Source organism: Myotis yumanensis, unplaced genomic scaffold, assembly GCF_028538775.1.
Source record: "Myotis yumanensis isolate MYYU_CA2020_CCGP unplaced genomic scaffold, mMyoYum1.0.hap1 SCAF_20, whole genome shotgun sequence".
NCBI lineage: Eukaryota > Metazoa > Chordata > Mammalia > Chiroptera > Vespertilionidae > Myotis > Myotis yumanensis.
The window spans coordinates 12,547,324-12,619,412 of record NW_027223771.1 but is presented as its reverse complement, the minus strand read 5'-3'; the positions used below and the strand labels follow the sequence as shown (position 1 = coordinate 12,619,412).

General features: G+C 41.6%; 1 pseudogene; it reads left to right on the top strand.

Moving 5' to 3' along the window:
- The first annotated feature begins 20,233 nt into the window (after positions 1–20,233).
- Positions 20,234–66,374, top strand: LOC138998565 (zinc finger protein 420 pseudogene; annotated as a pseudogene).
- The last annotated feature ends 5,715 nt before the right edge of the window (positions 66,375–72,089 follow it).

Here is a 72,089-nt window from a genome sequence, read left to right as displayed (position 1 = left end):
TCCCAGGCAAGATGAACCCCAAAAGACCGACACCAAGACACGTCATAATAACGATGGCAAATGTACAAGACAAAGAGAGACTCTTAAAGGCTGCGAGAGAAACAGAGAGTTACCTACAAAGGATCCCCCATCAGATTATCAAACGATTTCTCAACAGAAACACATCAGGCCAGAAAAGAATGGACGGAAATCTACAAAGTGATGCAAAGCAAAGGACTGAATCCAAGAATACTCTATCCAGCAAGGCTATCATTCAAAATTGAAGGGGAAATAAGAAGCTTCACAGACAAAAAAAGGCTAAGGGAGTTCATCACCACCAAGCTAGCAATGCAAGAAATGCTAAAAGGACTGGTGTAAAAAGAAGAAATAAAAAGCCCAGAAAGAAAGCAGCCACAAAAAAATAGAAATGGCTACAAACAAGTACCTTTCAATAATAACTTTAAATGTAAATGGACTAAATGGTCCAATCAAAAGACATCGAGTGGCTGAATGGATAAAAAAACATGACCCATACATTTGCTGTCTACAAGAGACCCACCTCATTAGAAGGGACTCACACAGACTGAAAGTGAAGGGATGGAAAAATATCTTTCAGGCAAATGGAAATGAAAACAAAGCTGGGGTAGCAATACTTATATCTGACAAAATAGACCTCAAAGTGAAGGCCATAACAAGAGGTAAGGAAGGCCACTTCATAATATTAAAGGGATCAATACAACAAGAGGATATAACCCTGATAAACATATATGCACCCAATGCAGGAGCACCCACATACATAAGAAAACTCCTGGAAGATATCAGGGGAGAGATCGACAACAATACAATCATAGTAGGGGACTTTAATACACCACTGACATCACTGGATAAATCCGCTAGAAAAAAACTCAGCAAAGAAACAGCAATCCTAAATGACTCACTAGATCAGATGGACTTAATTGACATCTTCAGAACACTTCACCCCAAAGCCATGGAATATACATTCCTCTCAGGTGCTCATGGGACATATTAAAAAATAGACCACATATTGGGTCACAAGCAAAGTCTCCACAAATTCAAGAAGTTTGAAATCATAAAAAGCATCTTCTCAGACCACGATGGCATAATGTTAGAAATAAACTACAATAAAAACAACCCAAAATACTCAAACACTTGGAAGCTGAATAGCATGTTATTAAATATTGATTGGGTTACCAATGACATCAAAGAAGAAATTAAAAACATCCTGGACACTAATGACAAAGAAAACACAACAATCCAAAACCTCTGGGACACAATGAAAGCAGTCCTGAGAGGGAAGTTTATAGCTCTACAGGCCTATCTCAAAAAACAAGAAAAAATGGTAGTTAATCATCTAACTCTACAACTCAAAGAATTAGAAAGAGAGCAACAAGAAAACCCCAGAGTGAGCAGAAGAAAGGAGATAATAAAGATTAGAGCAGAAATCAATGAAATAGAGACCAAAAAAACAATACAGAAAATCAATGAAACCAAGAGCTGGTTCTTTGAAAGGATAAACAAGATTGACAAACCCCTAGCCAGGCTCACCAAGAAGCAAAGAGAGAGGTCCCAAATAAACCAAATCAGAAATGATACAGGCGAAATAACAACGGACCCCACAGAAATACAAATGATTGTTAAACAATACTACGGACAGCTCTACTCCAACAAACTACACAACCTGGAGGAAATGGACAAATTCCTAGAAAAATACAACATTCCAAAACTCAATCAGGAAGAATCTAAAAATCTCAATAGGCCAATAACTATGGAAGAAATTGAAGCAGTCATCAAAAAGCTTCCAGCAAACAAAAGCCCAGGACCAGATGGCTTCTCAGGGGAGTTTTACCAAACTTTCAAGGAAGAACTAAAGCCTATCCTCCACAGATTACTACAAAAAGTTCAAGAGGATGGAACACTTCCAAACACATTCTATGAAGCTAGCATCACCCTAATACCAAAACCAGGTAAAGACAACACAATGAAAGAGAATTACAGGCCAATATCCCTCATGAACATAGATGCCAAAATCCTCAACAAAATCTTAGCAAATCGGATCCAGCAGTACATCAGAAGGATCATACACCATGACCAAGTAGGATTTATCCCAGGGATGCAAGGATGGTACAATATCCGTAAATCAATAAACGTGATACATCACATAAACAAATTGAAAGAAAAAAACCACATGGTCATATCAATTGATGCAGAAAAAGCATTGGACAAAATCTAACACCCATTTTTGATAAAAACTCTCAGCAAGGTGGGAATAGAAGGATCATACCTCAACATAATAAAAGCCATATATGACAGGCCCACAGCCAACATCATACTCAATGGACAAAAACTAACACCATTTCCCCTAAGAACAGGAACAAGACAGGGATGCCCATTCTCACCACTCCTGTTCAACATAGTCCTGGAAGTATTAGCCATTGCAATTAGACAAGAAGAAGAAATAAAAGGCATCCAAATTGGAAAAGAGGAAGTAAAACTGTCCTTATTTGCAGATGACATGATATTATACATACAAAACCCTAGAGACTCCATCAAAAAACTACTAGACTTAATACATGAATTTGGCAATGTAGCAGGATACAAAATTAACCCCAAGAAATCCGAGGCATTTCTATACACCAATAGTGAACTTTCAGAAAGAGAGATTATAAAAACAATCCCATTTACCATCGCACCAAAAAAATTAAGATACCTAGGAATAAACTTAACTAAAGAGGTTAAAGACCTCTACTCAGAAAACTACAGGACGTTGAAAAAAGAGATAGAGGAAGACATAAACAGATGGAAGAACATACCATGTTCTTGGATTGGTAGAATCAACATCATTAAAATGTCCATACTACCCAAAGCAATCTATAAATTCAACGCACTTCCCATTAAAATACCAATGGCCTTCGTCAAAGATCTAGAACGAACTCTCCAACAATTCATCTGGAATAAAAAAAGACCCCGAATAGCTGCAGGGATCCTGAGAAAGAACAAAGTAGGTGGGATCTCAATGCCAGATATCAAGCTGTATTACAAAGCCACTGTTCTCAAAACTGCCTGGTACTGGCACAAAAACAGACATATAGATCAATGGAATCGAATAGAGAGTCCAGAAATTAGCCCGAACCAATATGCTCAATTAATTTTTGACAAAGGAGGCATGAACATACAATGGAGCCAAGATAGTCTCTTCAATAAATGGTGTTGGGAAAATTGGACAGATATATGCAAGAAAATGAAACTAGAGCACCAACTTACACCATACACAAGAATAAACTCAAAATGGATAAAAGACTTAAATGTACAACAGGAAACAAGAAAAATTCTAGAAGAATACAAAGGCAACAAAATCTCAGACATATGCCAAAGCAATTTCTTCACTGATACAGCTCCTAGGGCAGTTGAAACTAAAGAGAAAATGAACAAATGGGACTACATCAAAATAAAAAGCTTCTGCACAGCAAAAAAAAAATCAACAAAACAACAAGAAAACCCACTGCGTGGGAAAACATATTTGCCAACGTCATATCTGATAAGGGCTTAATCTCCAAAATTTATAGGGAACTCATACAACTTAACAAAAAGAAGATAAACAATCCAATCAAAAAATGGGCAAAGGATCTAAATAGACACCTTTCAAAAGAGGACATTCAGAAAGCCAAGAGACATATGAAAACATGCTCAAAGTCACTAATCATCCGAGAGATGCAAATCAAAACAACAATGAGGTACCATCTCGCACCTGTCAGAATGGCCATCATCAACAAATCAAGAAACGACAAGTGCTGGAGAGGATGTGGAGAAAAAGGAACACTTGTGCACTGCTGGTGGGAATGCAGACTGGTGCAGCCACTATGGAAGACAGTATGGAGTTTCCTCAAAAAATTGGAAATGGAACTCCCATTTGACCCTGTGATCCCACTTCTAGGAATATATCCCAAGAAACCAGAAACACCAATCAGAAAGGATATATGCACCCCTATGTTCATAGCAGCACAATTCACCATAGCTAAGATCTGGAAACAGCCTAAGTGCCCATCAGTAGATGAATGGATTAGAAAACTTTGGTACATCTACACGATGGAATACTATGCTGCTGTAAAAAAGAAGGAACTCTTACCATTTGCAACAGCATGGATGGAACTGGAGAGCATTATGTTAAGTGAAATAAGCCAGTCAATGCAGGAAAAATACCACATGATCTCACTCATTCATGGATAATAAAGACCATTACAAACTTTTGAACAATACTAATACAGAGGCAGAGCTGCCTCAAACTGATTGTCAAACTGCAGTGGGAAGGCCAGGGAGGGTTGGGGGACAGGAGGGAGGGGAGTAAGAGATCAACCGAAGGACTTGTATGCATCCATATAAGCATAACTAATGGACATAAGACACTGGGGGGTAAGAGAAGGCAGGGGTTTGTCAAGGGCGGGGGGGGGGGGTGGAAGGACACTTATGTAATACCCTTTGTAATACTTTTAGCGAAAAATAAAAATAAAAATAAAAAAAGAGAAAAAAAAACAAAAAAAACTTTAACCTCATTATACATAAGAGAGTTCACACTGGAGAAAAGCCATATGAGTGTACAGATTGTGGGAAGTCCTTCAGTAACAGTTCCACCCTCATTCAACAGCAGAGAATTCACACTGGAGAAAAGCCTTCTAAGTGTAGTGAATGTGGGAAGTCTTTCAGATATAAGTCTTATGTCAATCAACAACAGCGAGTTCACACTGGAGAAAAGCCATATGGGTGTACAGGTTGTGGGAAGTCCTTCCATGAGAGTTCTACCCTCATTCACCATCAAAGAATTCACACTGGAGAAAAGCCTTATGTGTGTAGTGATTGTAGAGAATCTTTCAGATATAGGTCTGATGTCAATAAGCACCAGCGAGTTCACACTGGAGAAAAGCCATATGAATGTACAGATTGTGGGAAGTGATTCAGTAAGAGTTCCACCCTCATTCAACATCAGAGAATTCACACTGGAAAAAAGCCTTATGAGTGTACAGATTGTGGGAAATCATTTACCCAAAATGTAACCTTATAAGACAGCTGAGATTTCACAGTGGAGAAAAGCCTTAAATGATTAGGGAATGTTTCCTTTTTCTTACTCAGAATAACAACACTGAAGTTGACGTTTCAGTGCACTGGATGACACCCACCCAGATGAGGTACACGGTTAAAGCAGAGTTTATTCTGCTATATTTACGTATTATTTATTTTTCATACCAACAACTCTAATCCTACATTTCCCACACTCTACATTTTCCTCCCTCCCTTTTATAATCTATTTCTGACTTTCCCAGTCTTCCATGCAATCATTCATTTTCCATCCTTTAGATTAGTTCATATTTTGTATAAATTTATGTGCACTATAAGGTGTATAATTTTTTACTAATACTGCTTTCCTTAATGCCACAGATATTTTGAGATCCAATACAAATTTATTTTGTGAATATTGAATTTGTTTTATTGCTGAGTATTGTGTTCTATTGATAACAACTTTATATATTGATCTCTCTATAAAATTGGTTATTTCCAGATTTGGGGCATTATAAATAAATCTGTTTGGAATATTTGTGTTCAGATATTTAATAGATCTTTTACTAGTCAAACATTTGCAATCTAGGTTAATATTTCACATTTTAACGTTTGCAGAACTGTGATCTAAAATGGTCATGCACTTGCCTTCCCACCCAGGCACAGTATAAAAAATTCCAGTTTTTTTCAACCCTGCCATCACATTTGGTGGTTAATCCTTTTAAATGGTAGGCCTGGAATTGCCTATATGTGAAATTGCTTTCGTTTTAATTCTATTCCATAAGAATATTTGATGGTGAACATTATTTTATATTGTCTTTACCTCCTTTGTTAAAATGTTGGCTCAGGATTTTTGCCTTTTTTAAAATAACTTATTATTTTAACCTATATGAGGACACTTCACAGCCTGAGATATATATTTGAATTCCACTCATTCCTCTATAACTCAACTGACTTCTTTCCTGTATGCAACTATAGGTTTTTAATACCGTAAGGAAAACTGATTTTCTCAATTTTTATTCTATGTACAATTTAAGCCCACGTGTACCTTATACTTACAGGTTTTATATGCATGGTTAACATTCTCCACCATTCTTCTATAAGTCTAAGCATTCAAAAATACATTAAGTGAATTCTAAGTTCATAGTCTTTGTTAATTTCCATCATATAATACCCTCATTGTGGTTAGTTTCAAACTGCCAAAATGATGGCACTGAACAAGGATATATTTCAGTAGCAAATCATTATATTTGTGTACATGGCAGTGGGAAGGGAGCAGGTCCCTCAGCCAGGCCTGCACCCTTTCACAATCCAGGACCCCTCCGGGGATGTCCAACTGCCAGTAATGTCAAATTGGGCCTAAACTGGCAGTTGGACCTCCCTATGGCAATCCGGGACTGCTGGCTCCTAACTGCTTGCCTGCCTGCCTGCCTGCTTGCCTGCATGATCGCCCCTAAACCCTCTGCCTGCCTGCCTGATGCACTTAAATGCTTGCCTTCCTGCCTGAGTGCCCCTAACCACTCTTCAATCCTGATATTATGACCTCTGAAATAGTGGTGTCCTGGGACTGTCTTACATCTCTTATAGTCCTTGGACCTGGGGCACTGGATCCTCTTATTAATCTTTCCTGTACACTGCTTACTTTCAGACAATTGCATGGAATCAGTATATTTTGTAGAATACATGTTTGAATCAGATCATCCCCATGGGACCACAGTCAACATTCATTTCCTTATCATTCTGTGTTTTTAGGTTTTTGTCAGAAAATGGAAGATAAGGTGGCAACTTCTGTGTAGAGTGTATCTGTGGAAGGACAGTCACAGGTCAGGGCCTCTAACACAGCTCCGGCAAGCCAGAAAGCCCTTCTGTGTAAGTGTTGTTTCTCAGTGGTAAAATATACCCTGCACCTGACTTAGTTAGAAGCAGCATTCTTTGGGGATTCATGTGTGAAAGTATTCTCTTTGAGTGACAAGCCTCACCAGTACTCAACACCATAGTATTCCTATGGGAGAAAAGCCGTATCAGTGTAGTGATTGTGGAATGTTCTTTAGAAAAAAGTTACCCTAATTCAGCACCACAGAGTTCACACTGGAGAAAAGCCTTAGGAGTGTAGTGATTGTGGGAAGTACTTCCGTGATAGCTCTAACCTCATTAAACACCATAGAGTTCACACAGGAGAAAAGCTTTAAATGGGCAGGGAGTATTTTAGCCAAGAAGTGCTACCTCTGTCAGGGACATTGTGCTTCTCACATGTGATGAATTGTTTCAGATTCCAATTCACTAACTTGCAAACCTCTTGCTGTCCTTTGCTCTGGTTTATGATCTTTTTGTAAAGGTGTTTTTTCTTTTGTACCATTAGTTTTGTTGGTTCTATTCACACCCTGAGATAAATGGAAAAACTTGTGATCTGTCAGCATGTAGGGTAAACAAATATAGTGGCTCCTAAACTTTCTGTGCTTTGGGAGGCACAGCATGATAACAGCACATTTCTCTTTGTCAAATGTTGGCTTATTTTGTATTGCTGCCCAAGGTCTTAAAAGAAAGACTGCAGTACTTTCTGGTTCTAATTTGCAGTCTGGTGCCTCTTTTATTGGTGAGGTCAATGTTTTCCATGAAGAGAAGGCCTTCGCTATCTTTCCGTGAACAATGTGAATTATATTCTCCATCGCAGTATGTATTACCTCATTCTCAGCAATGTTAGGGGAAATCCTCCCCACATACTGTAAAGGTGCCATGTGCCGTGATGTATGAAATTTCATATGCTGGTGTCATTTGTTGTAAGACTCTGATGTTTAGAGGGAACCAACATTAGGACAGAAACACTGTATTCCTAGTGAATGGGAAAGACTACAGTGACTTAGATGAAAAGTGCCTCTTCTGAACATTTTCCACAAATAATCAAAGGTCTGTGGCATTGGGGTCAAACCCCAACAGGTCCAGGGTCCCTAAACGTGTGGACGGAGTCGGAGAAGAAGGAATGACACGGAGACAGCAGTCAGTTGATCAGCAGCCTAGCCAGGATCTCCAGCCAAGTTCTGTCTAGGTTCTCCAGCCAGGTTCTGTCGCCAGGTTCTGTCTTTTATTGTCTTGTTACATCTGTATTTATACCAGTTGATTTTAATCCTATTAATTTCTATTCCAAAGGTCAGGGCATTTCTTATCTCCATTCCAGGGAGTAAAGATTATGTAGCTAAAGCATGATTGTTTGTAGTTAAAGTGATTAACTACCCGCCTGGCACTTAGTTAAGGGGTTTTATTCCCTCCTTAACTTCAGGGAAAAATCCCTGCCTGGGGCAACAACCTTTCTCAGAGAGGTGACCTTGGTTAAAACACATAGCGAAAAGAAGGTGAGCAAACATTAGGAAGAGTATGCCATATACACCAAGTCCCTTGAAACATATGCTGTGCAGATGTTTCTTCCCTGCAGCGACTGTGTCAAGCAGCAAGGATGGACTGGCTTCCAGCACTGTGGCTTATGTGACCTTTGTGTACAGTTCTCAGGACCTCCATACCTGTTTCCTGTGGCTGACGTCATTGGCAGAAAAAAATAATCTAACAGGTTTTCTTTATTCCCCTGGCCCTTCTCGGTTGTTCAGCTCAAAATTTGCTCATCAGTCAAGACCTAAAAGCTAGGGAAAGGATAATCCTGTAATCAGTCTAAAAATGTGTCTTTTGTAACCAGTCAGAATTCCTGTTGATTCTGATGGCTATAGTCTTCACTGCTTGCCAGTGTTTGCTGCCACTGAGACAAGGCTGTTCTGCCCAGGAAATGAGAATTGACATGCAACAAAGTGCACTTTTCTGATGTGTACTACTTGGTGAGCTTTGACATAAGGATAAAACTGTGAAACTGTCACACATGAAATATGATTATCTGTCACCAATATACCAGGTGAGGCTAAAATTGATTTAACAGTTCTAAGAATACTAAACAGAGATTTTTTAAAAATATTTGAATAGCCCTGACTGGTTTGACTCAGTGGCTAGAGCGTCGGCCTGCGGAGTGAATGGTCCCAGGTTTGATTGCGGTCAAGGGCATGTACCTTGGTTGCGGGAATATCCCCAGTAGGGGGTGTGCAGGAGGCAGCATATCGATGTTTCTAACTCTCTATCCCTCTCCCCTCCTCTCTATAAAAAATCAATAAAATATATTTTTTAAAAATATTTGAATAATTAGTTTTATTGTTTGTTTGTTTTAGGGAGAGGAAAGGAAAAGGGAGAGGGAGATAGGATGTTCTCTTGCCTCTTCCCTGCCACCTACAGGTGATGGAGATGGTCATGTGCCCTGACATGGAATGGAACCAGCGACCTTTCAGTGAATGGGACCACGCCCAGTCAACTGAGCCATATTGGCCAGGGACAAGTATATTCTTGTATTATTATTTGTTCATTATATTTGTTCATACCATCAAATCTAAACCTATTTTTGATACCTCCTGCCCTTTTATAATCTCTCTGTTTTCCTCAGCCCTCAATGCAGTCATTGATAGTCCTTCCTATACAATAGATTAGTTCATATTTTTCATAATTTTATAGGCACTATAAGGTGTGTTGTTTACCAAATAGTAGTTTTCTTCATGCAACACAGTTATTTTGAGATTCAACACTTATCCTTATGTGAATAGTTACTTTTTGATTGGTGAGTAGAACTGTGTTCTATGGATAATGACTTTGCCTTTGATATGTCTATGATGATGGTTATTTCAAGGTTTCAGGTATCATAAATAAATCTTCTGGGAATATTATTGTTCAGTTATTTCTATTTATGTATATGTTTTACTTATCAAACTGTTGTTGTGTAGGTGAATGTTTCACACCTTAACGTATGTGGAAGTGTGACCCAAAATGGTCATTGTTTTTGCCTTCCACAAAGCCACAGTATAAAATAAATCCAGTTTTTATGCAACTCTGCCAGCACACGCAATGGTTAATCTTTTGAAAGAGAACCCAAAATTGAGACTAGTGTTAACTCACTTTTGTTTTAATTCTATTTACCTAAGAATTTTTTATGGTGAACAGTTTTTCACACATTTATTTACACTGTCTTTATCTCCTTTGTTAATAAAGTCAGCTTCTAATCTCTTTCAAATTGTTTAAATAAATTCATTATTTTAACCTGAAGGTGGACTGTGTAGAATCTAAGACAGATGTTTGAATTTCACTCATTCCTCAATGAGTCAAGTGACTTCTTTGCTATATGGAACCACAGGTTTCGAATTCTGGAAGGAAACTTGTTTTTCTTCATTTTTATTTTATGTTCAATTTAAGCAAACTTGTAGCATATACTTATACATTTATTCTGCATTGTTTACATTCTCCGGTACCACTTTTTTAAGTTTAAGCATTGAATAATACATTAAGTGAAGAGTAGGTTTATAATCTTTGTTAATTTTCCTGTTGTAAATACTCTCATCATTGTCAGTTTCAAACTGCTAAAATGATGGCATTGCACATAGACATGTTAAGATATCTCAGTAGCACATCATTATATTTTACTTGCAACATACTGATACAGTAGCAACAAATATGCTCAAGAACTCTCAAAGTAAAATAGAATTATTGGGAACTGTCAACTTTTAATACTTTCCTAAAGTTTGATGTAAGTATATCTGATTTAATGTATATATTTTTAAGCATATGCCTTTGTTGTTTCCATGCATTCCTGCATGGCTGAAACCAAGTTCCTCCTGACCTTATCAGTGCCTCATTCTCGGCATATAAAAAAACAGATGCAAAAATGTTGTCTGCCTTAGAAATCATTTACCTAAAATATACCCATGTAAAAGACACTTATGAAACCCCATGAATCCTAGCTTGCCTTCCACCACTCTCTGTCATCGTGATGGTTTTTGTATCTATCTATTCACACATTATTGGGTAATATACATAAATTGCTACATATGTCTTGCTATGGCCAAATAGCTCAGTGGGTCGGAGAATCATCTCAATGATATGCCAAGGTTACAAGTTCTATCAGAGGTCGGGCAATTACAAGAATCAACCGCTGAAGGTATGAAAGTAATGGAACAAAAGAACTGTGTGTGTCTCTATCCCTATTTTCCTCTCACTCTAAAATCAATATATGTGTTTATTCACCCAGTCAGTCCACACACATGTGAACACCAGCACAGCCCAGGGGCCCCACAGTGACCAGCAGCCAGGGTTCACATGAGGGTAGAGCAGGCAATGGTCCAGAGAACAGTATGCGAGGTGCTGTTGCTGTAAGTGTGGCAGGTGGGGATCCTGGGCTGAGCTGCACAATCACCCACAGGGGATGATGGCATCCCTGGGACTAAAAACAAGCTGGAAAAAGCTTTGGTCTAAGACAGTGGTGGGCAAACTGCCCTCAGCAAACCGAGGCTCGCGAGCCACATGAGGCTCTTTGGCACCTTCAGTGTGGCTCTTCCACAAAATACCGACTTCTGCGCATGGGCCACGAAGTTTTGATCACACTGTATGTGCGCGACCGCACATGGTATTTTGTGCAAGGGGCCAAAGAGCCGCATTTGGCTTACAAGCCGCGGTTTGCCGACCTTGGGTCTAGGACATGCCACTTGTGGTTTCTGCACCTCCAGTCAAGTGCTGAGACTGGGTTATTTCACAATCAGATGGTTGAGAAGCGCAGAACCTTTCAGGTGTCAAGGCTGGGAGCAGCAGTGGTAGCTGGGCTGGTGGGTGTGTGTGGGCAGGAATAACCCAGGGCAGTTTCCAGGGAGAGCTGGTGCTGGGCCGAGTATGTGGCTCTCAGTCCCTCCCTAGTCCTAGTCCAGGCTGGTGGCTGCTCTGTTCTTTGGGGCCATGATTAGTGGGAAATGGAACAAGCTCTGTTGCAGGTATTCCTGGGATGTCATGACCTGGGATCAGCATGTGCTACAAGAAAACTTTGACCCAGGCAGGGCCAGCCTAGTCCACTGTAATGAAGTGCTCCAGCCATTTCCCTGCCCAGGGAGGGAGAGGAGCTATCTCTGCAGAGGCTGATTCCCTATCTGCCCAGCAGGAGGGGTGCAGATTGCTGAGCCAGGTGGTCCTGGGTTACCATTGTCTTGAAGTTTAGCCACTAAGGAGGTTCCAGATATTTATCAATCCAGAGAGAGAACGTGTCCCTGATCTTTCCTTCATGGGTAAGCATCCACCCTGCTGCACTGAGACTGCTCTACTGCCTGCACAGCCCACCCTCTACACCCTTTCCTGGCTGTGCCTGTGATGTTCCCACTGAAGGTGAGACATGCCCATGAAGTGAGCTGATGGACCCTGAACTCTGGGCATAGTGTGCTACTGGGGTGTGTGGGTGAAGGAGCAGAGAGGTTGGGGTCGGGGACAGGGCTGTAGAGGGGCAGGGTCCTTGAGTGGTTGGGCTGAGGAAAGGCTCTAGGAATGAGAATTGGAATCAGACTGGATATAGAGGCAGCAGCCAAGGGCGGGCACAGCTGAAACGTGTAAGGACCGGGGGCATGGACACTGTTGACCCCAACTGTTCCAGACTCTGGAGATACAGAGTCCCCTTCCCTTAGGAGCTGGAGTCCTAGTGGAGGACAGCCCACAGACAGTGAACAGGACAGCTGTGACAGGCGACAGGAGCTCAGGCATAAGATGAAGCCGGTGGTGGTCAGTGGGGCCTCCCTGAGAAAATCCGGGAAGTGGTGGCAGAGTCCAGTTGGAAGGCCTGCTGGATTTAGGCTTCCATTTGGGAGATGCCCCAACACTGGTTGGGGCAATTACAGGAATCAACTACTGAAGGTATGAAAGTAATGGAGCAAAAGAACTGGTGTGTGTGTATCTCTCAATCCCCATTTTAATCTCACTCTAAAGTCAGTATATGTGTTTATTAACCAGTCAGTCCACACACATGTGAACACCAGCACAGCCCAGGGGCCCCATGGGCTGTGCTGGTGTTCCCCCAATTTGGGAGATGAAGGCAGGTCACTGTGGCTGCTTTGGACAACTGGAATTAGAAAGGGGGATCCTGGCTGGCATGTGGGCGCTGTGGCAGGACTTGACCTTCTCCTCAGGAGGCCTCACAGTTTGCCTCCAGCCCCAGGCTGTCCTCAGAAGAGCTTATGGGCAGCCCCATCAGAAAAACCATTGCCAGAGGGAAATTCACAGTCCTGAAAGCACATAAAAAATCCAGGGGTTTAAACATGTTTGCTTATTTATGAGTAAAAGTGCATTTGTAAATTACTTTAGTTTACTCACCACAAGGATAGTTCTCCAGGGCAAAATGACAAAGACAGAAATGTCCAAGGAAACAGTGATGATGGTAAGCTTCCACAGAATTTCAAAAACTGGCTGGAGGACACTGTAATGGGGCAGGATATACAATAGATGAAATACTATGTGAGATAATGCCTTAGGCATTTACAATACATTTGTCTCAGGAAATCGTCTTTATAATCCCAACACCAGCCTCCAACAGACTGTCAAACTTCAGAAGGAAGTCAGGGGAAGGAGGTGATAAGGGATCAACCAAAAGACTTATATGCATTCATATAAGCATACTCAATGGACACAGGCACTAGAGGGTAAGGGCATGTGCTGAGGCGTGGGGGTGGCTGGGCAGAACTCCATGGGGGAAAAAGGAGTTATATGTAATACTATATATAATACTTTAAACAACAAATTATTTAAAAAATAAGAATAAAATAAAAGGAACCATGACCTCCTGGTTCTAGGTCGAAGCTCAACCACTGAGCTACACCAGCTGGGCTGCATTATTTTAAAATTTACCAAAATACATATATTTTTTTATTGTTGATATATTATCGATGTCTCCCATTTCCCCCTCTGTGTATATTCTTTGGTGGATCTCTTGCATTTCTCTCCACTCCTTCCCCTCAAAGATCTGTTAGTCGACTCCAGTTAGCCAGGCCTCTGGTCCCATCTAGTCCCCTCCCTAGGAGTCACTTGCTGGTCCACAATACCCTAATTCACCTAAGTCAGGGGTGGGCAACCCCTGGCATGCGTGCCAAACATGGCATGCCAGTAACTTGCTGGCACACGAAATGCTCTCTTATAATCTTCTATTTACAATTTTTTTCTTAATATCCACTTTTTTATTTTTCAGATAAATTCAGTGTAGGTGCATCTTAGATAAATAAATAATTTTACATAACAAGTTATCTTAAAGACCATAGACATGGATTGACGAGAGAGGGGAAGAGCAATTTCAATAGTGTCAAAAACAAACTATTGAGGATTTGGAATGCCATTCCAGAAAATTTTTTCTCTTTAAAAAACTTTGCAACAGCGTTACTCTCCATGTTTTCATCCAAATACGCTTATGAATCTTTGCTCTCAGTGATGAATTTTGTTAAGTCTGGTAATAGGAGTAACCTGATGGATGAAAGTAGTAGCTCATGAGAGAAACCAAGATGGCAGCATAGGTAAACACTGGAAATTGCTGCCTCTCACAACTACTTCAAAAATACAGCTAAAAGGCAAAACGGACATCATCCAGAACCACGGGAAAGCTGGCTGAGTGGAAATTCTACAACTAGAAGGAAAGAGAAAAGCACACTGAGACTCAGAGGAGGTGTGGAAGGAAAGTGCAGAGGTACGGAGGTGCCGGCTGAAAGGGCTGGCAACTGAGGACACAGCTGTCTTTTTCAATTGAGAGGGAGACACAAGCTCCCAACTGCTCTGAATTCCAGTTCCAGGCGAGTCTCTGGGAACCCAGACTCATATGGGGAGAAACTGGACTGTCTGGCATTGGTCGGAACTCGAGGGCGGCTTTCTCTCAGAGGTGCTTTCAGTGATTACTGGGACACTGAGCCCTGGAGCCTCTTAGGGTAGGACTGAAGATCAGCCATAGCTGTTTGCTCCACCCTGCTGATTCCATGAGACCCTGCCCCACCCAAGCTGTGAGCAGAGGCTTTTGCATTTGAAAGGCGTGGCCCTTTGCAATCTGAAAATTGCCTAACAAACAGCAGCTGGGACAGAGAGACCCAGAACTTCCAAAAGAAGGCCCAAGGCCCCACAGTAGCTTCTATTGCTTCACAGCTGGGCCTCATCTGTGCACCTCCAAACCCCAAACAAAGAAGAGCAATCTGCACATCTCTCCATAGCTCCTGCTGGGTAGCCTCAGACAGAGGCTAAATTAGCACCTCTTCAGAGATCCAAGAGCCAGTGTACCCAGTGGTCAGAGTGGGATCATCCAGATTACAACTCCTCAGATCCATAAGGGACACACTCAGGGGGCAGAATCAGTGAGCACCAAAGCCCCACTGAAGCAAGTATCGCCCCTAAGCGTGTCTCCAGCACAGAAGTTCTCCCACTGTAGACACAGCTGATTCTCACAGCCAATTGGCCTGGAGGTAAATTTCTCCCAGTGACACCTACAACAATCAAGGCTTCATTACAAGGCTGTTCACAAAGCCCACAAAGGAGAGCATCAAGAGTGTCCAACTCAGGTAATTGGGGAGGCTGAGCCAATGGGCCCTATAGGACACCTAGCACAGAAAGTTACTCTATCAACACAGGGAAGCATAAAAAATGTGGAGACAAAGAAACAGGTCACAAATGACAGAAATGGAAGAAAGAAAACTACTGGATATAGAGTTCAAAACCACACTTTTTAGGTTTTTCAAGAATTTTCTAGAAAACGCCGATAAATTTAGTAAGACCCTCAATAAGTCTAGTGAGACCCTTGAGGATATGAAAAAGGACCAATGAGAAATTAAGCATACACTGGCTGAAATGGAGGATATTATACAGAGTTCCAACAGCAGTCTAGAGGATCGCAAGAATCAAGTCAAAGATTTGAAATATGAAGAAGCAAAAAAAACACCTAACCGGAAAAACAAAAAGAAAAAATAATCCAAAAATATGAAGATAGTGTAAGAAGCCTCTGTGACAATTTCAAGCGTACCAACATCCGAATTATGGGTGTGCCAGAAGAAGAGAGAGAGCAAGATATTGAAAACATATTTGAAGAAATAATGACAGAAAACTTCCCTACCTGGTGAAAGAAATAGACTTACTAGTCCAGGAAGCACAGAGAACCCCAAACAAAAGGAATCCAAAGAGGACCACACCAAGACACGTCATAATTAAAATGCCAAGAGCAAAAAGAGAGTATCCTAAAAGCAGCAAGAGAAAGAAAGTCAGTTATCTACAAGGCAGTACCCATACAACTGTCAGCTGATTTCTCAACAGAAACTTTGCAGGCCAGCAGGGAGTGGCAAGAAATATTCAAAGTGATGAATGCCAAGAACCTACAAGCAAGATTACTTTACCCAGCAAAGCTATCATTAAGAATTGAAGGTCAGAGAAAGAGCTTCACAGATAAGAATGAGCTAAAGGAGTTCATCACCACCAAACCAGTATTATATGAAATGCTGAAAGGTATCCTTTAAGAAGAGGAGGAAGAAGAAAAAGGTAAAGATAAAAATTATGAACAACAAATACATATCTATCAACAAGTGAATCTAAAAATCAAGTGAATAAATCGTCTGATGAACAGAATAAACTGGTGAATATAATAGAATCAGGGGCATAGAAAGGGAGTGGACTGACTATTCTCTGGGGGGAAAGGGTGTGGGAGGTGCAGGAAGAGACTGGACAAAAATTGTACACCTATGGATTAGACAGTGGGGGTGGATAAGAGCAGAGGGTGGGGTGGGAACCGGGTGGAGGGGAGCTATGGGGGCGAAAAAGAGGAACAACTGTAATAATCTGAACAATAAAGATTTAATTAAACAGAAAGAGAGTAGTAGCTTGTGCATATCTCTGAAGGTCACGAGATATAAACCTGATGTAAAATCTCTGTCATCAGTGATGCTGCAGCAAATGTCCCACTGATAATATCAAACGGAGTCATAAAGTTTTCTATCCGAGTATCAGTGTACATGTATGCATTAAAAAATAAATGTATTTTTCATCATCATATACTGTTTTTGTCCCTCAAATGAATTTTATTATTTCTTCAAGGTTCTTCTCATACATACACCTTAAAAAATATCAAGTAGGTGTAACAAGTTCTCAAAAAATTAGGGTTGGCACTCAGAAGAATTTTGAGTCAGAGATTTTGCTGGTTTGGGCACGCACTCACAAAAAGGCTGCCCACCCCTGACCTAAGTCATTGCCTGGGCTGCAGGTACGCCCCAGGGCCGTTAAGAAAACTACATTACCCAGAAGGAAATGCACCCATGTGGGCGGAGCTAAAGGGTATTTTGGTGTCTAAACATCCTGTTAGGGCGGGACTTCCGCCTTCCTCCCCCTCTGGTCATTTTAACATTTTAGGTCTTTGTTCACAGATTTACAGGCTTCAGGGCACTGGTCGTGAGTAGGAGGAGGCCTGGGAGGCAGCGCGCCTGCTGTGCGGGGTGTGTCTGAGGCTCCTTGAGCCCAACAGCCCGAGATTGGCGTCCCCGTGTCTCCCGGACTCCTCTCTGTGCACAGCGTCCCCGCAGCCTGACCCCATTTCACCCTCCAGCCTTGGGGACCGGCCTCTCAGGTCCTGCCGCCCAGGTCCCAGCGCTCAGAATGGTGAGTCCCTCGTGGGTGACACATGGCTGATGGGGGAAGAGGGTGAAAGGCTGCGGGGCCGCCTTGTAAGAACGTGATGGTGGGACTGAGCAGGGAGGACTCGGGAACCCGGGCCCGTTGTGGGTGTAAAGGCAACACAGAGAGGAGGGGAGGTTTTGCACGAGGAGTTTTACTTTCATTCTCAGGACGCTGGGACCATAGACGGTTGTGAAAAAAGGAGGGACATTTTCTGACGTAGGGTTCTAACTTTTCCTAAAATTGCTCAGAGGAAGAACAGACTAGAAGACAGAGGAGAGCAGCTGTGGACAGGAAGGAGAAGTCCTGTAAATGATAAGGTAAGTGGCAAGAGTGAGCACTGAGGACTGAGCCCTGAGATAATACAGGCATCTGGAGGGCACCTGGCCTCTGGGCTGGGCAAGGGCACTGAGCATCCTGGGCCCATAGAGCCTGGGGGTGATTGCCAGGCTCTCAACAGACGATTTTCTTTCCAAGAATTCCTGCAGATGCAGAATGAATTAGGTGTACTGATTCGTGAAGATTATTTCAGGGCTTCACACTCTTGTGGCTTCTGCGAGAGTAGTGTCCTGGGACTGTCAGCTGCGCTTATAGCCCATGGACCTGGGTATAACAGACACTAAGCCCAGACTCCTAAGGCCACAACTAGGACTTCGTGAAGTGAACCTTCTTCCTGGAAACCAGTGTAATGAGTTGGAGGTCTTCCAGGGCAGTGGTCGCCAATGATTTGTCTGTGGACCACTGGTGGTCTATGAGGTCGGGAAGGTTGCTGACGGCTGGTTTAAGGAAACTTTTGGTGCAGTGGTCCCCAACTGTTGGTCCATGGACCAGTAGTGCTCCGTGAGGTCCAAAAGGTTGGCGGCCGCTTCTCCAGGGCATAGGTTCCAGCATGTGAAAAGGCTTTTTGTGCGGAGTGAGCTGATTCAGGAACCAGTAGGTATCTTTTTGAAATATATACAACCCAGGCATGTGACCTCACCAGTGCATGGGTCTCTACTCAACCAACTGACACACATGAGCCAGGGCTGTAGATTACTTTAATACAGTGAATCATGGTCAGGTTGGTAATGGTAGTAGTAGCTCAGAAGGGACAGTGTGAGCCTGAGAACTGGCTTTCCTGCTGGGGCCACTGTTTGTGGGAGGTGGGTGTCACAACACAGCAGAGGGAGAGAAGTTGTCATGTAGAGTTTGGGGATAGGTCATCATTTTGCAGTGGTCAAGGCCTTTAAAAGATGAGTGGACCTGAGATTACCTGGAGGCTAAAGAATTATTCAAACATGATGAGTTAGAGCTGATACATATTAACTTCTTTAAACACTCACCAGGATTAATTGTGACCTTTAGTGTGGCCTGGCTGTGGGAAGTTGCAGTCAGTATTGTGGATTAGCTTAGAGCAGCGGTTCTCAACCTGTGGGTCGTGACCCCTTTGGCGGTCAAACCACCCTTTCACAGGGGTCGTCTAACTCCATCCTGCATATCAGATATTTACATTACGATTCATAACAGTAGCAACATTACAGTTATGAAGTAGCAACAAAAATAATTTTATGGCTGGGTCACAACCTGAGGAACTATATTTAAAGGGTCAGAAGGTTGAGAACCATTGGCTTAGAAGCTTGAGTGGTCATCTGTGAAACTCACTGAGCATGATGCAGAGGGCCATCGGGGCTGGGACTTGAGTGGAGGTTCAGTGAGACATGTTGGCAAGCATTCTCTGGTCAACAAATGCTGAGTAATAACTCAGAGGCCAAGGAGAGGACTATGGGGGCAGGGGTGAGGGAATGCAGGTGTGAGCCAGGTGTGGAAAAGAGTGATGTGCACTTGAAAAGGGAATGTGAATTGATGGCCAGAGGACCCTGGTACTGACATAAGAGTGAATGAGGGGAGAGTCCATGTCTGGTGGTGTGTGGATGATCCAATAAGGTGAATTTTTGGGTAATTGCCTGTAAAGTGGGATGTTTTGGAGCCCCACTCGAGGTACAGAGCTTAGGTGCCATTTCACTAACCACCTGCCTTTTGTTGTTGGGGATGACACCCTGGTTAATACAACCCAGTCTTCAAAATCTCCACTGGCATGGGTAAGGGGTCAGAGATTATGATGATGGTGAACTATAATTTGGGGAGAACGGTGATTAGGAAACAATGTGTCTTCGCCACAGCAAATTTGCATCACCTTTGCAGTTGTGCTTCTGGGAGTGAAGCTGTGTGAGAAAAGTGTTGTTTCAAAGAACTCTGTGCAACAGGTAGTGCAAAGTTATGGTCTCAGCACCTTGTGATTGGGGTCAAGAGGGTGTAGTGTGATGCCATGTATTTGGTGTCTTTGAGAAACAATCTGAGGGTATTGTCTGACAAGACCAGTATCAAATCACTCACACTATCTTTATGGCCAGCATCTCTCTTTAACCTGTGGTTTCGACACCCAATCTGTTGATAAAAGTCAGTGAGGCATATACAGGAGGTCCAGAGCTCAGGTATCTTTTATCTGCTCAAATGCCTTTATTATAGTGGGAAGACAAAATGTCAGTAGGAATATAAGAAGACAATGGCTTTCATGGGATGAAGGCCTGGTATTTTCTCCGAGGTGTAGAGTGGACAGAGCAGATGGATGTGGAAGGTGGGCAGTATGACAGACTTAGAATCTTAGGAGTGAATCTGATCTTGGGCTGTACTTTCCCCATTACGACAGGATATGAACTTTGAGGACGTGGCCATTGCCTTCTCTCAGGAGGAGTGGGAGCTCCTTGATGAGGTTCAGAGACTTCTGTACTGCGATGTGCTGCTGGAAGTGTTTGCACTTGTGTCATCTGTAGGTAAGACCTTCACTCTCCCAGTGTCCTGAGGTGATGACCTCTGTTCCTTTATTCCTCAGACATAGCTTTCTCTCTCCCACAGCGACAAAATGACCTCTGCTAATTTTCCCCACTGTCTTGTCAAATGTGCTGTGGCTGCCAGGGATGAGCTGGGTGGAGAGTCCTGAGTAAAGGACTCCACAAACATCCCTAACACCTGTTACATCAAAAAGCATAGGAAACAGAAAGTCAGGAATCTTCTAGTGAGTTTAATCGGTCCCAGCTTGCACTTACACTTCATGGGAGGCTGACAGTGTCCATACGCATGGCTTCAACTTCTGCCCGCTTTCTCTACGTAAAGGTCCGTTATGCCATGTTATGGTCTTTACTTACATGAACCAGGGCCTCTTCTTGTGAGACATTCAGTCAGTTGTTTGTTATATTCTCTTCCCTGAATATGATAGCAAGCTGTGTTGCTCTGGCCCAGTGCTGACTGCTCACCTCTTCATCACCTGTTCCTCTGCACTGGTGCCTCTGCAGTATTCTGCAACATTGACTTGCACATGTGTAATGAGGTGCAAATACGTGCTAATTAGTCCTCGAAACCAGCTACTCCTTTATTGAATTTTACTTGGAGTAAGAACTGACCAATCTCTTTACAGCTCATCTCCACCCCCAGCAGACAAGCCATGCTGAATGCTGTTAGTTGAAGTATTAGCTGGAGATCCATATTCTCACCCATGTGGTGCTTGCCATGTTTGTGTCTTATTTCTGCTGAGGCCTCCCTATTTGTGATCTTCATTAGCCCAGGAAGTTACAAGAGCCTCTTATTAACCCTTCCTGCACATCTCTTATTTTCTGACAATTGCATGGATCCAAAGTGTGATGTGTAACACACTTTTGTAATGGGACTTCCCCTGTCACCACAATCAACATTCATTTCCTCACCATTTCTCACTTTTCAGGTTGTTGGCATAAAATCAATGGTGATGAGGCCTGTTCTGATCAGAGTGTATCCATAAAAGGAGAGTCGCAGGTCAGAGCTTCTGAGACAGCTCCACGCACCCAGAAGATCCCTCTGTGTAAATGGTGTTTCTCTGTGTTAAAAGGTATTTTGGACCTGACTGGGTCACATGCAGCAGACTTTGTGATGAAAGCCTTTTCTAGTGACGCATGTGTTGGAGACTCCTGTTCCTGTGCAAACCCTCACCAGCAGCAGAGGAATGAATGTGGTCAGGGGCCCTGGAAACAAGCTATGGAGAAGGCCTCCTTTGTGAGTAGGTCCAACTTCTTATCGTTGGTGCCTTCCACCAGCAGGGAGGTTGGGGAAGACTTGCAGTACAACTCAGAGCTTCTCCGGCACCAGGCCACTCTCAACACTGAGGACCTACACTGTGACAGTGAGGTTTCACATCAATTTCTTGATGGAAATAGTCTTCACCAGTGGGGTGAATGTGAAAACGCTGCCAAACACAACCTGAATGTTGGTCAACATCAGGGTGTGTGTTCTGCAGAACTGGTTTATGAGTGTAACAAATGTAGGAAAGTGTTTAGACAACACTTAAACGTCATTCAAAATAAGAAAGTTCACACTGGAGAAAAGGAGTATGAGTGTAGTGAATGTGGGAAGTTCTTCAGAGAAAGACCTGCACTCATTAAACCCCTGAGAGTTCACACTGGAGAGAAGCCATATGAGTATAGACATTATGACCAATCCTTCAGTAATAAGTCTGCCCTCAAACTACACAACATAGTTCACACAGGAGAAAAGCCATATAAATGCAGAGAATGTGGGATATCTTTTCGTCAATGGACTCACCTCAATCTACATCTTAGAGTTCACACTGGAGAGAAGATGTATGAGTGCACTGAATGTGGGAAATCTTTTAGCCTAAAATCTAGTCTTATTAAACATCTGGGAGTTCATACTGGAGAGAAGCCATATGAGTGTACTGAATGTGGGAAGTCTTTTAGCCGAAAATCTCACCTTCTTAGGCACCTGAGAGTTCACAGTGGCAACAAGCCATATGAGTGCTGTGGTTGTGGGAAGTCCTTCAATGATAAGTCTACCCTTAAACAACACGAGAGAGTTCACACTGGAGAAAAACCATATGAGTGTAGACAATGTGGGGTGTCCTTTCGTCAAAGGGGTCACCTCACTGTACACCTGAGAGTTCACACTGAAGAGAAGCCATATGGATGTACTGAATGTGGGAAGTCTTTTAAGCATAAATCCAACCTTACAAGGCACCTGAGAGTTCACAGTGGTGGCAAGCCATATGAGTGCTGTGAGTGTGGAAAGTCCTTCAGTGATAAGTCCATCCTCAAACAACACCAGAGTGTTCACACTGGAGAAAAGCGGTATGAGTGTAGTGAATGTGGGAAGATCTTCAGAGAAAGACCTGCACTCATTAAACACCTGAGAGTTCACACTGGAGAGAAACCATATGCGTATAGACAGTATGAGAAATCCTTCAGTAATAAGTCTGCCCTCAAACTACACAACAGAGTTCACACAGGAGAAAAGCGATATAAATACAGAGAATGTGGGAAATCTTTTCATCAATGGACTCACCTCAGTCTACATCTTAGAATTCATACTGGAGAGAAGCCATATGAGTGTACTGAATGTGGGAAGTCTTTTAGCCAAAAATCTGACCTTATTAGACATCTGCGAGTTCACAGTGGCGACAAGCCATATGAGTGCTATGGTTGTGGGAAGTCCTTCAATGATAAGTCTACCCTTAAACAACATGAGAGAGTTCACACTGGAGAAAAGCCATATGAGTGTAGACAATGTGGGGTGTCCTTTCGTCAAAGGGGTCACCTCACTGTACACCTGAGAGTTCACACAGGAGAGAAGCCATATGGATGTAATAAATGTGGGAAGTCTTTTAGCCATAAATCCAACCTTACAAGGTACCTGAGAGTTCACACTGGAGAAAAGCGGTATGAGTGTAGAGAATGTGGGATGTCCTTTCCTTGAAGGGCTCAGCTCACTAGACACCACAGAGTTCACACTGGAGAGAAGTGTTAAATGTGCAGGGAATTTTTTTTCTCACTTAGTACAACAACACTGAAGGAGACTCTTTGTGACCTATTTTTCTGAATTTAAACACCTTTTAATGGATCATGCACTCTGATGTATTCCTCATCAGTTTCAGGTACAAGTGAGGTTTCAAGGAGCTGCACTATACTTGCTAACATGCCCAGAACTGATCAGTGTCACAGTGAGCATTTGTGGCTGAAGAGATTTCACCTCTACCACCTGGCTCAACTGAAGAGTGTGCATCAGTCACAACCTCTGTGTGCTCAGGGGAAATGTATTCTGTGTTCTCACTTGTGCTTGAGAACATTATGATTACTTCAAGCTCTTGACAGGATCTTCCTTCCTTTCTGACTAGGGAATGCTTCTGACCCAGGGTTTGTCCAGAGCACCCATCCTCAGCTAAGGAGTGCTGCCACTTTCAGGGACATTGTGGGTCTCACGTTATGCTTTTATGAATTGTCTTACTTTCTAATCCACCAACCTGCAAATTGCTTACTGTCCTCTGTTCTGGTTTTTGATCTTTAGTAAACATGTTTTTCTTTCGTAACTTTATTTTTTTAATTTCACTGTCTGGATGATTTGATACAAAAGTTGTGATCTATCATCATGGCGAGATGAACAGATATGGTGGGCTCCCAAACTTTCTGTGCTTTGGAAAGCTATAAAAATGTCAGAAAAATCACTCTTTGTCCAATAATGGCTTATTTTATACCACTGACCAAGGCAAAGAAATAAAGTTTGCATAACTTTGTGGTTCTAATTTGCAGCCTGGTGCCTCTAATGTTGGTGAGGTCATTGTTCCTCCAGAGGAAGAGTCCTTTTTTTGCTTCTGTCATTGTTCTCACTTTATCCTCTGATGAGTTGATTTATGTCCTAATTCACCACCCTACAAACTGCTTGCTGTCCTCTGTTCTGGCTTATGATCTTTTAGTAAAGGTGTTTTTTTTTTGCTTTTGTACCTTTAATTTTGTGGGTTATAGTCACTGCCTCGGATGATTTGAAAGGATAGTTGTGATCTGTCAGCATGGAGAGGGGAACAATATGGTGGGGTCCCAAACTCTATGCGCTTTGGAAGGCACATGATAATGGCAAAAATCCCTCTTTGGCCAATATTGCTTTATTTTCTATTGCTGACCAAGTACTTTAAGGAAAATCTGCATGACTTTTTGGTTCTAATTTTGTAGCCTGGTGCCGGTATTATTGGTGAGGTCAGTGATCACCCAGAAAAAGAGTCTTCTATTGTGCTTCTGTGAACAATATGGATTATATTCTCTGTTCATAGTATGTCTTGTGTACTGCAAAGGAGCCCTGAGCCATGTTTTGTCAAATATCACAGGCTGGTTTCATTTGTTGTAACACTGTGAAGTGCAACTAATATTGGGATAAGCACTGTTTTCATAGTGAGTGGAAAAGACATCAGTATATAGGATGAAAATTGCCTCTTTTGAACATTATTCACAAATGACCCAGTCCTGTAGCTTCTTTGTTCTTTTTGTAGCTGAAGTGATTGGTTGCGAAAAGAATCTCATGTTTTTGGGGATTCCCTGGGTCCCTCTATGGTGTTCACCTCAAGGCTATCACAACAGGCAAAAACTCAAAGATAAAGGAAGGATAATCATATAATTAGTCCCAGGTTGTGTGTTTTGTGACAATTCAGCATTCCTGATCATTCTGATGACAATAGCCTTCCCTTCTGGACAGTATTTTCTGCCACAGAGGCAACAATGATTCTCTCAAGAAATGAGGAGAGAGATGGTCGTGTCTATATAGAGTTGCCATCTTAATTTTCTAACAACAAAGGGATAGCTATGTTTTTATTTGGAACCACAATTAAGGCTTTACTTACTAGGTGTACTGGGTAATAATGGTGGATTTTGTAATCAAAGAAAACATGATAATTTCAAGAGAAATATCAAAAATGCTTTATTCAAAGTAATGTTCATCACTAGCTGCACATTTCCTCCATCTTTCAGGTAATTTGTGGATACTGTCCCAATAGAACTTTTTTTGTTTTGAGGCAAACCATTTAGAGACCCAATTTTCCATTTCTTCATCCGTGTTGAAGTGCCGCTCAGAAAGTGCGTGTGCCAGCGAGCGCAACAAGTGCTCCTCTGAAGGAGCAAGGTCTGGTGTATATGGTGGTTGGATTAATACTTTCCAGGCAAGATCCTTTAATGTGTCTTTAACTGGTTTTAAAATGTGTGATGATTCATTATCATAAAGCAAAATTACATTGCCATGTTTTCTGGCACAGTCTTATCATTTTGTAATCAAAGCATGGTTCATATTGATTATTTGTTGTTAGCAATCAGTATTAACGGTTTCACCTGGTTTTAAAAGCTTATCATATACCCCATCTTCCTGTTCCCGCCAATTCTTTCCAAAGTGATTTAGCCTTGCAGTCGATGTTGATGGTTGACTTAGATCAACCCATGATTTTGTGCATTTGGGATGCTCAAAATGAATCCACTTTTCATCGCCAGTCACAATTCGATGCAAAAAAATACTTTCTTTTGTGCTGTTGAAGCAACATTTTACTGATGACTTTTCGGGTTTCCATTTGTCTTTCTTTCAGTTAATGTGGCACCCATTTTCCTTCCCTTAAAATCTTTCCCATTGGTTGTAAACAATCAGAAATTGTTTGCTAAGCAACGTTTAATCTTTCTGCAAGTTGTTTGTGTTTGACACGCATCTTCATCCAATAATGCTTGCCATTTTTGGTCTTCAAACTTTTTCGGTTGACCTGGACATTCTTTGACTTCCACATCGAAATCATCACTTTTAAAGCGTTTACACCAGCATTCACAGTTATCTTGAGATGGAGCATATTCACCATAAGCTTCCTGAAGTATACAATAACTTTTTCTTCAAAATAAAGTAATGAATTAAAACTTTCCGCAAATGCTCTTTTTTTTTACACAAAATTCGACATTTTTAAGTGTAAAAATATCTATGATGTTATCACCTTCAACAGATTTGACATGAAATTTTGAAGTTTGTTGTCAGTACAACAAAATGGCATGCATATATATCAACATATGTGCAACTCCATCTATTGAAAAAAAAATTGCATTATGAACTGGTACACCTAATATGTATATGTATAATGGCCATGCAACCAAAAGCACTTTTCTAATGTGTACTATTTAGTGAGGCTGAACATATGGATAAAGCTCAGAAACTGTCAAATGTAAAATATGCTTCTCTGTTACCCATACCGATGGTGGGGCAAAAGTATGCTTACAGTTGTGAGTATGCAAACCCCAAAATTTATTTTCTCATTTTAACTAACTAACCAACTAACTAACTAACTATATAAATATATATCTCCTATATAATAATAGCCAAACATGGTAATTAGCCATACCTCCACTACCCTTTCCATTGGCTAATCAGGGCGATATGCAAATTAACTCCCAACCAAGATGGCGGCCAACAGCCAGGCAGCTTGAAGTGAACAGGAGGCTTGCTTGCTTCAGTGACGGAGGAAGCCAACGTTCCCCTCCTGCCGCTGCTGACCTCTGAGCTTGCTCTCTAAGAAACAATGTTACAAATATAGAAGCTAAACAAAACCCCAGTAACCTGCTTTCAGCCAGCCGGGCCTCAGAGCTGGAGTAGAAACAGTGTTTCAATTATAGAACCCAAACAAACCAGATGCCTGCTTTCAGCCAGCAGGGCTTCAGCCAGCAGGACTGCAACAGTGTTACAATTATAGAACCCAAACAAACCCAGTACCTGCTTTCAGCAGCGGAGGCCTCAGAGCTGGAGCCAAGCCTCAGAGCTAAAGCTGGCCCAGAATTTAAAAAAAAGAAAAAAAGGAGAGGTTGGGAGCTTCAGTCACCTGCCACCCTGAAAACGGCCCTCAGCCAAACTGGCCAGGCACCCCAGTGGGGACCCCCACCTTGAAGGGGGTGTGACCAGATGCAAACAGCCATCATCCCCTCACCCAGGCTGGCCAGGCACCCAAGCGGGATTCCCACGCTGATCCAGGACACCCTTCAGGGCAAACCAGCTGGCCCACACCCGTGCACCAGGCCTCTATCCTATATAGTAAAAGGGTAATATGCCGCCCAGCATCAGGATCAGCGGAGCTGCGAGGCCTCCTGGCCCCTGGAGCAGCGTGACAGGGGGCAACGCCCAAACCCCCTGATCGCCCTGCGGCTCTGTGTGTGACAGGGTGCGGGGCCACAACCTCCCTATCCCCTCTGCTCTGTTCGTGACAGGGGAAGGCGCCCAACCCCCTCATCAGCCCTGCTCTGTGCCTGATAGGGGGGAGCTCCCCAACCCCCTGATTGCCCTGTGGCTCTGTGTGTGACAAGGTGTGGTGCCCCAACCCCCTGATCAGCCCTGCTCTGTGTGTGACAGGGTATGGCGCCCCAACACCCCCCCCCCCCCACCACTGGCCCTGCTCTGTGTGTGATGGGGTAGAGCCATAACCTCCCCATCAGCCCTGTCCTGAGTATGACAGTGGCAGCGCCCCAACCCCCTGATTGGCCCTGCTCTGTGGGTAATAGAGGGCGGTGCCCCAACCCTCTGATCCACCCTGCTCTGTGTGTGACAGAGGGCGGTGCCCCAATTCCCCTATTGGCCCTACTCTGAGTGTGACTAGGGGTGGCCTCGCAACCTCCCAATCCACCCTGCTCTGTGCATGACGGGGTAGTGCCCCAACTCCCCAGTCGGCCCTGCTCTGAGCCCGACCAGGGGCTGCACCTAGGGATTGGGCCTGCCCTCTGCCACCTAGGAGCAGGCCTAAGCCAGCAGGTCATTATCTCCAGAGGTGTCCCAGACTGTGAGGGCACAGGCCGGGCTGAGGGAACCCCCCTCCCCCCTGAGTGCACAAATTTTTGTGCACCGGGCCTCTAGTTTGTGTATATGTGTGTGTGTGTGTGTGTGTGTATATATATATATATATATATATATATATATATATATATATATATACAAAGTATCCCTTTGGGAGTTTGATCGACTGCGAGGGCACAGGCTGGGCTGAGGGAACCCCCCTCCCCCTTGAGTGCACAAATTTTTGTGCACCGGGCCTCTAGTTTGTGTATATGTGTGTGTGTGTGTGTGTGTATATATATATATATATATATATATATATATATATATATATATGCAAAGTATCCCTTTGGGAGTTTGATCGATCCCTGTGACATGCACTGGCCATCAGAGGGTGGTGCAGAACGAAGGGAGACCCTGGCCAATAGTTGGCAACTGAGGAAGGAAGGCCCAGATTGGCCCTGATCACAGGCCAGGCCTAGGGACCCTTCTCGTGCATGAATTTCATCAACCAGGCCTTTAGTTTTATATATTTTAAAATGTATTTTTATTGATTTTTAGAGAGAAGGGCAGAGGGAGAGAAACATCAATCTCCTGCCTCCTGCACACCCACTACTGCAGATCCAGGCAGGCATGTGCCCTGAACTGGAATCAAACCAATGACCTTTCAGTGAGCGTGATCATGCCCAATAATATACGACACAGTAGCCATAAGAGTTTATACTTTAATTGATTATTAACTGTTGTATTATTTTCAATAATAACAATTCTAAACATAATTTTGCACACCCTGTATTTACCTCTTGCCCTTTTATACTCTTCTGGATTCTCTAGCCTTCCATACAGCCATTGATTTACTTCCTCTTATAATACATTAGTTCATATTTTTCATAATTTTATAGGCACTATAAGTTGTATAATTTTTAACAAACTATGACTTCTTGCTACACAGGTATTTTTAGATTCAGCAGTAATGTTTATGTAAATAGTTATTTTTTTGTTGCTAATAATGTTGTATTCTATGGAAAACCACTTTACCAATTGATCTGTCAATTGTTTCAGTTATTTCCAAATTTGGGGTTTTATAAATAAAACTGCTGGGAATATTGCATTCAGTTCTTCCTACAGGTGTATGTTTTATTTATGTAACTGTTGCAGTGTCAGTGAATGTGTAATATTTTAAGATATGCAGATCTGTGATCTAAAATGGTCATTCCCCCAGGGAGGGTTGGGGGACTGGAGGGAGGGGAGTAAGAGATCAACCGAAGGACTTGTATGCATCCATATAACCATAACTAATGGACATAAGACACTGGGGGGTAAGGGAGGGCAGGGGCTTGTTAAGGGCGGGAGGGAAAAAAGGACACTTATGTAATACCCTTTGTAATACTTTTAGCGAAAAATAAAAATTAAAAAAAAAAAAGCAAAAAAATAAAATAAAATAAAATAAAATGGTCATTCCCTTTGCCTTCCCAGACACCCAGAGTAATGAAATTTCCAGGTTTTACATTACCTGCCAGCACATGTGATGGTTTTTTTTTTTCAATAGTAGGCCAGGCAATGACTATAATGTTAACTTTTTTTTGTTCTAATAAAATTTCCCTAAGAATTTTTGATGGTGAGCTATTCTTCTTGCATAATTTACACTGTCTTTATCTCCTTTGTTAAAATGTCTGCTCAGGATCCTTTGCCTACTTTTTAAGTTAATTTATTATTCTTACCAATAGGAGGAGAGTGCAGCATCTAAGACATGTGTTTGAGTTTCAGTCCTTCCTCAAGTACTCAAATGACTTCTTTGCCTTATGGAAACATTGGATTTCAAATCTAGAACGAAAATTGTTTTTCTCAACTTTTATCCTACGGACAATTAATAGCCACTCATACCATACACTTATAAGTTTAATCTGCATTATTAACATTCTCCACCAGTGTTCTTTAAGTCTAAACATATAATAACACATTAAGTGAAGTCTAGGTGTGTAGTATTTCTCAATTTCCCTGGTGTAAATACTCTCATCATCACCAGGTTCAAACTGCCAAAAAATGATGACATGGAACATGGACATGATAAGATATTTCAGTAGTGGGGACTCAAGAATCGAAGATGGCGGCATAGGTAAACACCGGAGACTGCTGCCGCAAACAACCACTTCAAAAATACAACTAAAAGTCGGAGCGGACATCAACCAGAACCACGGGAAGGCTGGCTGAGGAGAGTCTCTTCAACTAGAAGCAAAAACAACAGCATTCCGACGCTCAGCGGAAGCGCAGTGTGGAAAATTTAAAGGTACGGCGGTGCGGTGGTGAGGGTGCGCGCGCAAAGCGAGCTGGTGGCTGAGGACGCGGTTGTCGTTTTCAATCAGGAGCGAGTCTCAGACTCTGGGCTACAGATCCGGGTGAGTCTCTAGGGACCCAGACTCAAATGGGAGAAGCGGGACTGTCTGGCTACGGCCCCTCCGAGGTTTGCAGCAGTTGCTGGGACAGAGAGGCAGAGCCCCTGGGGACGGACTGAGAGCGGCCATAGCTGCTCCCTCCCCCCCGCCCTGTTGAGCCCGCCCCGCCCAAACCCTGCGCAGAGCCATTTGCCGATCGCCTCAGGCAAGGGCTGGGCTAGCGCCTCCCCTGAGGACTGAAGTTTTCCCACAGCTGATTTCCACTGCCAGTCTGCCTGGTGGTCAAATCCCTCTAGTGTTAACTACAACAATTAAGGCTTGGCTAGAACAAGACTGCGCACAGAGACCACAAGGGGGTGCACCAAGAAAGCATAAAAGATGCGGAGACAAAAAAACATGACAGAAATGGAGGATATGGAGCTAAGAATCGCAATTTTGAGGGCTTGCCATAAATTTGTGCAGAGCCTCACGAAAACTAATGAGACCCTCGATGCTACGATAAAGAAATTAGAAAGTAAGCATACACGGACTGAAATAAAGAATATTATACCCAATAGTAGACCAGAGGAGCACAAGAATCAAACCAAAGATTCGACAAAAAACACCCAATTGGAAAAGCAAAATGAAAAAAGAATCCGAAAGTGTGAAGATAGTGTAAGGAGCCTCTGGGACAGCTTTAAGCGGACTAATATCAGAGTCATTGGAGTGCCAGAAGATGAGAGACAGCAAGATATTGAAAACCTATTTCAAGAAATAATGACAGAAAACTTCCCCCACCTGGAGAAAGAAATGGACTTACAGGTCCTAGAAGCGCAGAGAACCCCAAACAAAAGGAATCCAAAGAGGACCACACCAAGACACATCATCATTAAAATGCCAAGAGCAAAAGACAAAGAGAAAATCTTAAAAGCAGCAAGAGAAAGATGCTCAATTACCTACAAGGGAATACCCATGCGACTGTCAGCTGATTTCTCAACAGAAACTTTGCAGGCCAGAAGGGAATGGGAAGAAATATTCAAAGTGCTGAATACCAAGAACCTACAACCAAGATTACTTTATCCAGCAAAGCTATCATTCAGAATTGAAGGTCAGATAAAGAGCTTCACAGATAAGGAAAAGCTAAAGGAGTTCATCACCGCCAAACCAGTATTATATGAAATGCTGAAAGGTATCCTTTAAGAAGAGGAAGAAGAAGAAAAAGGTAAAGATACAAATTATGAACAACAAATATGCATCTATCAACAAATGAATCTAAGAACAAGTGAATAAATAACCTGATGTACAGAATGAACTGGTGACTATAATGAATCAGGGACATAGAAAGGGAATGGACTGACTATTCTTGGGGGAAAAGGGGTGTGGGAGATGCGGGAAGTGACTGGACAAAAATCATGCACCTATGGATGAACTCAGTGGGTGGGGAGTGAGGGTGGAGGGTGGGGTGGGAGCTGGAAGGAGGGGAGTTATGGGGGGAAAAAAGAGGAACAAATGTAATAATCTGAACAATAAAGATTTAAAAAAAAAAGATATTTCAGTAGTACATTGTTATATTTTATTTTCAGCATACTGATACAGTAGCAATGAAAATGCTCAAGAAAATTTATAATGAAACAACTGAATTATTGGGAAGTGGTAAGTATTAAACATTTTTAAAAGTTTGATATAAGTGTAGTTGATTTAAAGCACACATTTTAACAACATATATATTAAAAATATGTTTTTACTGATTTCAGAGAAGAAGGGAGAGAAATAGAAACATCAATGATGAGAGATAATCATTGACCAGCTGCCTCCTGCATGCTCCTACACTGTGTATCAAGCCTGCAATCCTGGCTTATGCTCTGACCAGAATCTATCCTTGACTTCTTGGTGCATAGGTTGTACTCAAAGACTAAATATTATTGGCCAGGCAAAAACACACTTTTTAACAAACTTTTATGTTTCCATTCATGCCTTCATCCCTGAAACCAAATCCTCCCCTTTTCAGTGCTTCCTAATTGGCATATGACATTACTGCTGCAAGGACATAATCTACCTTTGTAATAGCGTATTTTAAATATATCCATATAAAGAAACACAAAACTTCATGAATTTTAGTCTAGTCTTCCATCACTATCTCTCGTCCCAGTGGTTCTGGTATCTATCTCTTCTCAGATACATTAATTATTTTACTTAAAACCCCTGGTAAGTTTTTTTTCTGGCCAGAGCACTCAGTTGATTAAAGCATCATCTTAACGCCAAGGTTGCAGGTCCCATCCTCAGTCAGGGCCCATGGAAGAATCAAGTAATGAATGTGTAAAATTAGTGAAACAACAAATGGGAGTTTTTCTTTCCATGTTCTTCTATCTCACTCTAATCAATATATTTGTGTGTGTTTTCACCAAATGAGTCAACACATGTGAACACCATCACGGACCAGGCAGGAACTCTGTGATGAACCAGCCATAAGGGTTCTCATGAGGGCAGAGCTCACAGTGAGGGAGAGGACAGGAGGGGAGGGGCCCTGCTGTCAGTGTGGAGGGTGGGGAACTGGGGCTGAGCTGCACAGTCACTCACAGGTAATTATAACATCTGTGCTCCCTGAGACTGATCTCTCTAGGGGGCTGGAGAAAGCTCTGGGCCTGGACATGGGCTTTGTGGTCTCGGCACCTTCTAGCCAGGGGTTGAGACTGGGCTATTTTGGTTTCAGGTAGTGGAGGAGCCCAGATCCCTCCCAGGTGTTCCAGAGCAGCTCCTGATACTTGAGGCCCTCAAATCAGTCCACCTACATCTGAGCAGCCCACACACACCCCTGAGCCCCACAGGCATTGTTGGAATCTCTCTATTTTTGCATTTATGGGTTATTTTACACTTTTATTTCATTAAAAATACCGCCACCTAACCAGTCCTGGAGGTAGCATGGATTCTCCAGGAAATGGTGCTGTGTATTTTCAATGGTGAGATCATTCTGCAGTACAAGCATTTCCAGAAGGGGAGGCTTGGTCTCAACATGATACCACATTGGGAGATGCATTAGAGGTGGCCTCCACCCTCCATAAGTTTGGCCTGTGCAGGCAGACCCTTGCACCTGAAGTGAGGTGATGGCCCCTGCACTGTGAGGGACAATATACTATGGGATGTGAAGTTGAGGAGAAAGAGAGGGTAGGCCTGGGACAGGATTAGTGATAGGGTTTCCTGACCGCCTGTGGGGGAGGGTACATTGTGTGTGTGTCCTGTGGCCCTGTCTGGGTGGCTCCAACTGTGTGTGTGTGTCCGTGTCCCTCAGGGTATTGCCCATGTCTACAGTGTGTGTCTGTGTAAACCTAGACATAAGCCCAGAACCTGAGTGCCCAGCAGAGACTGGCAGTGTTCTGCACCTGAGTGTTTCTGTGCTTGGGTTATCTGTATGTTTCTCTCAGTCTGTGCACCCACCGAATGGGCAAGTACATAGCATTCTCCGTAGAGGCATTTTGGAGGCACCCTCCTCTACATCAATATGTTCCTCTTCCCCACCCCCAGGTGATCCCCTTCTTCTCCCACAAATCTGGTGTCCCTCTGGAGGTCCCATCTCATATCTCAAGGATGGATTAAGCATAGGGTGATTTCAGAGAATCCCAGGCTGTGGGAAGGTGGGGAATTGAGGAAGACTCTGATGACAGACAGGAGATATAGAGTGTGGATTTGGAACATTTGTGAAGGACACTAGTCTTTGTGAAGGAGTTGGAGGATCCAGGACCCTTGTGAATGAATATGAGGATGAGTTCATGTGGGGAAAAGCTGAGGGGGAAGACTTCTAGGCTCCTAAGTCCCCACTGGTAATGAGGAACTGGATATCCCAGGAGAGGGATGTCCCTTGCCATGATCAAAGCTAGGCTGACAACTAATAGAAGAAGGTGCCTGGGGCTCTGTGGGGCATCACTCTTGGACTTCTGGGCTCTGCTCATCTAATGGGTTTGCATGGCCCACCCAACACTGGGGCCAACAGGTAGAATTAGGACCAATGTGGAGAACCATTCAGCGAACCTTTAGCACAGGTTCATACACAGAACAAATGGAAAGCACAGGATCACCATTGATGGTAACATCAGAATTTTTCACCATCATCCTCACTGGGAGCACTCACCAGGGCAATGCACAAGATAAGTCTTGGAAGCAGGTACTGACTGATGTTAATTTAAGAGAACAGGGATGCTGGAATGCTCACAGTCCTGTGCCCTTCCCAGTAAACATTCTTAACATGTGGGAATTCACCTTGACCATAGTAGGGGAATCGAGGCAGCCAGGGATGTTCCCAAAGTCACACTCAGAATTGGTGTTGAGTTTGCTGCCCATGGCATCTTACCAAACTCCTTTTTTTGAAGTTCATTCCTTTGAATCTTGAAAGAGATGATTTGGGGCAGCTTGGGTAGAAAATCTATCTCGGTGAGGAGAAACTGAACCATCCTGACTGGTTACCACTGCCTTTTCCTACCAGTCCCCACTCCTCTCCTTTGCCCTTGCACAGCCCAAAAGAGGTTGGCACCATATGATCGCCATAATGAGGCCCATCCAGTATACCAGTTTCTGCTTCTGACCCAATGAGGTTGGCTGAAGCTCTGTGATGTGCTTTAACCAATGAAATGTGGTGGGAGTGAAGCCTGTCACCACTAACAGAAAACTCTGGATCCACTGAGACTAGCCACCCTCTCTGCCCATCTCTGATAATGTCAACAGGTATCTACATGGTGGCTCCTCCTCTATGCCAGTCCCAGGAGAACCAGGGTGGATACGTGGTTTGAACAGGAAAGATGCCTTCTTTATGCTAAGCCACTAAAGCTTTGGGACTGCAGCAGCTGGCCCATCCCAATGGTTATGAAGTAATAACTCTACTATCTTGGAGGCAGCAAAGCCTAACATTAGAAGCCAGACCTCAGTTGTTAGAGACACAAGGGTTTGACTTCTAACCTTGCCTTTTATTTACTCTACAATCAGGCAATCTACCTTGAGTCTCTGACCCTGGATTTCCTCTCTATAAGACAGATGTTTAAACCATCTCAGGCTGGGAAGAGGATTAATGCATGTAAAGCATTGAATTCAGGTCCTGGTACCTGTAGTAAACATTGAAACTCTTAGCTCCATTGCTTCACAATGTGTATTGTCTAAAAACATTCTAACAATGTATGGAATGTCAAAGTTTTGTCTTTTGTATCTTTTCAATGTTTGTTTTTAAATAAATAGGATAGGATTATGTATATTCTCTCATAGCTTGCATTTTTTTGTACTAATGTGATATCTTAATAATAAAAGAGAAAGTCGACCTCAATAGGTTGAGCATGATCCCATTCACAGAAAGGTTTCCAGTTCGACTCCCAGTGATGACACAAGTAAGTGGAGCATGCAAGCTCAGTCCTCAGTGTGGGGCTTGCAGAGGCCATGTGATCCATATTTCCCTTACTCTTTCACTTCATCTCTCTTTAAAAGTCAATTAAATTATTACTTATATAAATCCATTGGTATTTGTTGGCTTCAGGAATAGTTGCAGTAATACTCTTACCTCAAGGAGCATTCTGAGCTTCACAGAATCTGAAATAATATCTCCAAACAACAAGTTTTATATAGCGTGTCCCAAAATTCATGCAAGAAATAATTTTTATAGAAAACACAGGTTTATAATTAAAAATTGTAAATTTTTTATTGATTCTATAGGATATAGTATAGGGTTACATATGGAATAGCACATCGGGTAAATGGCCTCCACGGCTTTGCTGGCACTTACGCAAAGCCGTGGTCTTCATTGTCCCTGCTTCTGGGCCATCATTGGTACTTGGTAATGCTTATCAAATTGAAGGTATTGAAATCAAAGGACAACAGATATTAGAATCTGATTCAATAAACCAAGTAAAATTAGGCTTTTATTTTTTTTGTTGTTAATGCTCACGCAAAATTCAAATCTTGCGTGAATTTTGGACACTCTCTACAACACTCCTCTAACCCCTGCCACCAGCCACTGAAACCTAACATTCTCAGTTTCCAGCATTACTCAGGCTCCCAAACGACAATATTCCCAGTTGTCAATGAGTGACTATGAGAGATGTTAGCTTGACACACAGACAGAGCAGGGGTCCAATGCAAAACAAAGGCAGGTGAACTTATGCAGGGGCAGACTCGGCAGTTTGAACAAACCTAATGACAGGAACCAACTGTGCGGAAATAATAAAATGTTTCTGGACTCACAGTGGGAGGCATGGGAAAGTAGGGAGGTTCTGCAACAAAAACAGTGAACTGAGCCATAGAAACAGGGAAAGTTCAGGTTCCTTGCTGGGAAATAATAATAGAGGGAATCAGGTGATGAGAAAGATAGATAGAGAGCAGGCTTGTAGCAAATATATACCCCTAGACTAGAAAGCTTCATGGGCTACCTATTATTGGGGCACCCTCCCCATGCGGAGAGTCTGAATGCTTCAATGTATTTATCACATTTTTGCTGCAATCTTATGGTCTCTGATTTCATTCTTCAGCTTTGCAAACAAGACTGCAGGAAAAATTCAGGCTCATCATTCCCGTTATAAACTGGGATCCGAATTCCACCTGCGAAGCTTAAACAGTACATTACACAAAAGGCAATGCACCTAATGATGACTAGATTTATCAATGAAAGCCAGGGAAGAGACATAATATCCAGGTGCACATGGTTAGGACAAGTTGACAGCTTTGGTCTGTTCACAGAGACAGAGGCTTCCGAGCACCAGGCCTCCCTTAAGTCCAGGCATCAGAGGCAGTGTCACCCTGTGCAGTGGTGTGTGTGAGGCTTGTGAGCACAAACAGGCGGGGAATGTGGCCTCTGTGCCTCCCAGACTCCTGTCTGCTCACTGAGATTGGCTCCGCCTCACCTGATGTAACCCTCCAGCCTGGGGTGTGGGCACCTCTCAGGTCCTGTAGCCCAGGTCACAGCATCCAGAACAGAGAGTCAATTGTGGATGACAGGGTGTGATGGGGGAAGAGGGTGACAGGTTGCAATGCCACCTTGTAAGGACATGGTAGTGTGTCTGAATGAGGAGGATTTGGGAATCCAGGCCTTGTTTTGTGACTAAAGGCAACAAAGAAGATGAGGCAAAGTTTTGCATGAAGAATTGTGCTGTCATTCTCAGGAAACTGGGTCCATGGATGGTCCTGAACAAAAGAGGGACATTGTGTGAGGTAGGTTTCTAAACTTTTCCCAAAGCAGCTCAGGAGAAGAACACCTAGAAGAGAGAGGACAGCAGTTGGGGACAGGATGGAGAAGTCCTGTAAAAGATGAGGTACCTGGCAGGAGTGTGCACTGAGAATTGAGTCCTGAAGTAATGTGGTCATCTCAAGGACATGTAGCCCCTTTGGCTGGGCAAGGGTACTGAGCTGCCTGAGCCCATGGATTCTGGCAGTGATGGCCAGGCTCTCAACGAATCTTGCCATTGTGACGTCATAGCCACTATAACATCATATCCATTGTATAGTCATAGCTATTGTAATATCATAGCAATTGTAATGTCATAGCCATTGTAACATCATATCCATAGGAATGTCACAGCAACTCTAGTGTCATGACCATGGTGCCTTCATAGCCATTGTGACATCACAGCCCTTGTAACCTCATAGCCATTGTAACCTCATAGCCATTTTAATGTCACAGCCATTGAAAAGTCATAGCAACTATAATGCCACAGGCATTGTACCATCATAGCCACAATAATGTTATAGACATTGTAATGTCATTGCCTTTGTGATGTCATAGCTATTGTGAAATCATTGCCATTGTGCCGATATAGCCACCATAATGTCACAGCCATTGTAACATCATAGGCACCATAATGACACAGCGTTAAGTCATTGCAAATTTAACGTCATAGCCATTTTGATGTCATAGCCATTTAAATGTCATAGCCATTGTGATGGCATAGACATTGTGATGTCATAGCCATGGTAACATCAGAGCCATTGTAACATCATATCCACCTTGTTGGCATAGAAATTGTAACTAGATAGAAATAGTGATCTCAGAGCCATTGTAACATTATAGCCACTATAATGTCATAGCCATTGCGCTGGCATAGCCATTGTGACATCACAGTGAGTATAACATCACATATATTGAAATGTCATAGCCACTGTAGTTTCATAGACGTTGTAATGTCATTGTTGTTTACTTTATGGCCATCATGACGTCATAGACATTGTGACGTCATAGTCCCTATAATGTCACAGCCATTGTAACATGATAGGCACTATAATGTCTTAGACATAGTAAAGTCATTGCCGCTGTATTGTCATAGCCATTGTGATGTCATAGCCATTGTAACATCATAGCCATTGTGAAGTCATAGCCATTTTAAAATCATACCCATTTTACCATCATGGCCATTTTAACCACATATCCACTTTAATGGCCCAGCCATTGAAAGGTTGTAGACATTGTAAAGTCATAGCATTTGTAATATCATAGCCATTGTGTCGGCTTAGCCATTTTCATCATAGCCATCCTCACGTTATAGCCATCCTAACATCAGAGCCATTGTATAATCATAGCCACTTTGACATCATACCCACTATAATGTCATAGCCTTTGCAACATCATAACACGATAATGTCACAGCCATCGTGATGTCATAACCATTGTGACGTCGTAGCTAATGTAACAATAAAGCGCATGTGAGATCATAGTCATTGTGAAGGCATATCAATTGTGACTTCATAGCAATTGTGATGTCATGGTCATTGTAATCTTATAGCCAAAGTGATGTCATAGCCATTGTGACATTATAGCCACTGTAACATCATATCCATTGTATGGTCAAAGGAATTGTAATATCAGAGCTATTGAAAGGTCATAGCCAATATAACAGTGCATCCATAGGAATGGCCTTGCCATTCTAGTGTCATAACCATTGTGCCTTCATAGGCATTGTGACATCATAGCCATTGTAACATCATAGCCACTATAATGTCATAGCCATTGTAATGTCATCGCCATTGAGATGAGATAGCCATTGTGACATCACAGCGACTATAAAACCATATATATGTTAATGTCATAGCCACAGTATTTTCATAGACATTGTAAATTCAATTCCATTTACATCACTGCCATCGTGACGTCATAGACATTGTGACGTCATAGCCACTATAATGTCACAGCCATTGTAACATGATAGGCACTATAATGTCATAGACATAGTAAAGTCATTGCCACTGTCTTGTCATAGCCATTGTGATGTCATAGCCATTGTAACATCATAGCCATTGTGAAGTCATAGCCATTTTAAAGTCATATCCATTGTTACAACATAGCCTTTAAAATGTCATAGCCTTTGTAACGTCCTAGTCATGGTAATGTCACAGCCAAGAAAACGTCATATCCATTGTGACATCATAGTCCTTTTAATGTCATATTCGTTTTGATGTCATAGCATTGAAATGTTATAGCCACTCTAGTGTAATAACCATTGTGACGTCATAGCCTTTGTTATGTCATAGGCATTGTGACATCATAGCCATTGTAACCTCATAGCCACTTTGATGTCATAGCCATTGAAATGTCGTAACCTTTGTAATGTCATATACATTGTAAAGTCATAGCATTTGTAATGTCCTAGCCATTGTGTCGGCATAGTCATTGTCATCATAGCCATCGTCAAGTCGTGACCATCATAACATCAGAGCCATGGTAACGTCATAGCTACTGTGACATCATAACCACTATAATGTCATAGCAATTGTAATATCTTAGGCATTATAATGTAATAGACATAGTAAAGTCATTCCCACTGTACTGTCATAGCCATTGTAACGTCGTAGCAGTTGTGACGTCATAGCAATTGTAACATCATAGCCCTTCTGATATCATAGTAATTCTGAAGTCTTATCAATTGTGACTTCATAGCAATTGTGATGTCATAGCCACTATAACATCATATCTATTGTAAAGTCATAGGTATTGTAATATCATAGCTACTGTAATGTCATAGCCAATGAAACATCGTATCCATAGTAATGGCATAGCCACTCTAGTGTCATAACCATTGTGCCTTCATACCCATTGTGACATCAGAGCCATTGTAACCTCATAGCCACTTTAATGTCACAGCCATTGAGACGTCATAGCTGCTATAATGCCACAGGTATTGTACCGTCATAGCCACAATGTTATAGACATTGTAAGGTCATTGCCTTTGTGACATTATAGCCATCATAAAATCATAGCTATTGTGACAGCATAACCACTAAAATGTCACAGCCATTGTAGCATCATAGGGAACATAATGCAAAGACATAGTAAAGTCATTGCAAATGTAATGTCATAGCCATTGTGAAGTCATAGCCATTGAAACGTCATAGCCATTGTGATGTCCTAGCCATTTTGATGTCATAGCCATCCTAACCTCAGAACAATTGTAACGTCATAGCCACTGTGATGGCATAGCCATTGTAACTTCGTAGCCTTTGTGATGTCATAGCCATTGTGACGTCATAGCAGTTGTAACATCATAGCCATTGTGGTATCATAGTCATTGTGAAGTCATATCAATTGTGACTTCATAGCAATTGTGATGTCATAGTCATTATAATGTTATAGCCATAATGGCATAGACATTGTGACATCATAGCCACTATAACATCTATTGTAGAGTCATAGCTATTGTAATTTCTTAGCTATTGTAATGTCTTAGCCAGTGTAACATCGCACCATAGTAATGAAATAGCAACTCTAGTGTCATACCATTGTGCCTTCATAGCCATTGTGACATCATAGCCATTGTAAACTCACAGCCACTTTAATGTCACACCCAATGAAACGGCACAGCTACTATAATGCCACAGGCATTGTACCATCATAGCCACAATAAGGAGATAGACATTGTAACGTCATTTCCTTTGTGACATCACATCCATCATAAAATCATAGCCATTGTGAGGTCATAGCAACTATAATGTCACAGCCATTGTAAAATCATTGGCACCATAATGACATAGACAGAGTTAGGTCACTGCAAATGTAATGTCATAGACATTTTGATGTCATAGCCATTCAAACGTCATAGCCAGTGTGATGTCATAGACATTGTGCTATAATAGCCATTGTAATGTCATAGCCATTGTGATGGCATACCCATTGTGACATCACAGTGAGTATAACGTCACATATATTGTAATGTCATAGCCACTGTAGTTTCATAGACATTGTAACGTCATTGCCGTTGACTTCATAGCCATCATGACGTCATAGATATTGTGAGGTCATAGCAATTATAATGTCACAGCCATTGTAACATGATAGGCACTATAATGTCATATACATAATAGAGTCATTGCCACTCTCTTGTCATAGCCCTTGTGATGTCATAGCCATTGTAACATCATAGCCCTTGTGGTATCATAGTCATTGTGAAGTCATACCAATTGTGACTTCATAGCAGTTGTGATGTCAAAGCCATTGTAATGTTATAGCCATAATGGCATAGCCATTGTGACATCATAGCCACTATGACATCATATCTATTTTAAAGTTATAGCTATTGTAAAGTCATAGCTATCGTAATGTCACAGCCATTGTAACATCGCATCCATAGTAATGGCATAGCAACTCTAGTGTCATAACTATTGTGCCTTCATAGCCATTTTGGCATCATAGCCATTGTAAACTCACAGCCACTTTAATGTCACAGCCAATGAAATGTCACAGCTACTATAATGCCACAGGCATTGTACCGTCAGAGCTACAATAATGTGATAGACATTGTAACATCATTGCCTTTCTGACATCATATCCATCGTAAAATCATAGCCATTGTGAGGTCATAACCACTATAATGTCACAGCCATTGTAACATCATTGGCACCATAATGACAGAGACAGAGTTAAGTCACTGCAAATTTAAAGTTATAGCCATTTTGATGTCATAGCCATTCAAACGTCATAGCCATTGTGATGTCATAGCCATTTTGATGTCATAGACATTGCAACATCATAGCCATTATAATGTCATAGCCATTGCAATGTCATAGCCATTGTGATTTCATAGCCATTGTAATGTCATAGCCATTGTGATGGCATAGCCATTGTGACATCACAGCGACTATATTATCATATATATTATAATATCATAGCCACTGTAGTTTCATAGACATTGAAACGTCATTTCCATTGATGTCATAGCCATCATGACGTCATAGAAATTGTGACGTCATAGCCACTATAATGTCACAGCAATTGTAATACCATAGGCACTATAATGTCATCGATATAGTAGAGTCAGTGCCACTGTATTGTCAGAGCCATTGTGACATCATAGCAACTGTAATATCATAGACATTGTGAACTTATAGCCATTTTCAAGACATATCCACTGTAACATCATAGCCATTTTAACGTCATTGCGATTGTGATGTCATTGCAGCTGAAATGTCATAGCCACTGCAGTGTAATAACCATTGTGATGTCATTGCCTTTGTAATTTCATAGGCATTGTGCCATCATAGCCACTGTAACCTCATAGTCACTTTAAACTCACAGCCATTGAAACGTCGTAGCATTTGTAAGGTCATAGACATTGTAAAGTAATAATATTTGTAATATCATAGCCATTGTGTTGGCATAGCCATTTTCAATATAGCCATCGTCACGTCATAGCCATCATAACATCAGAGCCATTGTAACGTCATAGCCACTGTGACGTCCTACCCACTATAATGTCATAGCTTTTGTAATGCCGTAGTCACGACAATGTCACAGCCATTGTAACCTCATAGCCATTGTGACCTCGTAGCAATTGTGACATAGCAATTGTAACATCATAGCCCTTGTGACATCATAGTAATTGTGAAGTCATATCAGGTGTGACTTCATAGCAATTGTGATGTCATGGCCACTACAATGTCATAGCCATAGTGATGACATAGCCATTGTGACGTCATACCCACTTTAATGTCACAGCTATTGAAAAGTCATAGACACTACAATGCCACAGAAATTGCATCATCATAGCCATGATATTGTCACAGCCATTGTAACGTCACAGGCACCATAATGACACAGACATAGGTAAGTCAATGCAAATTTAACATCATAGCCATTTTGATGTCATAGCCATTGTGATGTCATAGCCATTGTAACGTCAGAGTCATTATAATGTCATTGCCACTCTGATGGCATAGCCATTGTAACTAGATAGCCACTGTGATCTCATAGCCATTGGAACGTCATAGCCACAGTGATGTCATGGAAATTGTGATGTCACAGCCATTGTAATATCATAGCCATTGTGATGGCATAGCCATTGTGACATCACAGTGAATATAACATCATATATATTGTAATGTCATAGCCACTGTGGTTTCATAGACATTGTAATGTCATTGCCGTTGACTTCATAGCCATCATGACGTCATAGATATAGTGATGTCATAGCCACTATAATGTCACAGCCATTGTAACATGATAGGCACTATAATGTCATAGATATAGAAAAGTCATTGCCACTGTCTTGTCATAGCCGTTGTGATGTCATAGCCATTGTGATGTTGTAGCCCTTGTGATATCATAGCCATTGTAACATCATAGCCCTTGTGGTATCATAGTCATTGTGAAGTCATATCAATTGTGACTTCATAGCAATTGTGATGTCATAGCCATCGTAATGTTATAGCCATAATAGCATAGCTATTGTGACATCATAGCCACTATAACATCATATCACTTTTAAAGTCATAGCTATTGTAAAGTCATAGCTATTGTAATGTCATAGCCATTATAACATCGCATCCATAGTAATGGCATAGCAACTCTAGTGTCATAACCATTGTGCCTTGATAGCCATTGTGACATCATAGCCATTGTAACCTCACAGCCACTTTAATGTCACAGCCAATGAAACGTCACAGCTACTATAATGCCACAGGCATTGTACCGTCATAGCTACAATAATGTGATAGAAATTGTAACGTCATTGCCTTTCTGCCATCATATCCATCGTAAAATCGTAGCAATTGTGAGGTCATAACCACTATAATGTCACAGCCATTGTAACATCATTGGCACCATAATGACATAGACATAGTTAAGTCACTGCAAATTAAAAGTCATAGCCATTTTGACATCATAGCCATTCAAACATCATGGCCATTGTGATGTCATAGCCATTTTGATGTCATAGACATTGTAATGTCATAGCCATTATAATGTCGTAGCCATTGCAATGTCATAGCTATTGTGATTTCATAGCCATTGTAATGTCATAGCCATTGTGATGTCATAGCCATTGTAACGTCAGAGTCATTATAATGTCATTGCCACTCTGATGGCATAGCCATTGTAACCAGATAGCCACTGTGATCTCATAGCCATTGGAATGTCATAGCCAAAATGATGTCATAGAAATTGTGATGTCATAGCCATTGTAATGTCATAGCCATTATGATGGCATAGCCATTGTGAGATCACAGCGACTATCACATCATATATATTGTAATGTCATAGCCACTGTAGTTTCATAGACATTGTAACGTCATTCCCGTTGACTTCATAACCATCATGACATCATAGACATTGTGATGTCATAGCCACTATAATGTCACAGCCATTGTAACATGATAGGCACTATAATGTCATAGAGATAGTAAAGTCATTGCCACTGTCTTGTAATAGCCGTTGTGACATCATAGCCATTATGACATCGTAGCCCTTGTGATATCATAGTCACTGTGAAGTCATACCAATTGTGACTTCATAGCAGTTGTGATGTCAAAGCCATTGTAATGTTATAGCCATAATGGCATAGCCATTGTGACATCATAACCACTATGACATCATATCTATTGTAAAGTCATAGCTATTGTAATATCATAGCTATTGTAATGTCATAGTCATTGTAACATCACATCCATCGTAAAGAAATAGCAACTCTAGTGTCATAACCATTGTGCCTTCATAGTCATTCTGACATCATAGTCATTGTAACCTCATAGCCACTTTAATTTCACAGCCATTGAAACGTCATAGCCACTATAATGTCACAGCCATTGTAACATCGTAAGCAGCATAATGCCAGACATATTTAAGTCATTGCAAATTTAATGTCATAGCCATGTGACATCATAGCTATTGAGACATAATAGCCATTGTGATGTTATAGCCATTTTGATGTCACAGCCATTCTAATGTCATAGCCATTGTGATGGCATAGCAATTGAGATGTCATATCCATTGTGATATCAGAACCATTGTAACGCCATAGCTACTGTGATGGCATTGCCATTGTAACTTCATAGCCATTGTTACGTCATAGCCATTGTGACGTCTTAGCAATTGTGATGTCATAGCAATTGTAACATCATAGCCCTTGTGACATCATAGTTTTTGTGAAGTCATATCAATTAGGACTCCATAGCAATTGTGATGTCATAGCCATTTTAATGACATAGCCATTGTGACATCATAGCCACTATAATATCATATCCATTGTATAGTCATAGCTATTGCAATATCCTTGCAATAGTAATGTCACAGCCATTGTAACATCATATCCATAGGAATGTCACAGCAACTCTAGTGTCATGGCCATTGTGCCTTCATAGCCATTGTGACATCATAGCCATTGTAACCTCATAGCAATTGTAACCTCATAGCCATTGTAACCTCATAGCCACATTAATGTCACAGTCATTGAAAAGTCATAGCAACTATAATGCCACAGGCATTGTATCGTCATAGCCACAATAATGTTATAGACATTGTAATGCCATTGCCTTTGTGATGTCATACCCATCGTGAAATCATTGCCATTGTGCCGATATAGCCACGATAATGTCACAGCCATTGTAACATCATAGGCACCATATGACACAGAGTTAAGTCATTGCAAATTTAACGTCATAGCCATTTTGATATCATAGCCATTTAAATGTCATAGCCATTGTGATGGCATAGACATTGTGATGTCATAGCCATGATAACATCAGAGCCATTGTAACATCATATCCACCTTGTTGGCATAGAAATTGTAACTAGAGAGCAATTGTGATCTCAGAACCATTGTAACATCATAGCCACTATAATGTCATAGCCATTGTGATATCATAGCCATTGTAATGTCATAGCCAATGTGCTGGCATAGCCATTGTGACATCACAGCGACTACAACAATATATATTGAAATGTCATAGCCACTGAAGTTTCATAGATGTTGTAATGTCATTGTTGTTTACTTTATGGCCGTCAACGTCATAGATATTGTGACGTCATAGCCACTATAATGTCACAGCCATTGTAACATGATAGGAACTATAATGTCATAGACATAGTAAAGTCATTGCCACTGTATTATCATAGCCATTGTGATGTCATAGCCACTGTAACATCATAGCCATTGTGAAGTCATAGCCATTTTAAAATCATACCCATTGTACCATCATAGCCATTTTAACCTCATAGCCACTTTAATGGCCCAGCCATTGAAAGGTTGTAGACATTATAAAGTCATAGCATTTGTAATACCATAGCCATTGTGTTGGCTTAGCCATTTTCATCATAGCCATCCTCACGTTATAGCCATCCTAACATCAGAGCCATTGTAACATCATAGCCACTGTGACATCATACCCACAATAATTTCATAGCCTTTGTAACATCATAGTCATGATAATGTCACAGCCATTGTAACGTCATAGCTATTGTGACGTCGTAGCTATTGTAACATCATAGCCCATGTGAGATCATAGTCATTGTGAAGTCATATCAATTGTGACTTCATAGCAATTGGGATGTCATGGTCATTGTAATCTTATAACCATAGTGATGGCATAGCCATTGTGACATGATAGCCACTGTAACATCATATCCATTGTGTAGTCAAAGGAATTGTAATATCATAGCTATTGAAAGATCATAGCCATTGTAACAGTGCATCCATAGTAATGGCCTTGCCATTCTAGTGTCATAACCATTGTGCCTTCATAGGCATTGTGACATCATAGCCATTGTAACATCATAGCCACTCTAGTGTCATAATCATTGTGATATCATAGCCATTGAGAAGTCACAGCCATTGTAATGTCATAGCCATTGTGATGAGATAGCCATTGTGACATCACAGTGACTATAAAATCATATATATTTTAATGTCATAGCCACTGTATTTTCATAGCCATTGTAAAGTCATTGCCATTTACATCAGTGCCATCGTGACGTCATAGACATTGTGACGTCATAACCACTATAATGTCAAAGTCATTGTAACATGTTAGGCACTATAATGTCAGACATAGTAAAGTCATTGCCACTGTCTTGTCAAAGCAATTGTGACGTCATACCCATTGTAACATCATAGCCATTGTGAAGTCATTGCCATTTTAGACATATCCATTGTTACATCATAGCCTTTGAAATGTCATAGCCTTTGTAAGGTCCGAGTCACGATAATGTCAGAGCCATGGAAACGTCATATCCATTGTGACATCGTAGTACTTTTAACGTCATATTCGTTTTGATGTCATAGCTATTGAAATGTTATAGCCACACTAGTGTAATAACCATTGTGACATCATAGTCATTGTGAAATATCAATTGTGACTTCATAGCTTTTGTGATGTCATAGCCATTGTAATGTTATAGCCATTTTGATGGCATAGCCATTGTGACATCATAGCCACTATAACATCATATCCATTGTAAAGTCATAGCTATTGTAATGTCATAGCCATTGAAAAATCGTATCCATTGTAATGTCATAACCACTCTAGTGTCATAACAATTGTGCATTCATAGCCATTGTATCGTCACAGCCACTTTAATGTCACAGCCATTGAAACGTCATAGCTACTACAATGCCACAGGCATTGTACCGTCATAGCCACAATAATGTTATAGACATTGTAACATCATTGCCTTTGTGACGTCATAGCCATCGTGAAATCATAGCCATTGTGGCGATATAGTCACTATAATGTCACAGCCATTGTAACATCATAGGCACCATATGACATATAGTTAAGTCATTGCAAATTTAACGTCATAGCCACTGTGACATCATAGCCATTGAAATGTCTTAGCCATTGAAACGTTATAGCCATTGTGATGTCATAGCCATTTTGAAGGCATAGACATTGTGATGTCATAGCCATTGCAACATCAGAGCCATTGTATCATCATATCCACTCTGATGGCATAACCATTGTAACTAGATAGCCATTGTGGTGTCATAGTGATTGTAACCTCTAAGCCAATATAATGTCATAGCCATTGTGATGTCATAGCCATTGTAATGTCATAGACTATAATGTCATAGACATTGTGATGTCATAACCATTGTAATGTCATTGCCATTGTGATGGCATACCATTGTGACATCACAGCAATAACATCATATATATTATAATGTCATTGCAACTGTAGTTTCATAGACATTGCTACGTAACTGCCTTGACATCATAGCCATCATGACGTCATAGCCATTGTAACATCATAGCCACTATAATGTAACAGTTATTTTCAAACCTTAGGCACTATAATGTCATAGACATAATAAAGTCATTGCCACTGTATTTTCATAGTCATAGACACATCATAGCAACTATAACATCATAGCCATTGTGAAGTTATAGCAATTTTAAAGTCATAGGCATTTTAAAGTCATATCCGTTGTAACATCAAAGCTATTTTAATGTCATAGCCATTGTGATGACATAGCCATTAAAATGTCATAGCCACCATAGTGTAATAAGCATTGTGACATCATAGCCATTATAATGTCATAGGCATTGTTCCATCATATCCATTGTATCCTCATAGCCACTTTATTTTTTTTTATTTTTATTTTTTTTTATTTTTTATTTTTTTTAAATATTTTATTGATTTTTCACAGAGAGAAAGTGAGAGAGATAGAGAGCTGGAAACATTGATGAGAGAGAAACACTGATCAGCTGCCTGCTGCACACCTTCCACTGGAGATGTGCCCGCAACCAAGGTACATGCCCTTGACCGGAATCGAACCTGGGACCTTTCAGTCCGCAGGCCGACGCTCTATCCACTGAGCCAAACCGGTTACGGCCTCATAGCCACTTTAATGTCACAGCCATTGAAACGTCGTAGCCTCTGTAATGTCATAGACATTGTAAAGTCATAGCATTTGTAATATCATACCAATTGTGTCGGCATAGCCATTTTCATCATAGCCATCGTCACGTCATAGCCATCATAACATCAGAGCCATTGTGACGTCAAAGCCACTGTGATGGCATAGACATTGTAACTTCATCACCATTGTTTTGTCATAGCCATTGTAACATCATAGCCACTATAATGTATTAGCCATTTTGTTGTCATAGCCATTGCAATGTCATTACCATTTTGATGGCATACCATTGTGACATCACAGCAATTATAACATCATATATATTGTAATGTCATAGCTACTGTAGTTGCATAGGCATTGTAACATCATTGCCATTGAGGTCATAGCGATCCTGATTTCATAGACGTTGTGACATCATAGCCACTGTAATGTCACAGTTATTTTCACATCATAGCTACTGTAATGTCATAGCCACAGTAAAGTCATTGCCAGTGTATTGTCATAGCCATTGTGAGGTCATAGCCATTGTGACATCATAGCCATTGTGAAGTCATACCATTTTAAAATCATATCCATTGTAACATCATAGCAATTTTAATGTCAGAGCCATTGTGACATCATAGCCATTGAAATGTCATAGGCATTGTGCCATTGTAGCCATAATAGCCTCATGGCAACTTTATTGTCACAGCCATTGAAACGTCATAGCTACTATAATGCCACAGGTATTGTACCATCATAGCCACAATAATGTTATAGACGTTGTAACGTCATTGCCTTTGTGACGTCATAACCATTGTGAAATCATAGCCATTGTGATGTCATAGCCGCTATGATGTCACAGCCATTGTAACATCATAGGCACCATAATGACACAGACATAGTTAAATCATTGCAAATTTAACATCATTGCCATTCTGATTTCATAGCCATTGTAATGTCATAGCCATTTTGATGGCATACCATTGTGACATCACAGCAAGTATAACATCATATATATTGTAATGTCATAGTCACTGTAGTTTCATAGACATTGTAACGTCATTGCCATTGATGTCATAGCCATCGTGACTTCATAGCCATTTTGATGTCATAGTCACTTTAATGTCATAGCCACTATAATGTCACAGTTATTTTCCCATCATAGGCACTATAATGTCATAGAAATAGTAAAGTCATTGCCACTGTGTTGTCATAGCCATTGTGACGTCATAGCAACTGTAACATCATAGACATTGTGAAGTCAGCAATTTTAAAGTCATATCCATTGTAACAACATAGCCATTTTAATGTCATAGCCATTGTGATGACATAGCCATTGAAATTTCATAGCCACTATAGTGTAATAATCATTGTGATGTCATAGCCACTGTAATATCATAACCATTGTGATGGCATAGCCATATTGACGTCATAGCCACTATAACCTCATATCCATTGTAAAGTCAGAGCTATTGTAATGTCATAGCCATTGTAACATCGTATCCATATTAATGTCATAGCCACTCTAGTGTCATAACCATTGTGCCTTCTTAGCCATTGTGACATCATAGCCATTGTGATGTCATAGCCATTTTGATTTCATAGCCATTGTAATGTCATAGCCATTGTGTTGTCATAGCCATCATAAAGTCAGAGCCATTGTACCGTCATAAGCACTGTGATGGCATAACCATTGTGTCTTCGTTGCCATTGTGGTGTCATAGCCATTGTAACATCAAAGCCACTATAATGAAATAGCCATTGTGATATCATAGCCATTGTATGTCATAGCCATTTTAATGTCATAGCCATTGTGATAGTGTAGCCATTGTCATATCACAGCGACTATCACATCATATATATTGTAATGTCATAGCCACTGTAGTTTCATAGACATTGTAACATCATTGACTGACGACATCATAGTCAGTCTTAAGTCATATCAATTGTGACTTCATAGCAATTGTGATGTCATAGCCATTGTAATGTCATAGCCATTGTGATGGCATGGCCATTATGACGTCATTGCCACTATAACATCATATCCATTGTAAAGTCATAGCTATTGTTATATCATAGCTATTGTAATGTCATAGCCATTGTAACATTGTATCCATATTAATGTCATAGCCACTCTAGTGTCATAAACATTGTGCTTTCATAGCCATTGTGACATCATAGCCATTGTAACCTCATAGCCACTTTAATGTCACAGCCATTGAAACGACATAGCTACTATAATGCCAAAGGCATTTTACCGTCATAGCCACAGTAATGTTATAGACATAATAAGGTCATTGCCTTTATGACATCATAGCCATCGTGAAATCATAGCCATTGTGACGTCATGCCCACTATAATGTCATAGTCTTTGTAACCTCATAGTCCCGATAATGTCACAGCCATTGTAACATCATAGCCATTGTGACGTCGTAGCCATTGTGACGTCATAGCCATTGAAATGTCATAGCCACTGTAGTGTAATAACCATTGGGATGTCATAGCCATTGTTATGTCATAGGCATTGTGCCGTCATAGCCATTGTAACCTCATAGCCACTTTAATGTCATAGCCATTGAAACATCATAGCCTCTGTAATGTCATAGACATTGTAAAGTCATAGCAATTGTAATATCATAGACATTGTGTCAGCATAGCCATTTCATCATAGCCATCGTCACATCATAGCCTTCATAACATCAAAGCCATTGTAACGTCATAGCCACTGTGACATCATACCCACTATAATGTCATAGACTTTGTAACATCATAGTCACGATAATGTCACAGCCATTGTAACGTCGTAGGCATTGTTACGTCGTAGCCATTTTGACATCATAGTCATTGTAACATCATAGCCCTTGTGACATTATAGTCATTGTGAAGTCATATCAATTGTGACTTCATAGCAATTGTAATGTCATAGCTATTGTAATGTCATAGCCATTGTGATGGCATAGTTATTGTGACGTCATATCCACTATAACATCATATCCATTGTAAAGTCAAAGCTATTGTAATGTCATATTGATTGTAACATCACATCCATAGTAATGTCATAGTCATTGTGATGTCATAGCCAATGTGATGCCATAGCCATTGTGATGGCATAGCCATTATGATGTCATAGCCATCGTTACGTCAAAGCCATTGTTACGTCATAGCCACTGTGATGACATAGCCATTGTAACTAAATAGCCATTTTCATGTCATAGCCATTGTAATGTCATAGCCACTATAATGTCATAGCCACTGTAATGTCATAGCTATTTTGATGGCATAGCCATTGTGACATCACAGCGACTACAACATCATATATATTGTGATGTCATAGCCACTGTTGTTTGATGGACATTGTAATGTCATTGCCATTGATGGAGGAAGCTATGCTTCCCGCCTCTTGCAGCCCGGCTCTGAGCCCGAAAGCAACAATGTTTCAATTATAAAAGCTTAAAAAACCGAGATACCTGCTTTCAGCAGGCCGTGGCCACGGATCTGGAGCCAACTCTCATCTCCAGTGACAGCAACAAAGCTCCAATTATTGAAGGTAAGTAAATCCCAGAAAAAAAAAAGTAACGAAACAAAAGGAGAGGCTGGTAGTTTGAGTTGCCGGCCATCTTGAAAATGGCCCTCAGCCCCTCACCCAGACTGGCCAGGCACCCCAGTGGGGACCCCCACCCTGAAGGGGGTGTGACCAGCTGCAAACAGCCATCAGCCCCTCACCCAGTCTGGCCAGGCACCCAAGTGGGACCCCCACCCTGATCCGGGACACCCTTCAAGGCAAACCAGCTGGCCCCCTCCCGTGCTCCAGGCCTCTATCCTATATAGTAAAAGGGTAATATGAAAATTGACCCTAACAGCAGAAAGACTGGGAATGATTGGTCACTATGACACACACTGACCACCAGGGGGCAGACACTCAATGCAGGAGCTGCCCTCTGGTGGTCAGTGCGCTCCCACATGGAGGAGCTCTGCTCAGCCACAAGCCAGGCTGATGGCTGCCAGTACAGCGGTGGTGGTTGGAGCCTCTCCTGCCTCCTCAGCAGTGCTAAGGATGTCTGACTGCAGCTTAGGTCTGCTCCCCGCTGGCAAGTGGTCATCCCCTTAAGGTTGCTGGGCTTCCAGAGGGATGTCTGATTGCCATCTTAGGCCCAATACCTCGGGGAGCAGGCCTAAGCCAGCAGGTGGTCATCCCCCGAGGGGTCCCAGACTGCGAGAGGGCACAGGCCCGGCTGAGGGACCCTCCCACCCAGTGCACAAATTTTTGTGCACCGGGCCTCTAGTCAGGTTATAATGGTCTTAATTATCCATAAACGAGTGAGATCATTTAGTATTTTTCTTTCATTGACTGGCTTATTTCACTAAGCATAATGCTCTCCAGTTCCATCCATGCTGTCACAAATGGTAAGAATTCATTCTTTTTTACAGCAGCGTAGTATTCCATCGTGTAGATGTACCACAGTTTTCTAATCCATTCATCTGCTGATGGGTACTTAAGCTGTTTGCAGATCTTAGCTATGGTGAATTGTGCTGCTATGAACATAGGGGTGCATATATCCTTTCTGATTGGTGTTTCTGGTTTCTTGGGATATATTCCTAGCAGTGGGATCACTGGGTCAAACGGGAGTTCCATTTTTAACTTTTTGAGGAAACTCAATACTGTCTTCCAGAGTGGTTGTACCAGTCTGTATTCCCACCAGCAGTGCACGAGTGTTCCTTTTTCTCCACATCCTCTCCAGCACTTATCATTTGTTGATTTGTAGATGATAGCCATTCTGACAGGTGTGAGATGATACCTCATTGTTGTTTTGATTTGCATTTCTCGGATGATTAGTGACTTTGAGCAAGTTTTCATATGTCTCTTGGCTTTCTGAATGTCCTCTTTTGAAAAGTGTCTATTTAGGTCCATTGCCCATTTTTTTATTGAATTGTTTAATTTCCTTTTGTTAAGTTGTATGAGTTCCCTATAAATTTTGGAGATTAGGCCCTTATCAGATATAACATTGGCAAATATGTTCTTCCATGCAGTGGGCTTTCCTGTTGTTTTGTTGATTGTTTCTTTTGCTGTGCAGGAGCTTTTTATTTTGATGTAGTCCCATTTGTTTATTTTCTCTTTAGTTTCCAATGCCCTAGGAGCTGTATCGGTGAAGAAATTGTTTGGCATATGTCTGAGATTTTGTTGCCTTTGGATTCCTCAAGTATTTTTATAGTTTCCCGTCTTACATTTAAGCCCTTTATCCATTTGAGTTTATTTTTGTGTATGGCGTAATTGATGGTTTAGTTTCGTTTTTTTTGCATGTATCTGTCCAATTTTCCCAACACCATTTATTGAAGAGACTGTCTTGACTATATTGTATGTTCTTGCGTCCTTTGTCAAATATTAATTGAGCATATTGGTTCGGGTCGATTTCTGGGCTCTCTATTCTATTCCACTGATCTATATGTCTGTTCTTGTGCCAGTACAAGGCTGTTTTGAGAACAGTGGCTTTGTAATACAGCTTGATATCTGGTATTGAGATCACACCTACTTTGTTCTTCTTTCTCAGGATTGCTGAAGCTATTCGGGGTTTTCTTTTATTCCAGATGAATTTTTGTAGAGTTCGTTCTAGTATTGTGAAATATGCCGTTGTTATTTTAATGGGAAGTGCGTTGAATTTATAGGTTGCTTTGAGTAGCATGGACATTTTAATGATGTTGATTCTACCAATCCAAGAACATGGTATGTTCTTCCATCTGTTTATGTCTTCCTCTATCTCTTTTTTCAACGTCCTATAGTTTTCTGAGTAAAGGTCTTTTACCTCCTTAGTTAAGTTTATTCCTAGGTATCTTAATTTTTTTTGGTGCGATGGTAAATGGGATTGCTCATTTAGTCTCTTTTTCTGTAAGTTCACTATTGGTGTATAGAAATGCCATAGATTTCTTGGTGTAATTTTGTATCCTGCTACATTGCCAAATGCATTTATTAAGTCTAATAGTTGTTTTATGAAGTTTTTAGGGTTTTTTTATGTATAATATCATGTCATCTGTGAATAAGGACAGTTTAACTTCTTCTTTTACAATTTGGATGCCTTTTATTTTTTCTTCTTGTCTAATTGCAATGCCTAATACTTCCAGTACTATATCGAATAGGAGTGGTGAGAGTGGGCATCCCTGTCTTGTTCCTGTTCTTAGGGGGAAATGGTGTTAGTTTTTGTCCATTCAGTATGATGTTGGCTGTGGGTTTGTCATATATGGTTTTATTATGTTGAGGTATGATCCTTCTATTCCCACCTTGCTGGGAGTTTTTATCGAAAATAGGTGTGGCATTTTGTCAAAGGCTTTTCTTGCATCAATTGATATGACTATGTGTTTTTTTTTTCTTTCAATTTGTTTATGTGATGTATCACATTTATTGATTTGCGGATATTGAAACATCCTTGCATCATTGGGATAAATCCTACTTGGACATGGTGTATGATCTTTCTGATGTACTGCTGGATCCGATTTGCTAAGAATTTGTTGAGGATTTTGGCATCTATGTTCATGAGAAATATTGGCCTGAAATTCTCTTTCATTGTGTTGTCTTTACCTGGTTTTGGTATTAGGGTGATGCTGGCTTCATAGAATGAGCTTGGAAGTATTCCTTCCTCTCGGATTTTTTGTAGTAGTCTGAGGAGGATAGGCTTTAGTTTTTCCTTGAATGTTTGGTAAAACTCCCCTATGAAGCCATCTGGTCCTGGGCTTTTGTTTGCTGGAAGCTTTTTGATGACTGCTTCAATTTCTTCCATAGTTATTGGACTGTTGAAAATTTTAGATTCGTCTTGATTGAGTTTTGGAAAGTTGTATTTTTCTAGGAATATGTCCATTTCCTCCAGGTTGTCTAATTTGTTGGAGTAGAGTTGTCTGTGGTATTGTTTAACAATCATTTGTATTTCTATGGGGTCTGTTGTTATTTCGCCTCTATCGTTTCTGATTTTTTTTATTTGGGTCCTCTCTCTTTGCTTCTTGGTGAGCCTGGCTAGAGGTTCATCAATCTTGTTTATCCTTTCGAAGAACCAGCTCTTGGTTTCAATGATTTTCTGTATTGTTTTTTTGTTCTCTATGTCATTTATTTCTGCACTAATCTTTATTATCTCCTTCCTTCTGCTCACTCTAGGCTTTTCTTGTCGCTCTCTTTCTAATTCTTTGAGTTGTAGAGTTAGATGATTTACTATCATTTTTTCTTGTTTGTTTTTTTTTTGAGATAGACCTGTAGAGCTATAAACTTCCCTCTCAGCACTGCTTTCATTGTGTCCCATAGGTTTTGGATTGTTGTGTTTTCATTGTCATTAGTTTCCAGGATGTTTTTAATTTCTTCTTTGATGTCATTGGTAACCCAATCACTATTTAATAACATGCTATTCAGCTGCCAAGTGTTTGAGTATTTTGGGTTGTTTTTATTGTAGTTTATTTCTAATATTATGCCCTCGTGGTCTGAGAAGATGCTTGGTATGATTTCAATCTTCTTGAATTTGGGGAGACTTTGTTTTTGACCTAATATGTGGTCTATTTTTGAATATGTCCCATGAGCCCTTGAGAAGAATGTATATTCCATGGCTTTGGGGTGAAGTGTTCTGAAGATGTCAATTAAGTCCATCTGAACCAGTGAGTCATTTAGGATTGCTGTTTCTTTGCTGATTGTTTCTCTAGAGGATTTTTCCAGTGATGTCAGTGGTGTACTAAAGTCCCTTACTATAGGAGCTCCAGTGGCACAATCGTTTAGCACACAGTACTTATACATCATAAAGTTCCCTACTATGATTGTGTTGTTGTTAGTCTCTCCTTTGATATCTTCCAGGAGTTTTTTTAATGTATTTGGGTGCTCCTGCATTGGGTGCGTATATGTTTATCAGGGTTATATCTTTTTGTTGTATTGATCCCTTTAGTATTATGAAGTGGCCTTACTTATCTCTTGTTATTGCCTTCACTTTGAGGTCTATTTTGTCAGATATAAGTATTGCTACCCAGCTTTTTTTCATTTCCATTTGCCTGAAAGATATTTTTCCATCCCTTCACTTTCAGTCTGTGTGAGTCCCTTCTTCTGAGGTGAGTCTCTTGTAGACAGCAAATGTATGGGTCATGTTTTTTTATCCATTCAGCCACTCGATGTCTTTTGGTTGGAGCATTTAGTCCATTTATGTTTAAAGTTATTATTGAAAGGTACTTGTTTTTTTTTTTTTTTTTTTTTTTTTTTTTTAAATATATTTTATTGATTTTTTACAGAGAGGAAGGTAGAGAGATAGAGAGTTAGAAACATCGATGAGAGAGAAACATCGATCAGCTGCCTCCTGCACATCTCCCACTGGGGATGTGCCCGCAACCCAGGTACATGCCCTTGACCGGAATCGAACCTGGGACCTTTCAGTCTGCAGGCCAACGCTCTATCCACTGAGCCAAACCAGTTTCGGCGAAAGGTACTTGTTTATAGCCATTTCTTTATTTACGTGCCTGTTTTCTTTCTGAGCTTTTTATTTCTTCTTTTTACACCAGTCCCTTTAGCATTTCTTCCATTGGTGGCTTGGTGGTGATAAACTCCCTTAGTCTTTTTTTTTGTGTATGTGAAGACTCTTATTTCCCCTTCAATTTTGAATGATAGCCTTGCTGGATAGAGTATTCTTGGATTCAGTCCTTTGTTTTGCATCACTTTGTAAATTTCAATCCATTCTTTTCCGGCCTAATGTGTTTTTGTTGAGAAATCATTTGATAATCTAATGGGAGATCCCTCAAATGTAACTTCCGTCTCTCTCTTGCAGCCTTTAAGATTCTCTCTTTGTCCTGAACATTTGCCATGGTAATTATGATGTGTCTTGGTGTGGGTCTTTTCGGGTTCACCTTGTTTGGGACTCTCTGTGCTTGTGTGATTTTTTTCTTCCCCACCTCTGGGAAGTTTTCTGATATTATTTCTTCAAATAGGTTATCTAACCCTTGTTCACCTTTCTATTTTTCTGGCAACCCTATTATTCATATGTTGTTTCGTTTCATGTTGTCCCATAGCTCCCTTAGGCTCTCCTCTTGTCTTTTAATTTTTTTCTCCAATTACTGTTCAGTTTGGGTGTGTTCTGTTTCCCTGTCTTCTAATTCGCTAATTCGGTCCTCCGCTTCTCCTAGTCTACTGTTGAAACTTTCAGTGGTGTTTTTTATTGCAGCTATTTCACTCTTCATTTCTTCTTGCTTCTTGCATAAGTTGTTGATTTTTTCCTCCATCCGGTTTATGCACTCTAGGACCCTTAATCTGAATTCTTTTTCTGTCATGTTGCATGCCTCTGTATCACTTAGCTGCTTTTCTGGCAAGTCCTCCTTTTCTTTCCTTTGGGGGTTTCTTTGTCTACCCATGTTTGATCGTACTGCCATATCTAGATGTTGAGTCATTCAGTAGCTGCTCCTTGGGTGACAGTGGCTCCTCGGGCTGGGGATGCTCCTCGGGCAGTTGTTGTAGCAGCTGCTCCTCAGTTGGTAGCAGCTCCTGTGGTGGATGCTGTTCACCACTGTGGTGACTCCTCTGGCTGATGGGGGGAGGCTTCACACACAGCTGCTGTTCCTCAGACAGAGGGTGTGGTGATCAGGAGGCTGCTGTTCCTTGGATGGGGGCGGGCTACCCAAGCAGCTGCTACTCCTTTGAATTGTTACTTTTAATCTCTTAAGCGGCCTCAGGGCATGGTGTTTTCCCATAGAATGTGTCAGCTGTCTTCCCCCAGGCAAGGCATATGTCTATCCCCCAGCCAAGGCAGATGTCTATTTGGCTGTGTGAGGGAATGACTGAGCCAAGGAGACTTGGGGTGTCTGCCTTCTGAGCTCTGTCCCCCGAGTCCCCTGTGCTGGATTCTGCTCTCACAGGTCCAGTCCACTTCATCCTCCCTCTGCCAGAGCACAAGGTGGGTTGCTCCACAGGGAATGTTTGTGCGTTGGCCCTTTAAGAGTGTGCCTGAACTTTCAGCAGCTACTCCCTGGCAGACAGCACCACACTGCTTTTCACAGCTTGATGTTATGTGGATACCTTCCTCAGTTTGTTGTTCTCGGCTGGGGAGCCAAGCTCTGGGATTAGATCCCAGAATTCTCAGTGGCACCTCCCCTCCCTCCACCACCGGCTGAGATATCTCTCTGGTACTTCAGTTCCCCTCTGTGGGTCATGTCTCTTCCCCTCCTACCTGTCTCTATGACGGCTCCACTTTCAGTCTTTGGGTATCAGGTTTCTCTCCTGTGAGTTTTCCGTTGATTATTCAGGAAGACTTCTCATATTTCAGTTGTAATTCTAGCTTGTTCCTGGGAGCATGACCATGCAGCATCCTCCTACTCTGCTGCCATTTTTAATCTCCTTCATGGTTCTTTATAGAATCCGCCTCATCTTTCTTCGGAGCTGCCTCTCTCCACCGGCCTGCCGTCTGCTCACCTGGCCCCAGGCCCCCTCTCTGACTCTGAGGTTTAAATAGAACCACCACTAGGACATAAACACTGTAGTCATAGTGAGTGGGAAAGATTGCATTAGATGAAAAGTGCCTCTTATGAATGTATTCCACATATGATCAATGGTTTCTGGCTTTGTGATCTTTGCATGCAGTAATTCTCAGGGCTTCCAAAATGTTCCTGTGGCTGAAGTCATGGGCAGAAAAAATAAACTCACAGAGTTTTGGATTCCCCTGGACCATTCACCTCAAGGTTTCCTGATCAGGCAAGATCTCAAAGCTAGAGGAAGGATAATCCTGTACTCACTCTAAGGATGTATCTTTTGTAACCATTCAACATCCTCGTTGATTCTGATGTCAATAGTCTTCATGCTTGCAATATTTGCTGCCAATGAGGCAAGGCTGGTCTTACCAGGAAATTAGGAGAGAGATAGTAGGGTCCATATAGTGTTGCTATTTTAATTTTCTAGCAAGACAGAGATATCTAGGTCTTCATTTGGAACCACTTTTTTAGTGTTTTATTTAGATATATTTATAACTGACATGCAACAAAATGCACTTTTCCAATGTGTACTATTTGTTGAGCTTGGACAAACGGATCAAACTTTAAAACCATCATATGTGAAATAAATTTATCTCTCACTCATATACAGGTTAGGGCAAAAGCAGAGTTACAGAAGTGAGTATATAAAACAAAGAGCTTACTGTCTATTTCAAATAAATATTTTATATATTTAAAGTGTATTTATCAACTTTCTAAAAAGAAAGGAAGGGAGAGAGAAAGAGAGACAGACAGAGAGAGAGAGAGAGAGAGAGAGAGAGAGAGAAGAGAGAAATGATGACATGAGAAACATCAAATAGCTGCCTCCTGTCTGCCACCTACAGGGCATCCAGGTAGGCACGTGCCCTGACCTGGACTGGAACCAGTGACTCAGGGCAAAGAATGGTGCCCAACCAACTGAAGTACAATGGCCAGAAAAAAGTGTATATTTGTATTATTATTTATTTATTATTGAATTAATTTCCATACAACTCTAAAGCTAATTACCACACCCTATATTTACCTCCTGCCTTTTATAATCTGTCTTCTGCCTTCCCCATCCTTAAATGCATTCATTGATTTCCTTCCATTACAAGATTAGTTCATATTTTCCATAATATTGTAAGCACTACAAGGTGTCTATTCTTTAACAAATATTGGTCTCTTTCATGCTACACCGTTATTTTGAGATTGAACACTAATGCTTATGTAAAATGCTATTTTTTATTGCTGAGTAATATTTTGCTCTGTCTATAAAAATTTATCTATTTATCTGTCTATGATTTTTGTTATTTCCAGGTTTAAGGTATTATAAAGAAATTATCTGGAAATATTGTGTTCAGTTCTTTATATAAATGTATGTTTTACTTATATGTTATGGTGTAGGTGAGTGTTTTGCTTTTGAAGACATGCAAAACTGTGATCTAAAATAGTCATTCCCTTTGTCTTCCCAGTTACACACAATAATGAAAAATCTACTTGTTGTTTTTTATCCCTATAAACATATGCAATGTTTAATATGTTTAAACTGTAGGCCCAACAATCAGTATAGTGTTAACTTGTTTTAAATCCATTTCCATAAGAAATTTTTAAGGTGAGCATTTCTTTATGCATTTATTTACACTGTCTTTATCTATTTTGTTGAAAGTTTTGGTCAGAAACTTTTGTAATTTTTAAAATGAATTTAGGATTTAACCAATAGGAGGACAATTCAGTGTTAAGAAATCTGTATTCACTACACTATTCCTTAAAGACCCAAATGATTTCATTGGCAATGGATCTATATGTTTTGAATACTGGAAGCAAAATTGTTTTTCTCAACTTTTATCTTATGCACAATTTAATGCCCACTTGCATGATACACTTTTAAGTTAAATCTACGTTGCTATCATTCTCCACCATTTTTTTCAAGTCAAAGCATTGTATAGTAAATTAAGTGAAGTTAAGTTGTGTACTATTTGTCAATTTTCCTGGTGGCAAATACTCTCATCATGATAAGTTTCAAAATGGGAAAATGTTGGCACTGAACATGGGCCTGCTAGAATATTTCACTAGCACATCATTATATTTTATTTCCAACATGCTGATGCAGTAGGTACAAATATACTCAGGAACATTCATGATAAAATAGTAAATTAATGGGAAGTGCAACTTTTAATCATTTTTTAAAACTTTGATGCAAGTGTAATTGATTTAAAATATACATTCAAAAATATATTTTTATTGATTTCAGTGAGGAAGGGAGGGGGGATAGAGAGAGAGAAACATGAATGATGAGAGAGAATCACTGATAGGCTGCCTCCCCAAGCACCACAATATGAATCCAGCCCACCACCTGAGCATTTGTCCTGACCAGGAATCAAACAGTGACGTGTAGTGTCATAGGTAAACACTCAACCACTGAAGCACACTTGTCCAGCTCTCCTAAGATTTTCAGGGATCCCAGTCAACCTGAAACCAGGGTTGCAATGAGCAGTGGCAGCTCATCCTGGCCTAGCCCCCTGAATCTGCACTCACGGCCTCCTTTACAGTGAATGCCCAGTGAGTTAACAGCGGTTAACTCACTTTTCTAGAGAGTTAAAGGAGCCTGGTTTAATCTCTCTGCTGTTCCCTGTTCTATCATAAGGCCTACATTTTTTTCATTATCTCCAGCTCCAATTAATGTACTCTCAAAATCTTCTGAACTCATGTTGTGAAATATTTTCTAACATGAAGTAATGAAGTCAAACACGACAGACCAAGCTGAGGGAGACCCGCTCCAGGGTGCTTCCTGTTCCTGAGCACAGTTATGCCTGGGACATCCTCTATAAAGACCAACTAGACATGATTTTGCTTAGAAGACTTGGGAGAAAACGTGATGGTCCTCATTCACATTGGTGTTGTTGAGTCAAATCAATTTTAACACGATTTTTTTTTATTGATTTTTTAGAGAGAGTGGGAGATGGAGAAACATCTATGATGAGAGAAGAGTCATTGATCAGCTCTCTCCTGCATGGCCCCTACAAGGATGGAGCTCCCCAACCTAGGCATGTGCCCTGACCTGGACCAACCAAAGAAACCTTGATTCATGGGTCCATGCCCAACCACTGAGCGATGCCATGTGACAAACTATTGTTTTTTATTGTTGACTCTGTTACAAATAGACCCAATTTTCCCACCCGCATCACCCTTTGCCTCCCAATACCCTGCCCCCACCATGTCTAGGCACTCAGCACATTATTGCCTATGACCATAGACTATGCATAGATGGATATATTTTTTAAAATATATTTTTATTGATTTTGGAGAGAGGAAGAGGGGGGAGAGATAAATACATCAATGATTAGAAAGAATCACTAATTAGCTGCCTGCTGTATGTCCCCACCTTCACCCAACTGAGCATTGAAGTTAAAATCCATGTATGTTCCCTAATCTGGAATAGTACCATGATCTCATGGATCAGTGGTCAACGTTCACCCATTGAACGATATCACGTGGGCTATATTATTTTTTTTTAAAAATTTTAATATGTATTTTTGATCATTGCTAGTATTACAGATGTCTCCCATTTTTTGCTTGTGCATATATTCTTTGGGGGATCTCTCCCAGTTCTCCCCACACACCACACAGCTCTTCTGGGAGATCTGCCAGTCTGTTCCTGTTACCAGACTCTGGCCCCATGTTGTCCTTCCCCAGGGCCACTTGCTGAACCACATCACCTTTATTCACCAATGTCATTGGCTGAGATGCTAGTCCTCCCCTTGGTGTTGAGAAAACTACATTACCCAGAAAGCACTGCGCCCCCCATGGGCGGAGCTAAAAGGCAATTTTGGATTCAGCGCATTTGGTTAGGGCGGGACTTCCGCCTTCTCCTCCTGGCGGGCATTTTGACCTATTCAGTTTCTTCATGGGCTCACAGGCTTCAGCCCACTGCTAGTGAGTAGGAGGAGGCCTAGGAGGGAAAGTCCTTGCTGTGCAGGGTGTGTCTGAGGCTGGTTGAACACCAACAGGCTGGGAGTGGGGCTTCCGTGCTTCCCAGGCACTTCTCGGCTCACAGTATTCAGTCAGCCTGACCCCATTTAACCCCCAGCCTTGGGGACTGGCACCTCTCTGGTCCTGCCGCCCAGGTTGCAGCGTTCAGAACAGTAAGTCACTCGGGGGTGACACGTGGTTGATGGGGGAAGAGGGTGAAAGGCTGCAGTGCCACCTTGTAAGGACACGGTTGTGGGGCTGAGCCTGGAGGATTAGAAAAACCCGGGACTTCTTTGGGTCCAAAGGCAACAAAGAGATAAAGTGTGGTTTTGCACGAGGAGTTTTACTTTCATTCTCAGGAAGCTGGGAGCATAGATGGTTGTGAAAAAAGAGAGGACATTGTCTGAGGCCGGATTCTAACTTTTCCTAACGTTGCTCAGAGGAAGGACAGACTGGAAGACAGAGGACAGCAGCTCTGGACAGGAAGGGGAAGTCCTGTAAATGATAACGGAACTGGCAGAGTGAGCCCTGAGGACTGAGTCCTGAGATAATACAGGCATCTGGGGGGCACCTGGCCTCTGGGCTGGGCAAGGGCACTGAGCAGCCTAAGCCTATAGATCCCACCGGTGTTTGCCAGGCTCTCAACTGACCATTTTCATTCCACAAATTCCTGCAAATGCAGAATGAATTAGGTGTACCTGATGGTGAAGATTATTTCAGAGCCTCACACACTTGTGGCCTCTGAGAGAGTGGTGTCCTGGGACTGTCAGCCACTCTTGTATCCCTTGGACCTGGGTACTTTGAACAGATACTAAGCCCAGAAACCATGAGGAGCACATACATGCTTAAACACCCCTCAAAAACCAGCTAATTATGTATTGAATTTTACTTGGAAAGTGAACCAACCTTCTGCACAGCTTGCCCATGTCACAGGCAGAGAAGATCTACTGAATGCTGTTAGCAGCAGAATGAGCTGGACATTCCACTTGTCTTTCATGTGGTGCTCGCCATGTTTTTGCTCTATTTCTGTTGAAATCTCCACTGTTTTGTGATCTTCAGTGGGCAAGAACTTCACAGGGGCCTCTTATTAAGCTATCGTATAGGTCCTTTATTTTCAGCCAATTGCATGAAACCAATGTAGTCTGTATAATACTGTTTTATATTGCGACTTGCCCCTGTCACCAGAGTCACCATTCATTTTCTCATCATTTCTCTGTTTTCAGGTCATTGGCATAAAATGGATGATGTGGAGGCCTATTCTGAGCACTGCTGTATCTGCAGGAGATTCTCAGGTTAGGGCTTCCAACACAGCGGCAGCCACCCAGAAGACCCATCTGTGTAAGCCGTGCTTCTCAGTGTTAAAAGACATTTTGCACCTGAGTGAGTTACAAGTGGTTCACTTTGAGAAGAATGTGTTCTTAAGTGATGCGTGTGTGAGAGACTTGTGTTTCAGTGCAAACCCTCACCAGCAACAGAAGGATGCCAGTGGAGAGAAGCCCTGGAAAGAAGATATGGAGAGTGCCTCGCTTGTGACAGGTTGCTGCTTCTACTTATCTGGAGTGCCTGAAGCCAATATGGAGGTTGGTGAAGACTCCCCAGCCATCTCAGGGCTTCTCCAGCACCAGGCCACTCTTAACACTGAGGAGCCACACAGTAACAATGAGATTTCACAGGAATTTCTCAGTGGAAAAAGACATCACCAGTGGGTTGAATGTGAAACAGCTGTCAGCCAGAAACAGAAAGTTGCTTATGAGAAAGGTTTCTGCTCTGGAGATATGATTGATGAGTATAATAAATGTGGGAAAGTGTGTAGATGAACCTTCAACCACCTTCAACACAGGAGAGTTCACACTACAGAAAAGCCCTACGAGTGTACTGATGGTGTGGAAATCTTCAGTGAAAGCGTTGCTCTCATTAAACACAACAGAGTTCACACTGGAGAAAAGCCATATGAGTGTAGTGAATGTGGAAGTCCTTCAGTCAAAGGTCTGACTTCACTAGACACCACAGAGTTCACACTGGGGAAAAGCCATATGAGTGTAGTGAATGTGGGAAGCATTTTAGTCAAAGGTGTTACCTTACTGTACACCATGGAGTTCACAATGGAGAGAAGACATATGAGTGTAGTGAATGTGGGAAGCAAATTAATCGAAGGGCTGCCCTCACTAGACACCACAGAGTTCACACTGGAGAAAAGCCATATGAGTGTAGTGAATGTGGGAAGCATTTCAGTGAAAAGGATTCCCTCACTAAACACCACAGAGTTCACACTGGAGTAAAGCCATATGAGTGCAGTGAATGTGGCAAGTCCTTTAGTCAAAGGTCTCACCTCACTAAACACCACAGAGTTCACACTGGAAAAAAGCCATAAATGTGCAGGGAATGTTTTATTTTTCTCACTTATTATAAGAACTCTTAAGGGGATCTATGGGACCTTTTATATGAATGTAAATCCCTTTTATGGGAAGGTACACCCTTCTAGATTCCTCATAAATTTGAGGTACAAGTGAGACTTAAGGAACTGCATTGTACTTGCTCACATTCCCAGACCTATGACCCAAATGATGTCACCCTCTGTCGCTGAAGAGATTCCACCTCTAACACCTGGCTCACCTGAGGAGTGTACATCGGTCATCATCCCTGGCAGCTCAGGGGACTGTATTCTGTGTTCTCGCTTCTGCTTGAAGTAATTATGGTTCCTCCAAGCTCTTGGCAGTGTCTTCATTCATTTCTCTATGACTAGAAAATGGACCTGACCCAGGATTCATCCAGAGCACTCCTTTTCAGCGAAGAAGTGCTACCTCTTTCAGGATCATAGTGGTACTCACATTATACTTTGATAAATTTGGGAGGATTCTTAGTCACCAACCCGCAAACCCCTTGCTCTCCTGTGCTCTGGTTTATGATCTTTTTTAAAAGGTGTTTTTTACAATTGTACCTTTAATTTTGATTTTATTCACGGCCACAGATGATTTGCAAACACAAATGTGATATGTCAGCCTGCAGAGATGAATAGATGTTGTGTTTATCCCAAAATTTATGTGGTTTGGAAGGGAGAGCATAATGGCAAGAAATCACTTTTTTTTCCAATATTGGCTTATTATTTACTGCAGCCCATGGCCTTGAAATAAAGAACACATGACTGTGCATTTAATCTGGAGCCGAGTGCCTCGATTATTGGTGAGGGCAAAGGTCACTCTGAAGGTCACTCTGCTTCTGTGACCAATATGAATCATGTTCTCTGTTCACAGTATGTATTGCATAAGCTTCAGCAATGTTTAGAGAGCCTGCTCTCCATGTACTGCAAAGGAGCCATGTGCTACGACGTATGGAATTTCATAGGCTGGTGTCATTTGTTGTAAGACTATGAGGTGGAACCACAATTATGACAGAAACACTGTTTCAATAGTGAGTGGGAAAGCCTGCAGTAAATTAAATGATAGGCGCCTCTTCTGCACATAAGGCCACCAAGGTCTAGGGTCTGTGGTTTGTGTGACCTTTATGTTCAGACAGTCTCAGGACCTCCAGAACTGTTTCGTGTAGCTGACGTCATTGGCACATAAAATAACCTAATGCTATTGGGTATTCCCTGGCCCCTCTAGAGTGTTTACATAAGGTAGTTGCTCAACAGGCAAGAAGTCAAAGCTAGAGGAAGAATAATCCTGCAATCTGTCCCAGGATGTATCTTTTGTAAGCAGTCAGCATTCCTGTTGAATTTCATGGCAATAGTTTTTTATTAATATATTCTTTTATGATTTTGGAGAGAAAGAGAGAGAGAGCAAAATATCAATGATGAGAGATAATCATTGATCACTTGCCTCCTGCACGCCCTGCTCTGGGGATCAAGCTGACAACCTGGGCATGTGACTTGACCAGGAATTGAACCTTGACTTCTTGGTTCATAGGTCGATGCTCGACCACTGGGCCACACCGGCTGGGCTGATGGCAATAGTCTTCACTGCTTGCCAATATTTGCTGTCACTGAGGCTAGGCTGGTCCTCCCAAGAAATGAGGAGAGGGATGGTCCTGTCTATATAGGTTTGCCATCTTAATTTTCTAACAACAGCGGAATATCTAGGATTTACATGAAACCATCTTTCAAGACTTTACTTATGTATATGTATAACTGACGAGCAAGGGAATGCAGTTTTCTAATGTGTAGTATTTGGTGAGGTTGAACATGCAGATAGAGCTGAGAAACCATCACAGGTAAAACAGGCTTCTCTGTTACCCACATCCATGTTGGGGAAAAAGTAGGCTTACTGTTGTGAGTATGCCAAAAAACATGGTTAATTCTCTTTTTCAAGTAACTATTTTATGTATTTAAATGTATTTTCTATTAAATTTTGAAGGGAAGGGAGAGGGAGAGAACAGCAATCATCTGCCTCCCGTGTGACCAATTATTGGGGAATCAGGAAGGCATGTGCCCTGACCTGGAAGCAAACCACTGGCTTTCAGTGCACATGATCACAGCCAACAACATGAGGCACAAAAGGCCATGGAGAGTTTATATTTGTGTTGTTATTTATTAATCATTGTATTATTTCCATACCAACAACTCTAAACCTACTTTTGCCACACCCTGTATTTACCTTCAGTCCTTTTGTCAGCTTTCTGCCTCCCAGCCCTCCATGCAGGCATCGATTTACCTTCCTGTACAGTAGAGTAGTTTACATTTTTCATAATTGTATTGTCACTATAAGGTGCATTCTCTTTAACAAACACTGGTTTCCTTCATTCTACACAGATATTTTTAGATTCGACACTATTGTTTATGTAAATAGTTAATTTTTTATTTCTAGGAAATAATGTATTCTGTGGATAACCACTTTAACTACTGAGCTGTCTATGGTTTCAGTTATTTGTGCGTTTGGGGTTTTATAAATAAAACACCTGGGCCGAACCGGTTTGGCTCAGTGGGTAGAGCATCGGCCTGTGCAGGAGACAGCTAGTCAAGGTTTCTCATCGATGTTTCTAACTCTATCCCTCTACTTTCCTCTCTGTGAAAAATCAATAAAATATACTAAAAACAAAAATTAAAAAAATAAATAAAAATAAAACGCTGGGAATGGTGTATTCTGTTCTTTCAACAGGTGTATGTCTTAGGGATCAAACTGTTCCAGTGTCAGTGAATGTGTTACATTTTAACATATGGAGAACTGTGATCTAAAATGGTCAATCACTTGGCCTTCCCACCCACCCACAGTAATGAAAATTCCATTTTTCTGCAACCCTGCCAGCACATGTGAAGGTTAATCTTTTTAAATATTAGCCCTATCAATGAGTATACTGTTAACTTGCTTTTGTTTTAATTCCATTTCCGTAAAAATGTTTGATGGCGATCATTTCTTCATGCATTTCTTTACACTGTCTTTATCTCCTTTGTTTAAATGTCTGCTCAGGATTTTTGTTTATTTTTAAAGTTAATTTATGAATCTAACCAATAGGAGGACAGTGCAGCCTCTAAGACATATGTTTGAGTTTCACTCATTCCTCAGTGACTCCACTGACTTCTTTGCCGTGTGGAATTCTTGGTTTGGAATTCTATATACAAAATATTTTTTTTCTCAATTTTTACTTTACATGTGATTTATATCCCACTTGTACCTTACACTTATAAGTTTAATCTGCATTGTTCACATTCTCTACTGGTGGCCTTTAAGTCTAAGCATTTAACAATACATGAAGGAAAGAAAGTGATAATCATGATAACCAAGATGGCGGCATAGGTAAACACCGGAGACTGCTGCTGCAAACAACCACTTCAAAAATACAACCAAAAAACGGAATAGACATCACCCAGAACCACAGGAAAGCTGGCTGAGGAGAGACTCTTCAACTAGAAGGAAAGAGAACAGCACACCGAGGCTCAGAAGAGGCGCCGTGTGGAAAATATAAAGGTATCGAGGTGCGCGCGCAAAGCGGGCTGGTGGCTGAGGCGCGGTTGTCGTTTTCAATCAGGAGGGAGTCTCAGACTCTGGGCTCCAGATCCTGGCTAGTCTCTAGGGACTCAGACTCAGACGGGAGAAGCGGGATTGTCCGGCATCAGTTGGAAGCTGAGGGCAGCCTTCTCTCTAGGTTTTCAGTGACTCCCGGGGTTCTGAGAAGCAGAGCCTCTAGGACCGGGACTGAGAGCAGCCATAACTGCTCCCTCCACCCACCCTGTTGATCCTGCCCCGCCCAATCCCTGCACAGAACCATTTGCTGGATCGCCTCAGGCAAAGGCTAGATTAGCACCTCCCCAGAGGACAGAAGTTTTCCACACAGCTGATTCTCACAGCCGGTCAGCCTGGTGGTCAAATCCCTCTAGTATTAACTACAACAATCAGGGCTTAACTACAACAAGACTGCGCACAAAGACTACTAGAGGGTGTACCAAGAAAGCGTAAAAAATGCGGAGACAAAGAAACAGGACAAAACTATCAAGGGAGGATATTGAGTTCAGAACCACACTTTTGTGGTCTCTCAAGAGGCTTCTAGAGTCTGTCGATAAACTTGATGAGATGTACAGGAAATCAAATGAGACCCTCGATGTTGTGATAAAGGACCATCTAGAAATTAAGCATACACTGACTGAAATAAAGAATATTTTACAGACTCCCAACAGCAGACCAGCGGAGCGCAAGAATCAAGTCAAAGATCTGAAATGTGAAGAAGCGAGAAACACCCAACCAGAAAAGCAAAATGAAAAAAAGAACCCAAAAATACGAAGATAGTGTAAGGAGCCTCTGGGACAGCTTCAAATGTACCAACATCCGAATTATAGGGGTGCCAGAAGATGAGAGAGAGCAAGATATTGAAAACCTATTTGAAGAAATAATGACAGAAAACTTCCCCCTACCTGGTGAAAGAAATAGACTTACAGGTCCAGGAAGCGCAGAGAACCCCAAACAAAAGGAATCCAAAGAGGACCACACCAAGACACATCATAATTAAAATGCCAAGAGCAAAAGACAAAGAGAGAATCTTAAAAGCAGCAAGAGAAAGAAAGTCAGTTACTACGAGGGAATACCCATACGACTGTCAGCTGATTTCTCAACAGAAACTTTGCAGGCCAGAAGGGAGTCGCAAGAAATATTCAAAGTGATGAATAGCAGAACCTACAACCAAGAGTACTTTATCCAGCAAAGCTATCATTCAGAAGTGAAGGTCAGATAAAGAGCTTCACAGATAAGGAAAAGCTAAAGGAGTTCATCACCACTAAACCAGTATTATATGAAATGCTGAAAGGTGTCCTTTAAGAAGAGGAAGAAGAAAAAGGTAAAGATACAAATAGTGAACAACAAACATGCATCTATCAACAAGTGAATCTAAGAATCAAGTGAATAAATAATCTGATGTACAGAATGAACTGGTGATTATAATGAATCAGGGACATAGAAGGGAATGGACAGACTATTCTTGGGGGGGAAAAGGGAATGGGAGATGCGGGAAGAGACTGGACAAAAAGCGTGCACCTATGGATGAGGACAGTGGGTGGGGAGTGAGGGCGGAGGGTGGGGCAGGAACTGGGAGGAGGGGAGTTATGGGGGGGGGAAAAAAGAGGAACAAATGTAATCTACACTAATAAAAGAGAAACATGATAATTAGCGTACGACCGCTACCCTTCCCATTGGCTAATCAGCATATCGTTATGCAAATTAACTGTCAGCCAAGATGGCGGCCGGCTTTAGGCTTGGGGCAGTGAGGAGCCAGACAGCGATCTTCTGCGGCGGGAGCTGGGGGTGCCCTGGCCCAGGCCTAAAACCTCGGCCTGAGGCTTTAGGCCTGGGTCAGGGAGCAGCCAGCCAGCGATCGGCTGCGGTGGGAGCTGGGGGTGCCCCGGCCCAGGCCTAAAGCCTCCAGCAGAGGCTTTAGGCTTGGGCTGGGGAGGAGCCAGCCAGCGATCTTCCGCGGTGGGGGGCGGCGGCGGCAGCTTTAGGCTTGGGGCGGTGAGGAGCCAGCCAGTGATCAGCTGCGGCGGGAGCCTCGAGTAGAGGCTTTAGGCCTGGGCCGGGGAGGAGCCAGCCAGCAGCGATCTTCGGTGGCGGCTACATGCCCAGGCCTAAAACCTTGGCCTGAGGCTTTAGGCCTATGACAGGGAGGA